Genomic DNA, 70796 nt, shown 5'->3' with positions numbered 1-70796 from the left:
ACCAGTCCGCTCTTGGCATCTATGAGTCTGGTTTGTTTTTTGGTGTTTTGTTTTTTTAGATTCCACAAGTAAGATCATACGTATTTGTCTTTCCTTGTCTCACTAATTTCAATTTTTTTTTTCTTATTTTAGGAAGTCATGGGGCATAACCATCTCTAACATACTGCCCTCTCTGGGCCCTGGAGCAGGGCCCACTGTCAGACACATTCAGGATTCTGTAGTGCACACACCAGCATTCATTTGGAGGGGCTTAAGTAAGAACAGTAAAGAACCTTTCCAGTTCACGTCAAGTTTGCTGCCAGATAAGATTTGGTCCAAAATAATAACAACAACAAAAAAAACAAAATAAAACTTTTGGAGGGGGAAGGGAGGGTGCCTGAGTGGCTCAGTCTGTTGAGCGTCTGCCTTTGGCTCAGGTCATGATTCAGTCAGTGGTCCTGGGATGGAGCCCTGTTCAGCAGGGAGTCTGCTTCTCCCTCTCCCTTTGCCCCTCCCCCCAACCCGAGCTCACGTGCATGCCTTCTCTCTCAAATAAATAAATAAAATCTTTAAAAAAAAAAAAACAAGAACTTTTTTTTGAGATCTTTGAATCTCAGCCTTGCAGTTTAGGGATTGTGACTTTGTACTAATATTGTTTATATTTACACATTTGGGTTTTTCTGTCATAATGTAATATGTGCTGGATGACTCCTTCCCAGGAAGCCCTGGCTCCAGCAGTCTTCCACTATCTCACCCCGACCCTGAGTTTCTCCCTCTGTATCTCATAGCCCACGGGGTTGGTGCTGTCCAGTCCGAGATCCTTTGAGATTGATATCTGTTGCATAGTCCCACATAACTAAGTCATCTTTGAGGGCAGGAATAGTGTTTCTACTTATCTGATCTTCTTAATAATGAGTCCAGAGTTGAGTATACAGCTGGTGCTTAATACATGTGCCTGCATGAACTCTGCTGACTACTCTGATTCTCCTTCTGGTCTTGTCTCGGCACTAGAAGAGAGGACGTGGTGTAAGGATATCAAGATCTGCTCAAATCCCCACTTCAAGTCTTTGGGGTACATACCCAGGAGTGGAATTGCTGGATCATATGGTAACTTTATGTTTAATCTTTTGGAGGAACCACCGCTCTGTTTTCCACAGTGGCTTCAAGACATTTTAGTTATTATTTCTTCATGCATGCATTCATCAGACAAATAATGAATGGGTGTCATCTAGGTGCGGGCACTGTGCTAGGTTCTGGGGATACACAGGGAGGCCACAGTCTGGAAGCACATAGTAGGCCCTCAGGAACTGGCGACAGTTATAAATGCACATGTTGCTGCCCAGCCTATATCCACATTTAACTCACCTCACCTGATAACTAATCCTTGTCCTCTCTGCGGCTCTCTACCAATTGGACGATCCTTCCCCAGCATTGGTCCCTCTTGCCCATTATCTCTGAAACATAGTTCGAAGCTCCTTCTCAGACTCCCCCTGCTTCAGCCTCTCTACCTGCCTCAAGACCTCTTTGAATCAAATCACTTTCCCTGAAGCTCTCAGAAGCTCTCAGCTATTATTAAATTCCAACTTGCTAATTGTAGATTTCCAACCTCTCTTTACCGTCTGGCCCCCTAAGCACCCCCCAAGCATCCTCACACACCCCTCACTGGCCCTCCACGCCTCCATCCTGGGGTCTCCCCAGCTGGCCTGGAGTCCCTGTGGGGCCCAGCCTGCCTTCAAATTATAGTAAACGTTGGATTTTCCATCCAGAAATGAGAAACCCAAGTCACGAGCTTTTGTGCTGTCTTTCCAGATGGATTCCACCCTGGAGCTACAGGTACTTCTTAGTTTACCAAATCAATGTGGGTTTAACCAATTTCTGTACATGAATCCTCCCTCACCACCCATTTCCATTATAAGCTGGAGGACTGATTTGAGAGAAAATGAGTTCATGATCACTCTAGTGTACACCTGAAACTGATAGAACACTGGATGTTAACTGGAATTAAAATTAAAACTTAAAACAAAAAAAGAAAATGAGCTAACGGAAGGCGTCCCAACGTTCTGCTGGGGCAATCATGGGACCTTATCTCAGTGACCTGGAGGGCCCCTTTCGGGCCCGGTTCCGCGCGGGGCGGGGCGGGGGGGGGGGGGCTTCAGGAGGAGTCAAGCTCAGCTTCCCAGAGGCGGAGCACCAGCCCCTGCCCAGAGGTGAAGCAGGTCCTTCTTCCTTTTCTCCTACTGTGTTGTTGGAGAGACTTTCCAAAGGGGCTGTGCTCTCTGCTTTCAGCCCTTTGAAAGTCAACTTGCCTCTGGATGGTTAATGGATATATTCCCTTCTGATGTCTCCTGCTCACATCAAATCACACGGTTTCCTAAATCCCGGTTTTCTCAAACTGAAACAATGGGGAACTTCTGTTTTCCCTTCTACTCCCCACCCCCCACTCGGTTCCCACAGCTTCCTTGTAGGCCCCTCGCCCCGTTACTGGCTGGGAATTCTTGCTCAGCCAGCCGGAAACATTAGCATACCTAAAACCCACATTTACATTTTATTACTTTGTAGGAAGACGACTTACAATACAACCTACAATAAATTGGGGAAAAGAGAAATTGACACACCTTCTCCCGGGCAGAGAGCGGGGGCTATCTACCTATGTATTATTTTTGAGACTCTTTTTTTTTTTTTTTTTTAAACATGAGAAAGTGGTTAATGAAGTAAGCAGGCCTGTGGTGTGCCGGGTGTCTTACAGCGCCGTGTTTCTGCCTCATTTACCAAATTCTTTTTTTTTTTTAACCAGAGGAATTTTTCCCTAATGGGGAATCCCCTGATTTTGCATTCAAAGCTCCCCCAATGTAGTTCCTCCCCTCATTTTGTCTTGTGTATTTCTCTGTCAGACCCAGCCAGGCTGAGAAGGTATATGCTGGGGTGCTGGGATGGAACCTGCAGTGCGTCCTGCGGGCTAGGCATTTCTTAAGTTCAGACCCTGAAGAAGAGTTCATCACCCCAGGGCACCAATTGGCCAATTTTATGCATTAGAAACTCCACAGTAAAACTTGCTGGAATTGGGTTCACGGCTATCTTGTTGGTTCACAGCTATCTTGTTGGTCCAATAAGCTGATGCTATGTGTCCCCCAAGTCTGTCATGTGACAGCAGGGATTTCCAGGGCCCCTGAAAAGCAAGGGCCACACGAGTCTTCGAGGAAACTCCCCTTAGTTGGTGCAACTAACACTCTCCTACTCACTCAGCTCACAGCTCCAGAAGGATACAGCCTAGGCTGACCCGCACCCCCACCGTCAGCTCTTCTCCCCTCTGCCTGCACCATCACCAAAATACTGGTGACATCCAGGGACAGAACCATGCTGCTCCGAGGGCAGCTGCTGTAGACTCTCAGGAAGGCTGCAGGCTGCAGTGGCTGTCAGCCCACCTGAAGAGACCCCTGCGGAGCAGCCCCGGGCCAAGGCCAGCCCTGCGCTCCACCCGGACTCCATTCCCTCGAGTTCCCCAGGGGCGGCACTGTGTACTGGGTGCGCTAGCTCTGCCCCATGCACACGCGTGTTACACTACCTCCATCTTAGAAAAAGAAAAAAGATCCTTTGGGACTAGGTCACTCTTGGAGCACCACCATATTTGTCATCTTCCTTCTAGAGTAAAATTCCTCAAAATAATTATTGATTTTCATGGTCACTACCTCCTCTCCTCCCCTTTTTTCTTGAAACTTTACCGTTGGGCTTTGCTCCCACCATTCTCCCCTTGCCAAGGGTTACAACGGTACCTACCAGTTACTTCTCAGTTCCCATCCCCCCACCAGTCAGCAGTATTTGGCCAGGTAAAAGCTCCCTCCTTACAGAAATACTTCCTTCCATGCCCGCCACCTGCCTGCCTCTGATTCCAACTTCCTAACTACTGTTTTCAGTCCACTGGGCTAGGTCTTCCTTAACTCCACGCTCCATCTAAGTCTTTTTTTTCCTCTAGGGCTGTGGTTACAACCCAGCAAGGCCCCATCCCATCCCTGTTTTGAGAACCATCCATGTGCTGATGAGCATCCACCCTGGCTCTGATCTTTCCTAGGTGGGTGACCTTGGACAAGTCATTTAACCTCTCTGTGCCTGAGGCCCTTTATCTGTAAAATGAGGATAATAATAGCACCCATTCATAGGATTGTTAGGAGGATTAAGTAAGTATTTATAAAGCACTAAAACAAGCCTGGGGGGCTTATATAAATGCTCTGTCCACCCCTTTGCCTGGACAAATTCAGCTCACCCTTTAGGTCTCAGTGTAAATGTTATTTCTAGATTTCTGGGCACTTTCTTCTCCTTGTCACACGTATAAAAGTGTGATCCATGCATTTCCTCTGTATCTGTTGACTTTAACTATCTCACTGCTGCCCAGTTAGCGTCTGGAAAGCAAGGAGAGTGTCTTCCTTTGTTACTGCTTTATCCCCAGCACCCAGAGTGATGGAGGGGGGCAGGAGAGGCTTCAATGAACAGTCACTAGACAAAGGAATAAATGACAGAACACATGAATGAATGGGTTCTAAGTGGCCACTGTGGTCCCTTGGGGCTTAGTGAAGGGGTGAGCCTCTCCTAAGAAAGCGGCTACGGAAGGGTCTTGATCAGGACACACTGAAAGGCCTGGGATATGGAGGAGGCTGCAAATTCACCTCACCAAGACCCCTACAGAGTCCTCTCTGCCCCTCTGTGCCCAGCTCCTGGGCCCTGGATGACACAGCTTTATCCCACAGCTGGGGTGCTTCTGAGGCACCTGACATTCCAGCTAACTGGTAAGGCATGGGAGCTGAGGTTCTCTGTATACTTGGACCTAAAACTCGACAACGGGCTGACATTCCTGACGTGGACTCACTCCGGCCAGCCTGATGCCAAGGACACGGTGAGCGAAATGCGGTCCGGTGGACCTGCCATTAAGTCCTGGCTCTGCCTCTGATCACCTATGTGACTCTGGGAAGAAATGTCTGGAACTCTGGCTCTTCTGTTAGAAAATAACAATACTCCCAGTGCTGTTGGGAAGATAACATGAAGCACCATGCTTAGCACATTGTGGAAATGCACAGTCTGACTTCCCTCTCTCCAACATGAAAGATAAGTCTTCCATAGGTCATGAAAATGCAGAAATTAAGAAGCTCTAGGAAGGAGGAAAGCTTTTGCTCCATGAATCACACACATTTCACCTTGGATAGAGAGAAGACAAGCATGATTCGATTCGATTCAACTCAACTCAATGAAAAACTACGTATGAGGACCCTGTGGTGGGCACGGTGTAGGCTACAGCCTCAAGGAAAGGTAGCAAAATGCCAATTTCACACCTCTCCCTTTTTGTTTTTCTAGAACTTTGTGTCTAAAGCAATAAAGGACTTCTTAAAGTCTTTAAAGTCCCGCCCCGTCAATCCCATGATTCAGACGGAACAAGCTTCTAATGAGGGGAGGAAATTAATATCGCTTGAGTACCGACACTGTCAGGTGCCTTCACATGCTTTTTAGTGAAATCCCCACCACCTCCCTGTGATGTAGTGATTCTGAACACATCACTGAAATGAAGCCCCATCTCAAGAATCCCAGCAGGCAGGGCCTCCATGAAAGACTGGAAAATCCCAGAGCCTCAGAGCACGCTTAATCTGCCATGACTTGGGGGGTGGGAGAAAATGCCAGAGGAATCGATTCAGACTGATTCTTAAGCCCTAAACATATGGCACCATCTGCGGTGGGATTCGAGATAAAAACACTATGAAAAATTTGCCTCCATTCAGAAATAAAAATCGCTTCTTTCTATGTGTTTCCAAACGCAATATTCTGCATAACTTTATCAGAGCTGCATTTTTTTTTTCTCATTGCTTTGGGGCCGCAGGCTCACTGGTACCCTAAGAGGCACTCGGCCTGCCTCCTGGGTTGGGCAGAAGCCAGTGTCTGCTGTGTCCTCACAAGATCAGGGGTGAATGAGCTTAGGCAAGGCCAGCCTTCCCTGCTGATAAGGAGTTGATTGACTAAGCGTTTCATAGGGGCACCCCTTATAAGCACTATTTAGGGAAGCAGAAAAACCAATCAGATGAGATAGACAGATAGCTAGAGAACTGTTTCAAGGTCAGTGGGTCCAGTTAGATGCTCAAACTCACCTTCATTTCTTTTCTCCTCTCTCACGTGAAAAGAAAGACAAGACATGAGCTTCTCTGCAGGTCTGTGCAAAAACTGGGTTCAGGTAGAAAATCCCCTCGGATAAGCTCCCAGTGCTCAGAGGGCTCCTTGAGAAATAAATTGTTGACAAATCCCAGTGGTCTTGGACCCAGCTGCTTCTCTCCAGTAGGCCTTGTGATCATGATTTTGAGTACCTCTGGGAAGATACTGAAAGAACACAGTCTCAAAAAAATAGGCATCCTTGACATTCTAGAGAATGCACAGCAAAAAAAGGACATAACGTCCATTGTTGGCAAGAATATGGTGAAATACCGTTTCTCAGAAACTGTGGGAGAAAGTGTAAATTGATACAATCGTTTTTTTTTTTTTTGTAGAGCAATTTACAAAACTTATGGATGTTTTAAATGTGTAAATATCCCCTTTGAGTCAGTTACTTCACGTCTAGAATTTCATCCTACAGAGGTCCATTCACACAAGTGCTCACAGATACTCACCGTAGTCCTTTTTACCATGTTTTTTAAAACTGGAAATAACTTAAATGTCCATTAATGAAGGAATATATCCATTTTATGGTATACTATGCAGCACTAAGTTTCAAGATCCATCTCCATGAGAAGACATGGAAAAGAAGGCCACAGTTACTCATTAAGTTGGAAACACAAGTTTTCGAACAGTATGAACCAAATTACCACTTTTTTAAAAGTATGTATATACATATTTGTATAAGAATAGGAAACACAGGAAGATAGTAAGTCATGGGGCAGGGGCCGAGGGGGTGTCTCCGGATGGTAGGAAGGAGGTAGAATGGTAGGGAATGGGGAGCTTTTATTTGTTTTTCTATATCCAATTTATAAATGTTCATGTAAGGAACATATGTGACCTTCATAATAAGGTGGTTTTATTTATTTATTTTTTTTAACAATGTCCAGAGGCCTTTGACTAGGGCCCTTTTGATGGTGCTTTATCAACAAATGTATGGCACGGTCAGAGTCAAGGCTGCCTCCCCTTCTTGAACGCTGTTTCTGAGCACGAGTGAACCCAAAGCCTTCAGACACAGGCTCGTGCCCACCGGCTGCCGGTGAGACAGGATGGTCTCTGCACTGCCTGCCTACGGGGGACAGAACGTGCTTTGCAGTGTATACAGCCCCTTCCTTACCTTATCTCCAACAGCCTGGGAGATCGGACAGGACAGGAATTTTTATTCCCGTTTCTACAGGGGAGGCTCGGAGAGGCTCCTGCACCAATCCCCCTGCGTCACATGCCTGGAAAGTCCAACAACCGGACGGGGAGAGAAGCAGGTTAAGCTGGGGCACATACCTATCACCAGCACCAGACATGTGGCAAGCCCGGGCCCGAGCAGGCTCTCTCTGGCCGGAGCTCAGTAAAAAAACAGTTCACATTGCCTCAAACTTTCCATTTTCAAGCTATCAGATGCATTCCAACAGTTCAATCTGACTTGTCGGGGACCCATTTGGGCTCTTGAAATGAGGTCTGCCTTCTACCATCTGTTAGCTCTGTAAAGCTTTCCTCTGGGCTGAACCGTGTGTCTCCCCAGCCTCAAATTCATATATTGAAGTTCTGACAAGCAGGCCCCCCAACCTCAAAATGTGACCATATTTGGAGATAGGGACTTTAAAGAGGTAATTCAATTAAAATGAGGTCATGAGAGTAGATTCTAATCCAATATGACTGGTGTCCTTCTAAGAAGAGGGAATTTGAACACAAACATGAACAGAAGAAAGATGACGTGGAGACTGGGGTTGGGCGGGATGACCCAGCCATCTATAGGCCCAGGAGAAAGGCGCAGAACAGAGCCTTCCCTGGGGCCCTCAGAAGGAAGCAACCCTGCTGACCCTCAATCTTGGACGTCTAACCTCCAGGACCAAGACAAGAAATTTCTACGTTTTAAGCCGCCTGGTCTGTGACACTTCCTTACGGTAGCACTAGCACACTGACGCATGCACCTCTCAGAAAACAGCTGTGCTTTCTCTATCTCCACCTCCCCGAGAGAGGACGTCACCATCCTGCACAAATTGTAATCTCATCGAAAATTTTCTCAAGACACCTTCATTGAAATGGTCCAGCTCCCCAAAATAACCCGCTGTACCATCCCTTGCTAAGAATTCTTTAGATGGAAGCTCTTTTTTTTTTTTTTAAGATTTTATTTATTCATTCGAGACACGGAGATACAGAGAGAGAGAGAGAGAGAGCATGAGCAGGGGGAGAGGCAGAGGGAGAGGGAGAAGCAAGGCCCCACTGAGCCAGGAGCTGGATGTGGGGCTCGATCCCAGGACCCTGGGATCATGACCTGAGCTGAAGGCAGACATTTAACCAACTGAGCCACCCAGGCGCCCCTAGATGGAAGCTCTTTTTTTTTTTATTTTTTTTGTTTTTTATTGTTATGTTAATAACATACATTACATCATTAGTTTTTGATGTAGTGTTCCATGATTCATTGTTTGTGCATAACACCCAGTGCTCCACGCAGAACGTGCCCTCTTTAATACCCATCACCAGGCTAACCCATCCCCCCACCCCCCTCCCCTCTAGAACCCTCAGTTTGTTTTTCAGAGTCTAGATGGAAGCTCTTAACCATGACTAGGGGGTGAGGGGAACAAATGTGTGCTGGATAACTCTAGAAGTTTATTAACTGTCTGTAGCTGAAGCCTGGCGGTGAGCACTTCCAAGAAGGGTCTGGGCCGCTCAGAGGATGAAGAACCCAGCATTGCTTTGCTTCAGGGTCCTTGGTCTATTTACAGACAAAATGAAACCCCGCAGAGTATGAATCCCCCAAAATGGGGAGCCTCTTAATTTGTTGCAAAAAGAACAACTTCTGTTTTAAACATATAGGTTTATGGGGTTTGTGACAAAAATAATACTGTTTTAGAAATTTTGGAAAATATAAAAAACAAAAAGAGAAGAACATCGCCATAGCCCTACCACCCTGAGACTGCCTCTGTTTACATTTTTATACATTTTTGCTTTGTTTTACATAGCTTTATTTCATAATTGAATGCAGAGTTATATATACAATCTTACATACTTTTTTATTTTAAAGCATTCCTCCATGTTATTACAATCTCTCTATAAACATCATTTTAAATAACTGCAAAATATCCCATTACGTTGATCAGTTTTCTCAAATGTGAACTGCAGAACATCTGCATCAGAATTATATGGGGTATGCTAAAAATGCAGATTTCTGGATCTTATCCCAGACCCATTAAATCAATCTCTAGGGGTGGAGGCTGGGAATCCTCATCCTAATAGGTTTCTCAAGCAACTCATAAAGCTACACAAATTTGAAAACCACTGGAACTGGTATAACCATAGTTTTATATCACCTACCCCAAATGCTGGACATTTTGGCTATTTGCAGTTTTTCCTTTTATAAATAACTACATGAAGAACATCTTTATGCATAAAACATTTTGTAAGTTTCATAGCATTTCCTGAAGATGGTTTCCCAGAGGTGATATTATTTTGAAAGACGTGAACATTTTAAAGGTTCTCAATAGACACACAACACGCCTATACACACATTTAACCACACAGTCTGCTCAGGTTTCAGGGAGAAATAGTTGCTAATTACTTATCTATATTTGTGGTTTATACTAGCTTTTATTTTCCAGCATTCTTTTCCATAGTGTTCTATCTTTACTACTGAAAATATTGAGTTAGGCACACCAAACAAAGTAGGCAAAAACCAAGGAGACGGTCAATAAAATATCCTTCATTGATGCATACAAGACTCTGGCCTGGCCCCATGGCAAACCAGCATGGCAGATATCCACAGTACTCTGAGGATTCCAGACAGAACCCAAAATGGACACTGCAGCACCCCAACACACCCTTGTCTCCCATGCCACAAGAACAGCGCTCTGCTGGATTCAAGGCAATGCCCAGCCCTGGAAGGCAGATGCACAGGGAGGGTGGGTGTAGATAGAGGCCGGGTCCACCCTCCCTGATGAGGAATCACCTTGCAAAGGACAAAGGACACAGCAGCTGGTAAGATTTGGGGATCCCGATGAGGAAAATTGGTTCACAGAGTCATGGTGGGCTCAGGGTAAGGTAGCTTGCAAGCTGCCAAGGGGTCAGAAAGAGCCATGCAATGAAATGTCAAAAGCATGGAAAACATACTGTTTTTAGACTGTGTGTTGAAACGGCTTGGGGGAGAGGAAATAATATAAATATACGGGCAACCTAAAGCAGCCCACTCTGCCACTGGATCAAGGCAATGAGAACCCATTCATTTGTTTAACTAGCCTTTAGGTAGCATATTACCATGTGCTAGGTAGGCATTGGTCTAAAAGCTTTACAAATGTTAACTTATTCAGTCCCCACAATCAAGTCTATAAAATACCATCATGCCCATTCCACAGATGAAAGAAACTGAGACACAGAGAGGTTAAGTAATTTTCCCAAAGTCACACAGCTAGTAAGTAATGGAGCCAGGATTTAAATCCAAGTAGTCTCGGGCGCCTGAGTGGCTCAGTTGGTTAAGCGACTGCCTTCGGCTCAGGTCACGATCCTGGAGTCCTGGGATCGAGTCCCGCATCAGACTCCCTGCTCAGCAGGGAGTCTGCTTCTCCCTCGGACCCTCCCCCCTCTCATGCTCTCTCTCTATTTCATTCTCTCTCTCAAATAAAAGAATAAATAAATAAATAAATAAATAAATCCAAGCAGTCTGGTTCCAGAGCCCTTGCTTTCAGCCGCTACTCCATTCTGCCTTGGGAAACAGGACTAAGATGCTTGGGAACCCAGCATACAGAAAGAAGTAGTGAAGTAGATAAGCCAAAGCCAGAGTCAACTAAAGTGGCATTCAGAGCAGAGATGCCGTCTGCCGACCCTCACATGCCAACACATTTTAGAAAACTCAGGTTGTTCATTACCAACAAGCCTTTCCGCACCGTCTTCTCCTACCCCCACCGGCCCCACACCTTTGGTCACCCCACCTGCTGGCCCAGACAGAGGTGCCTTGCCTGGAGCGCCCTCTCCCTGGTACAAAACTTCCCTGAGGGACTGCCTCTGTGCTTTATATGAAGGACTGCAAAATCCATCATCGGAACCCCTCGGTCCTTGCCTCCAAGGCCTTCCACCACTGCAACTAATTATTTCTACTGTAAAGTCGCATGTGGAAACAATCTACAGGGTTTCCCATCAAACCTGGCTGGCTGGCAGCTCACACGCCCAGGCTGGAGCAGGCCTGCCTCCCCTTTTAAACAAACACATTAAGTTAATAACCACACCGACCACGTTTGACAGCCACGTTTACTAATTAATTCTCATTTGTTCCTTCTGTTAGGAAGGGGGTAGGACTTGCCCAGTTTTCAGAATTGAGCCTCCAAACCAATTTCTCTTAAGGTGGCACCACAAAGTTACTGGAGACTTTGACTGAGAACCTTCCTCCCTGTTGTTCAGCCTTGCCCTCTGAACTGGTGGCCCTACGTACTTTTAACCTAAGCTCCTCAGAGGCCGTGTTTGAGATGGAGAAGATCCTAGAATCTCCTCCTGCTCACTCCAGGTGGTGCCCAGCCCTGCCCCTTGACATGAGCGGAAGCTGCCGCTCACAACCCCTCCTTCCATTCACCAGGCAGGACCAATGCACATGGTGATCTCATTTCCATCCTCACCAGCATTCCTAAGGAGGCTTGATTATGATCCCTGTCACAGATGAGCAACCCTGACTGAGAGGTCAAATGACATGCTCAAGGTCACCCAGCTCAGAAGCAGCAAGACCTATTTGCCTCATCCTTTGCCCAGGGATGACTGGGTAAGAAATTTGTTCCAGTTGATGTAACAAGCAGCTTCCGGGAGAACAGAAGTCCCCGTGCCCGGTCTTAGGCTCTGACCACAGAACCTGCCCTGTCTCCCCATACTTGCCTCCAAAGACCTTTGGGCTCTGAGCATTTTAGGGATGAACTGTTTGTAGGCTCTGAGGGAAGGACAGCGGATGCCTGTGAGAACCTGCTCCTATTCTACATCCTCTGTCCCTTTAATCCAAATAACTTTATCCAAAGAATGCCATTGTCTGGGCCAGAACGCTCCCCCCATAGACTAGTGTCTTTGGGTCTCCACTGGACTTTTACCCCAAGTTCACGGCATTGAAAGGTTAGGAAAGATCACCTGCCCATTCCTCTTGCCCTCCACTCTGTCTTCTCTCCCTTCTCCAACAGTTACTGAGCATTTTCAATGTGCTAAAGCTTCCACCAGGACCACTGACATTCTCGATCGTGTTTAATTCTTGCAACAATCCTATAAGGCATGTATATTATTAGTATAGTGCTGGTTTTACAGATGTGAAACCTGAGGCAGAGAACTTTTTTGTGTGACAAAGGTCACGTGGCTGGGGTGCAGCCCCCAGGGATCTGCCTTCAGACTCCGGGGTTCGGACGCCTGTCTCCAGCTAATAGAAGACACCTCACACAGGCCCCCACCTCTTACCCTTTCATCACAGAGGGTGCTGACCACTCAGGGCCAATGGCCCTGCAGTCCCATTTTTCAGCTGCTCATGGCCTGCAAGGCTGGTTGTAGACATGTGTCATTTTCCAAGAAGACTCAGGGGGTCCCGTGCAGAAATCAACACGCTCACTCTCTCCCGGCTGCCAGGCAAGGGGAATCAGCTGACTCCAAGGGCTGAGTTGTACTAAGGAAAAAAAAGGAAGTGCACTTGGCTTCCTGCTCTGTCTGAGCCTGGCTCCACGTCCCACCTGGGACCAGCATGGTGGCCAGGACCCAATAGGTAATAACACATCAGGCTCTTCTTGAACCTCAAACCTCCATATTTTCCTAGGGCCTCACTAAGGACCCACAGCTCTGTGACCAAGAGGACCTCTTGTACCCTCATGATACCCTCATGAGCCAGAGGGAGAGGGGTGGCCAAAGGGACTCTTCTCCTAGAAAAGATGAAGCCATTGCATCACAGAGGGGAGACTGAGTTTGCCGGGAGGGGGTAGCCAGAACTGAAACTCAGGTCCCATTAGCTGCGAAGAGGCTAGAGCCACAAGACCCCTCGACTCTGCACCCTGGTCTGAGAGAAAAAGGAATCTAGGTCTCTCTGGACTAGAGGTGGCTCCAGGGCACTTGTTTAAAGAAGGGCAGTGGTCATCATGGGAAAGAGCCCCGAGAGCTGGAGTGAACAGTGATCTGTAGGCCCGCCTGCCTCCCCCTTCCCCCTCCTCTCCCCCTCCCCCTCCCCCTGAACCTCCCTGCCTCAAGATAACAGCGGTGGCCTCCTATGGACTCCGCCTTTCCTCCATGCTGGGATCCAAACACCAGATAGCGAAGATACTGTTTGCTTAGAGAGCTTGGTTTTAACCCTGTGCTAGCCTGGCCCTGGCCGTGCTGGCCTCCACAGTAAGCTCCAGCTGAGGGATTTCTCTCCTCCTTGCCTGCCTCAGAATGATCGGCTCAGCCGAGAGCAGGTCAGACAGGCCTGCAGAGGAAAAGAGGCCTGTCGGCCTGTCTCCCTGGAGCTGGCTCCAGCCTCCTTACAGAATTTCCCCAGCCTGTATCTGGGCCTTAGAGCCTCCTTTAAGGTAGCCCAGCAGGATGAGCAAGGCCTGAGGGGGTTAGCCAAGTATTCTGAGTCCCTCTTCACAGCCCCAGCTCCTAACTCTGACCTTCCAGGCCCTCTCCCCCGACTCCTTTCCCTCCACTGGCTTCTATGACCCCCTGCCCACCCACTCGGTCCCGTCATTCAGGCCCATCCAGGCAAGCCCCTAGGCCTCACTTTCCTCCCAGGCTTCCCAGCCCACCGCTGGTGAATGGCTTCCATAGAGAACACTAGAACTGGAAGGACCCCAAAGAGCCACCATCAGTCTTTCCTATATGAGGAAACCATGACCCAGAGAAGCTAAGTGACAGGTCCAGGGCCACCTTTTGGTAATGGCAGAGCCAGACTGGTTTCCAGGAATTCAAGAAATGTGCCACCAACCTGCACACAGAAAATCAAATTAAGGTAATTGGGATGGCAGGTGGGGGTGAGGGGCGAGCAAGGTTTATCCATTCACAGATGAGGACACTGAGGCCCAGAGCGGAAAATGGGGCTTCCCAAGGCCCCACATTCACACTGTTTGTTAGTGTCATGTCTTAGAGACAGACTAAATGGATAAGAGGTTCCTAATCCTATTGCTGACTGCTGATGTCCAGACAGCGTGGTTTTGTAACCTCAATTAGTCACCTATTAACAAGCAACTCTGAAATCCTTCTGCAGGGCTGGCTGCCACAAATCCCTCCAGCTGGGCAGTACTGTATATCTCTCTGTCCCCAGAGAGCTTTTCCCATGGGGACTCAGTTCCCAAGTCCGAAGAGAAGCTGATGAATCTGAACAGGAATAAGAGCCAGACAGTACCATCATCTTTAAAAAATTTTAAGGACAAAAGTGCTAAATTATTTGAGTGGCCAATCACTAGTTGCCTGGAGAACTCCTCCTCATTGTCCAGTTGTGGGTACCATGGCACTGGAAGGCCTGGCTTGACATCCCAGCTCAGGAACTGTGTACACTTGGTCAAGTTTCTCAGCCCCCTTGAGCCTCAGTTTTCTCATCTGTCAAAGAGGATTATTACCTCCCTTCCCACCTCTTCGCGAGACTGAAATTAGAAAATGGATGTAAAAGAATGCTGTGATGGGTGCCTGGGTGGCTCAGTTGGTTAAGCAACTGCCTTCGGCTCAGGTCATGATCCCGGAGTCCCAGGATCGAGTCCCACATCGGGCTCCCTGCTCAGCGGGGAGTCTGCTTCTCCCTCTGACCCTCTTCCCTCTCATGCTCTCTGTCTCTCATTCTCTCTCTCAAATAAATAAATAAATAAAATCTTAAAAAAAAAAAGAACAAATTCAAGTTCAAACTAAATTTAAAAAAAAAAAAAGAATGCTGTGATTTCTAAAATGTTGTACAAACAAAAAATTATTCATTTTTTGAGAGGGGAGCAGGGGCAGAGGGAGAGGGAGAGAGAAAATCATAAGCAGGCTCCACGCCCAGCACAGAGCCCGACACGGGGCTCGATCTCACAACCCTGAGATCATGACCAGAGCCAAAATCAAGAGTTGGACACTTAACCAGCCGAGCCACCCGGGCTCCCCATAAAATTATTCATTATTAACATAATATTCTCCTGGTGTCTGAGAAAGGCCCTTTGTGGGGGGAAGAAGAGGGGGATTTAGGTGACTCAGCCAGGTTGCTCCCATCAGCCTAGTTGAATGAGCCGCAAAACCCTAGTCTTCGAAGCTTCTTTATCATTGTGCCTGGCTTGTTCCATCAGCTCTTTCGGAACACTGTGATCCCCAGCTCACCCACCAGCACTTGCCACCGTTCTTCCTCCCAACAGCTGTCAGGCCACACTGACCACAGAGGACAGAGCCCCCAAGGGCTCCCAGGAAAGTGTTTCCGCCTTACCTTCTCCCACTCCCAGGTCGCCTCCCCTGGGCCAGCTGAGGAAGCTGGCATGGCCCGGCCCTTCCGTGAAGAGAGACAACTAGAGGCTGGCTGACCCCCTTGACTTCTTTAAAGCAAAGTAGAGTTTCTAGTCCTCTCAGGTAGGTTGGGGGCTTCCTATGGGAAGGCCAGCCTGGGGGCAGCCTGGGGGCAACAACCCCTAGGTGCCTCCCATTTTCTGAACCCCACACTACATCAGAGGAAGGGGCAGGAACTACCATTTATTAGTCCTCTGTTATGTGTTGGACATTTTGCCCATGTTAGTGCTACTTCCCATAACCCAGAGAGGATATTATCATCTCCGTCGAACAGATGAGGAGAAACAGGTTCCAAGATGCTATCCACAATCACACAAGGTGGAAGGAGTGTAAAGCCAGCATTCTTATATCTCGGCATGGATATGGGGGTGGATTGCATACACCACGGTCATTTCCTAAGTCCATATATAGCTAGTTTACTAGAGTAGATGAAAAGAAAAGAAAGCCTAAATAAAGTTCTATGGACTTCTGGATTTTTTCGTATTATTATCTTATGATAAATACTGGAAGTGAATATAAAAATAGTTGCTGTTAGCATAGATAGCTTTAATTTTGTTGTGTTACCATCTCAGTAAAAATCTCCAGAAAGATTCCCTCCTAACAATTTCCTGTTTCAAAGTAAGCAGCTGATGTATATAAACAGTAGGAACTAATATTCAGTGACTTACTGTGCTCAAAACCTTATACAGGAATCTCTCCTTTAATCCAACAGCCTATGCAGTAGGTCCTATTGTTACCTGCTTTACAGATCAGGAAACTGAGGTGTAAAAGTGATTTCCTCCAGGTCACTGAGGTGGTTAGAAAATTTGAAGCCCCATGGTCTGAAGTTGGAGCCTGTACCCTGACCCATTAAACAATGTTACCGGCCCTGGGCCTCCCTGGACTGAGAATAGAGCTCGAGCCAATGAAGGTACCTAGTGTATGCTAGTTCCAGAGAGTCAACAAGCACCCAATAACCATTGAGGGGAAGGGAAGGAAGGAAGGGATGAGTACAGGGCAAATGGATGAGTTGCTGACGGGTCTTGGGGGTGACTCACACACATATGAGCTTTGAGCCTCGTATTTCAGCTCAAGTAGCAAGGTATTCTGGATCCTTCTAACTGCTGCCCAATGAGGACAAGATGGAGATGGTGGGCAAGTTCAAAGGAATTGGGTCCTACCTGGGTGAGCTGCTTCAGAGATGCTGACCACTCAGGACAACATTGCCAGTCTGGTGTCATGTCACACCACCCAGGGCGGGGCGGAGGGACCAGAAAGATGCCTACCACAAATGAGGCTGAGACCAAGAGGAACCCACGGGAGGCAGCCCCAAACCCACAAGCGTTTAGGGAGCACTGATGCTGGAAGGCAACCAGCTGAGGCTGGCGAGGGCTCAGCCCCAGGAGTTACCAGCTAAGAGTATCTCAGAAATGACTGTGGTTCTCATTTCTCTGTAGAGGAAGGTCTCCTGGAGGCTTTCCACCTCCCACCCCAACCAGTCTGCCATTGCTCCCATTCTGTTCCTCCCTCCAGGTCCCCCTTCTTCCCTCTCCCTGCCCACCATGACCCAGCCTTGCCTACCTCCACAGCCTCATCTCTCACTACTGCTTCCTTCTCACTCTGGGTCTCACGAAACACCACTACTTCCTCCCCTCACCCCACCGAATACCCCACTTTCTTTCTCTTCCCCAGTGCTTCCAACTGCAGTGTTTCCTCTGCCTCGATGCTCTTTCCCTGTATCTCTCTCAGTTGTCGAGACAATCCTACTCACCTTCAGAAAGTCTCTCCCAACCATCAGGAAGGTTAGGTGTCTTCTAGGTGCTTCCATAGCACATCCTGCCTTAGCCCATGCTTCACAGAATCACTTAACTGCTTTGAATCTCCATGAGGGCATGGACTGGGTCTATTCTTTTCATTACTCTGTGCCTATTCCCTAGCACATAGCAACTGCTCTTTGATGGTTTTCAGCTCCTCGTATAATAGCACAGTTCAGACTCCATTTCTTCAGGATGGCTGAGGAATGCAGTACAGAAAAAACAAGACAGGGAATATTTGGATTAGCTCAAGCAGGTTACCACAAGGCTTCCTGGGGCTGGAGATCTTTACCCAGGTGCTCAGACACCCAGGAGGCCAGGTGAAAGGCAGAGTCACCAAGCCCATTGCTTTTGGGGTGAAAGGCCCTACTCCAAGTGTGGAGAGCCTCAGATTTCAGCTCAAGCCATTGCCTAGCTGGCTTCTTACAGGAAGTCTGGGGTAGGGCTGGGAGGTAAAAGAAGATCCATATGCCACCCAGACCTCAGGCAGCTGAAAGCAAGTCTCAGTCCAGGAACCCCGCACTGCCTTCCACCCACAAAGCTCTTTCACCCCACCCCCAGGGACCAGCAAGAACCCAAGCTTAGGTAAACAAGGCCACAGGAAAGCAAGCATCCTTATCTGTTATCAGTTTTCTTTCTCCAGCTCAGCAACTTGGCTGGAACAGCAACCAGGAGGTGGGAGCTAGCCAGACTCCTCCCCTTCTCTCCCTTATCACCAGCTTCTCCTCCCCCAGGACTCGAGCTCCCTGGGGTCAGTGCTCTCACCAGCTGGAGAAGAGAGGCAGGTCCTATCATAACAACCCAAGTCAAGGCCGAGTCTCTGTCTGCACTGGGGATGCTCCCTCCTCCCTTCTTCCTTCCCCCAGGTCCCCTCAGGATGGGGTCACAGATGTGTTTATCTTGTTGGAGGAGATGGGGAGCGGGGGCGGGCAGCAGTCTGGAAGTCAGCTGAAGGATAGGACGTGGAGTGTCCATGGGGTCTGAAGCCCTGCCTTTGATACCTAGGACAAGATGGTTGCATTTTGGTCCTCATGATGTTCAAATGTCCAGTTGGGACCAGATGGAGGAGAGGTCATTAGGTGTAAGGTCTCTTCCTGCTCTAGAATTCTGTGACAACCAGCCAGAAGGCTGCGGTGGGAAGGTTGTTAGCCGGGGTGAGTCGACTGTCTCCCCGTCTCGTCTTCGGACTTCTAATTACATAAGCCTGGTACTGACCCAGAAAGAAGGGGTGGCTGCTAATACTCTCCAGACTGTCACATCATACCAGAGGCATTCCGGCCTGAAAAAAAATCTGTGATTCTGAGGCATCAGGTTCCATGAAATGAAAATATCTGAGCCACAAACCTAAGAAAATAGATTTCTGTACTTCTCAGACCAACTGAACTGTGAGAGGGGTGAGCTCCTCCTCCTCAGCCAGCCACATGCCTTTCCCTTCCCCCCATGGCAGTCTGGGGAGGGGGGGTCCCTGGAGCAAGTGAAATGGGGAGAGTGGGTGCATGCCCCAAAGGCAAGGCAGATGGGGATACCGAGGGAGGGGAGCACCTGGGAGTTACAACAGCATAGCAAGAGCCAAAACCTGGCCAGATCAGGGTGTTTGGGGATGGACCTGCCTCCCTGGACAAAAATAAACCGAAGCCCTAAACACCCTCAACCAGACATCAGGATGTTTCAAAACTACAATTTCGTGGCACTTCATTTTATGGAGATGAGAGTGATAAACAAATGCCTCTAACATGGTCCTGAAAAGGCCCCCCGCTCCCCTCCGGGGGAAAGCAAAGCTTGAGAAGCCAGCTTCGTGGCTAGATTAGAGGTAGGCGAACTACCGCCCACCAGCCAATTCTGGCTCACTGCCTGGCTTTGCAAATAAAGTTTTCTTGGAACAGAGCCACCCTCGATCATTGACATAAACAGTCGATGGCTGCTTTGCCCCACAAGAGACTTGCGTAGTTGTGACAAAGACCGTGTGATGGCGTGCAAAGCCTGAAATATTTAATGTCCGCCCTTTCCAGAAAAAGTTTGCTGAATCTTGGGCTGGACACACTGCATCGCAAAGCAGAAGGTGAAGCCCCAACTCATCTGGATCCATCAGAGAGACACAGGTTCTCTGAGTGTGTTTATCTCCACACCCAAAGAAGTCAGCACATGGGACACGGATACTCCTTGGCTGAGGCAGGGAGGGTCATATTGCGTCTTGAACCCATTTATAATTCATTCGGCAATAAAGATATGTTGAGGGGCGTGTTCTTAGCCTTTGGGATATACCAGTGAATGAAATACACTTGTCCCTCCTGGAGCTTCTACTCCTGCAATGGGTCTATAACTCCATCCTAAGACAATTGTCCACAACTAAATTCTGAGGTGTCTACATCTCACAAGAATTAGTGAGGTGGACCCCAAGTATGGCCTAAAGCAGAAACTGACTTTTAGGACTTTTGGGGGGGTAAATTTATTATTGTTCATTAGAGGAGAACGATCCTTTGCTCTCCCAGGAGAGTTTAGGCTAGGCTATATGACTTGCATTGGCCAATGAAATGTGAGCAGAAGTGACAGGGGTCACTTCCAGACAGAAGTTTTGAGGATCAGTAAGTGATTCATCATGTCTCTTTTCCCTCTGCTATGAAACCGTCAGAATCCCAGATCAAAAAGTCCCAACGTTTGTCCATCAGCCCAGGAGTGAAAACCACTGAGCAGACCTAAGCCAACACACAGCAGACACATGGTACAAGTGAAAAATAACCTTTGTTATCATGAGCCACAAAGATTTTGTGGTTATTACCACAGCATAACCGCACATACCCTGACTTTGTTTCTGCATACCAGTTGTGTTCCAGCCGAGTTGACTATATGTTTTTCTTCTAGTTCCCCACTGACTCTCACTGGGGAAACGATCACCTGATTCCAGTGGATGACATCAGATTCTCCAGACTGCAGTACCTTCTACCACTCTTCCCGTACGACGCAGCCCTCCACATGAGACTTCTCACTATGCGTGGGGCGCCTGGGTGGCTCAGTCAGTGAAGCGCCCAACTCTTGATTTTGGCTCAGGTCATGATCTCAGGGTCATGAGATCGAGCCCCCCATCGAGCCCCATGTTGGGCTCCGTGTCAGGCTCCATGCTGAGCATGGAGGCTGCTTAAGATTCTCTGTCTCCCTCCCCCTCTGCCGCTCCTACCCATTCACACATTCTAAATGAATGAATGAATGAATGAATGAATGAATACTTATTATGCTTGACTGTCACATTCACAGCATCCTATACTTCTTTTTGTGACTCCTAAGGGACAACGTCTTGGGGATCTGGGTTGCAATAAGACATTTTTTTAAATAGGTGGGACCATCTAACTCACACTTTTATGTCCTAGCCTGAAAATTCTAGGTAAGGCCACTGGTCCTGTGTCCTAATCTGCCACTCTTGTTAGTTCAGAATCATATATATCAAATTTATTTGTGCTTTCCATGTAGCCAGACCAGATCTGCACATCTGGGCCCAGCCGACTTTCCCCTTCTTCATCCTACACTCGACGAAGTTCACAGTGTCTCGTGTTGGCCCCTTTGCCCCATCTCTCCGAGAGAGAGCAGTTTTCCCCTGTGGTCCTCCGTTCCTGTTCTTTGATATATGCCCCTGTGTCTTGTCAAAAACACGTGTCTTCTGGGCTTCTGTATACCTTTCCTCTGACTCTGTTACATCCCTCACCAGCCCAGGGCGGGCCTGCAGATGCTGGGTGAAGTTTCTGAAGCTAGAATCCCTAAGTTGGAAAGATTCATGTGCTGGTGGAGGAATATCGGGGCATTTACCAAGGCCAGGATTGGGGCTGCACCATGTGCCTTTGTCAGGAAGGAGGCTGAGATCTGAGTCAGTGTGGGAAATGGCCATGGGTGGGGCTCTATGTTCTATTCTGATCTTTGGGGCCGACAGGCCCACAGAGCCACTGGCAGAGCAAGATGGAGAGGCCAGGGGTGTGCCCAGGAGGTAGAACAGGTGAGGAAAGAAACAGATTATTGTGATGCCAATAAGGTACTAGAAGCTCCTAGCCCAGAGCTCCTCCCTTCTGGGAGACATAGAAAGAGGGGTTCCGCCTCCCTGGCCTTCCTGGGAACCCAGGTGAGCCAGGTGTGGGAGCACACCTCTGGGAAGGAGGAGGGGCAGGATTAAGGGAGAGGAGGCAGGGCTGCTCCAAGGTGCACCCTTCCAGAGCCTGTCCCTGCTCTCACCCTGCTCCAGATCTGCGCCAGGCGGCACATCCCAGTACGAGTGCTCTGTCCCGGGAAGAGGGAGGAGAAATGGAAGGGCCAGGGTTAAGGCCCTCCCGGAATAGATGGGGTAGAGGCACCTGAAATTCTCCTCCCTCTCCCTGTTCCTGAGCTAACAGGTGCAAAAGCCCTCCATAAACTGTGAAACCCCACACTTGTGTGTGAAGCATTGCTATGGCCACCATTGTTATTCATTCTCCCCTTCACCCCAGGGGTCAGCCCAGGTCAGTCAACCCCAGGCCTCCATCCCGCCTTAAGGACACAGGGCACGGCCACACCCCCAGGCTTGCCGGAAGCCCTGCCGTCTGGGGCATTCTGAGTTCTTGTCTCCCTGTAAAACTCCTGGCCTGGAGGCTCTTCCGTTGGCTCTGCCCACCCAAGGCCCCATTTATCCTGAAACCACATGTCATTTGCACTTCTCCTGCACCCCTTCCCGTCCAGCTGGAGGTCAGCGGTCACCAGGTCTGAACCCCACGCTGACACAAAGAGAGGTGCCATGTGGGGGGGTTCCAGGGATGGTTCTCAACAAAGCTCTGAAGGCCGTCGAGTGTCTTTCTTGTACTTAGGCCCCAGCCCTTTCTCCCCAGGTTACTACCTTCTCTGGCTGTCCCCAGCACTGAGCCCCACTGCCCTGCCCCACTGTGGAGCCCACTTTCCTTAGGCAGCACCCCAAACTCCAGCCCTTCCTTGGCTCCCTCAAAACCTACCAATGCAGTGAGCCATCCTCTGAAGCTCTGCTCCCCTCTTAGGGGCAGCCACCTAACTACCACAGGGCCTCAGTGGATGCTTGAGAAGTATCCAGCGCCATGCTAAGTGATGTGTGGCTATCACGTGGGACGTAATCCTCACCTTCAAGGGAGTTAAAGAAATAAACACATACCTGGAGAAAGATAGTCGTTCAAGGCCTTAGCGGCCATGGGTGGGGCTCTATGTTCTATCCGTGGAGGTCTATGTAGGTCTGTGCAGCTCAGACGTGGGGCCCAGTCCTTCATGGGAGATGAATTTCACCTGGGCAGAGAGGGAGGGTAGGCCTTGCTGCTCTAACACATTCCAGAGAGATGAAACTCTATCCTGTTTGTGAAAGACCTACAGGGTGAAGTTTTCACGGCAGCCCAATAATCAGCAGGCCGTTTCCCCTTGGCCTCTACGAGATATGGCTGTCTACTGCAGCCTGAGCTCCCTGCTTGGCTCCAGGAGATGGACAACAGCTGCTCACCAGCCCCAGGGCCATCACCCTTAGTGGCCAAGAAGACAGGTGGTCGAGGAGCGCCGATGTTGCTGAGCTGAAGAAACCAGCCCAGATGGGCCTTTCGGGAAAAGGCTGAGTGAACAGTCATCTGATATCTGCCTCTGGATTCTGTGACTGACAGACACTTAATTAATCACTATACCAACAAGGGGGTGGGAGGTGTTTGGGGTTCTGCTGGAGACAAGAGAATCCCAAGTGTTCTGGGTTAGTGAGGATGGTTAGGAATGAAAACATGGCCGGGTCGTGGGAGGAGGTGGCTCCGCGGTCCCGGAGTCATTGAATTTAAGCCTCCACACTGAGCAAGCTGCAAAATGAGCGTGGTTCTGTCGTGACCGAGGGCGTGGATCCACCTAGCGCCACTGATGGCCAGGCTCATTCAAGCAAAGGAGCAGGGAGGGTGCCCCCCAGGGCAGGGGTGGGGGCTGCTGGCTGCTCACCACCCCAGGCCCCAGGACCGGGCTTCCTAAGAGAAACACAGAAAGAGCCAAGTGGGAAAGGATGTCATCTTCCTGTCCTTCCCCCCGTGTTTACTGAGCACTTACTTCCTGCTCCTCATCGTGCAGAGACCTCATCTGACCCTCCCCTAACTCACACGTCAGACGTGTAACCCCCACTGCAGACGTGAGCAAGCCTCAGGAGGCTGGTGCTTTTCCCGGAGTCACACACAGCAAGAAGTGGCCCTGAGGCCCCCACATGGACCTCCTGCTCCATCACACCCACATGACCTCACCTAATGCCCACAAGCTCTCTGCGAGGACATTCACTCTTAGGATCTGCGTTGATGAGGCTCTTGAGGCTCCAAGAGGTCAAGCGCCTTCCCCAAGGTTATACAAGGAGTAATAGGGCAAAGTCTGGATCGAAAACACCTGGCTTTCCAGCTTCCGAGCCCACTCTTGGTTTCTTTTTGTTTTTTGGGTTTTTTTTTTTTTTAAGATTTTATTTATTTAATTGAGAGAGAGTGACATGGCGAAAGAAAGCAGGAGCAGGATGTGGGGGAGAGGGAGAAGCAGGCTCCCTGCCGAGCAGGGAGCCCGATGCGGAGCTTGATCCCAGGACCCTGAAGGCAGACGCTGAACCCACTGAGCCGCCCAGGTGCCCCCAGAGCCCACTCTTGTAATCACCAGTCCTTACTGCCTCCCTTCCCATCCCCCACATGAGGAGCAGAGAAACAGCCTATTTCTTCCAAAAAGAGTCACCTTCTCTGAGGGTAATGTGATCTGTAACATGAAAATGCACTTGGGGGAAACACACCCCTATAGGTGCCACGGGAGAGTGCTCCCGCCGACACAGGTGTGAGCTCGGCAAGCCCAGAGACAGGACGGCCCCTCACCCCACACAATTAAATGGACTGGGCTTTTCATCTGTTCCCCTAATTTTATTTTATTTATTTATTTTTTAAACCAACACATCTTTTTTTTTAAGATTTTATTTTTTTTATTTATTTGAGAGAGAGAGAATGAGAGATAGAGAGCACAAGAAGGAAGAGGGTCAGAGGGAGAAGCAGACTCCCCGCCGAGCAGGGAGCCCGATGTGGGACTCGATCCCGGGACCCCAGGATCATGACCTGAGCCGAAGGCAGTCGCTTAACCAACTGAGCCACCCAGGCGCCCTGTTGCCCTAATTTTAAAAACAGATCCCTTTTTAATGTCATGTGGGCATGGAGCATGGAGTGGGCTATCACCACACTGTCTCCTTTATTGCTTCTTATGGGTTCATTGTTACCGGGTGGGGAGAAAGCAGCCTCTTGGTAAAGCATAAGGGCACACGTACCAAGAGGCTGTGCCCCCCGACACCAACATGCTGTCACAGCAGACAATGTGCTGTAAGAGAGACTCACCTCACCTGAAGGGAGTGCAGGGGAGTCACAGGAACACACTCGGGCCTCCAAGGAAGCAAGGTGGCCATGCCTGCCAGGGCCTTGCAGGAGCCCTGCCTGGGAAGTTTGGGGAGGGCCTCATCTTCCGACTTGCCTCCATACTCTTTCTGGAACTGTCTCTTCAACCCAGGAAGGTCTGCCTGACTCAGCCGGGACTAAGTTGTACAAGAGGAAGCTAAAGAGGGAGAAATAGATCAGTGACAAAGGGCCAGCTCCGATCGCAATCCCCCCAGCCCACAAGGGGCTTAAGAACTGGCTTTGTTGGGCGCCTGGGTGGCTCAGTTGGTTAAGCAACTGCCTTCGGCTCAGGTCATGATCCTGGAGTCCCGGGATCGAGTCCCGCATCGGGCTCCCTGCTCAGCGGGGAGTCTGCTTCTCCCTCTGACCCTCCCCCCTCTCATGCTCTCTCTCTCTCTCTCAAATAAATAAAATCTTTAAAAAAAAAAAAAAAAGAACCGGCTTTGTTTCCTGAGCTTCCACACTCCTTCTCCCTGCATGGCACCAGCAATCCTGCGGGACGTGAATGGGGACACGCTAGCAAGGCAGGCTCCCAGCTTGGCTTCGAGGTCCCATAGAGACAGGTCCTATGGTGCTTCAGCCCTGGGCCCAAGCAGTGGAGGCAGAGAGAGGCGGCACTGGGGGAAGGACCACTGGGGCAGAGGAAAGCAAGCTCTGGCCAGGCCCATCCTCTGTCCTGCACCTTGTTAAACAAGATGGAGAACTCAGGCCTCTCCGGAAGCCCCTCACCAGCAGGTCTCCACTGCAAGTCTGAGCAAGGGTCCTCCCTGTTGCCTGTCCCTCTCAGGTGGTCAAGCGCCACATTTCCCACTCTGTGATTCCTTGCACCTTGGTCTCTCAGGCTTTTCTCATTTATTTAATTTTCCCAAGTAATCTCTACACCCAACGTGGGGCTCGAACTCATGACTCCAATCTCAAGCATCGCATGCTCCTCTGACGGAGCCAGCCGGGTGACCCAGTCTCTAAGGCTTTCATCACCTGTGCTGTCATTTAATTTTCTGTGCGTGTCAGTGTCGTATCTGAGAGGGAAGGGCTGGGCTATGTGCATAGCTGCATCCCCCATAATCCCCACGGGCACATAGTAGGTCTCAGCAATAACTCAGGGAGCGTCTGTCTGGACGGGGCCTAATGTTCCCTGCTCTTCCCCCACCCCGCCACCACGGCACCTTCTCTCTCGGTTTGTTTCTCTGCCTCTGCAGGGCCCTGCACTTGCGTCCGCCCCTGTGGGGCCCTCCCTTGCCTAGCGCACCGCCCAGCACACAACTGCTGTGAGTGTTCATTCACTTCCCATGTATTCCATTCCTTCCACCATTTACGTCTTAGGTGTTTTGTACACATTTCTTTGACTTTTAAACCACAACTCTGTAAGACGCCATAAGTTGGGTATTCTCCCATTTTGCAGAAGGAAAAACTGAAGTTCAGAGAAGTTAGCCGAGGACACCCAGCTCATCAGAGGCAGAGGCGAGATTCAAACCCAGGCTTGCCTGGTACACAGAGCCAAGGTCCTTCACTGGGGCCCATTGCGTCCTCAGCCTCGGCCGTCAGCCCCTTTGGGCCCTGTGGGCTATGGACGCACGTCACCCTAGTGGGGGGAGCCTATTTCTCCTGGGGCCCAGGGAGAGATCTCAGGGAGCTCAAGCCTGGAGCTTCCCACCACTGGCGCTGGGAGTATGGGAAGCGGGTGTTTTTCTTCCTTGTGGCCGATGTAGCTGATTCCTACAATGTATCCGCCCTGGAGAATGACCGGAAGAAGTGGCATCCGGGCCAGCTCAGGGAGGAGCCGGCCTCTTCCCACCCTCGAGAGAAGGGATGTTTTGCTCCAGAGCAGCAGCTGCAGCTGCCTCGGAGGTGCCCTCAGACAGGGAGGACAGGAGGGTTTGGGTGCAGGGGCAGGATTCTGCCCCTTGCCTGCTTGGGGGTCCAGCCAGCTTTGGGACCCACCATCTGAAAAGTTGAAGGGCCTTTATGCTTTCTGACACTTGACCTGGAGGCTCCCAGGGAAAATGACACTGGGGCCCAAGACATCTCCTGGATGGGGGGCTGCAGGAGCTGATCAGTAACATTCACTGAGCATCTCCTAGGTCCCAGAGATTGTCCAAGAGGGACTCCTGCCTTTGCCACATACCAGCTGTGTGACCTTGGGGAAGGGACTCCATTGTGCCGAGGCTATTTCCCCATCTAAAAATGGGAGAAAAACAATCCTTATCTCAGTGGGTTGCTGGAACGCTACTAAGAAAATATAAGCAAGGGGCTTAGAACAATGCTTGGCACATAACGAGTGGTCAGCCAGCGTTCCAGAGCTCTGTGTTCAACAGCATGGGACAGATACCGCAGACACCGCCATCAGTGACAATGTGCTCGTCTGTCCATTGCTCCCAGTCTGCAGATGAGGAAATGGACACCAATCGCCGGAGCAAAGCTGGGACTCGGATGTGAGGGCCTCGTTCCCTGCCCTTCCACTTCCCGGAGGGCTCCTCACTGCGTGGCTCTCGCAGAACAGCCCAAGTCACACAGCTGCTACGTGGTGGAGCCAGGACTCCCTCCCGACCCTAGGGAACCAGAACCAGAAAGTGACGAGTCGGGGGGACTTATTACATTAGCTTCTGATTGAGTTTATTTAATTACTTATGGTTGTCTCGTTTGCTATTTAATAAGGGCCGTGTTTAACGGCTGACTCACAGAATTCCTGGAAATTTAGCCATCGGCCCTCTTGAACCAATATTATAGGTGACCGATTACGTCTCAGGGTGGTGGGAAGAGTAAAGGAGGTAAGGTCAACGTCAGGCAACCGTGTGCTGGAACCAGCTGTGGGATCCCCGGGCAAGTTTCTTAACCACCGTGGGCTTCAGATTTTCCCCATCCGTAAAGTGAGGCTGTTGTGACAAAACATATGAGAAAATGGATTCGAAGAATCAGTCAGGGCAGGACCCAGGAAAAGGGAGGAGCCCACGGTGCAAAATTCAACAAGGCGCTCTCCCTCTCTCTCTCTCTCTCTCTCTCGGTCATGCTAGTGCAAGGTTGGCACCAGCTGTGCCCTTAAGTTTTACATCCTAGGTGCCTTGCTTGCCTCACCCTTGTCCCAGCCCTCCTCCTGGCACATAGTAAGTACTTGCTGTTACTACTACAAAAGCTTCAAAATGGGTGTAACCTAACAGGATAGACTACAAGAGTTATCGGACAACACATGAGGAACACAAGAACTCAGTACATTGTCCTGGGGCCTATGGTAGACACCCAACAAGCCTTTCAGATAATGAGGGTTGTATTTCAGCAAATAACCCCCATGGCCTGCTGAGGAGACTGAGCTGTCTCTAGAAGGTTCAGGGCTATCTCTGGAAACAGCTGCTGCAAGCAAGAATCTCTTTGCATTAATTTGAAAGATTAAAAAAACACTCGTCTTCAAAGCATACTTTCTCCTGCATAGGTAGATATATGTTGTACTATGATTCTCCCCCCAAAACTTTTCCAGTAAAGTTGACAGCAGTGGAAGATGGGCCTGTTGACCATGGTTTCCCAAGCTCTTTGACACCCCGTTGCGCACCAACCACCCAGAGGCAGTGATGGGGCAAGGGAAGGGTACTGAGACACTGGCCGTACCCATCAGGAGAAGGAAAGGCGGTGTGGGCAGGAGGCAATGAGAAACATGTGTTTGCAGAGCCTATAGGGAAGGGGAACAGAGGTCTGTATTAGGGTCTCCAGAGAAACAGAATCAATAGGATATACGGAGATATACAGAAAGAGATTTATTATCAGGGATTGGCTCACAGGATTATGGAGGCTGAGAAGTCCCACCATCTGTCACTGGCAAGCCTAAGGCCAGGAGAGCCAGTGGTGTGGTTCCAAACCTGAAAGCCTGAACCAGGGGAGACGATGGTGTAACTTCTGGTCCCAGTCTGAGACCAAAGGCCCGAGAACTGGGGGGCTAATGGTGTAAATCCCAGCCCTAGTCTGAAGGTCTGAGAGCAGAAGCACCAATGTCTAAGGGCAGGAGAAGATAAATAGTCCAACTCAAACAAAGAGCAAATTCTCCCTTCCTCTGTCTTTTTGTTTTATTCAGGCCCTCACTGAATATTATGCACTGGTGAGGGCACTCTTCTTTCCTGGGTCTACCAATTCAAATGCTAATCACTTCTAGAAACACCCTCACAGACACACCCAGAAATCATGTTTTCTCAGCTATGTGAGCATCTCTTAGCCCGGTCAAGTTGACACATAAAATTAATCATCACAGAGGTGATGCCATACAAAAGGTGGCTGGAACATTCCTAAAGTGTATAACATCTTGAAGGAAGACTACTAACAAATCTGTACTCTAAATCATTTCTCTTCATGCAGTATTTGAGCAAATTTGAGATTAATAGTGAGGTATTAAGATAGGAGCATTGTATTTGGAATTAAATAACTTGATTTCCACTTCTCACTACGTCCGTAAACTTGGGCAAACCATTTGATCTCTAGAAGCCTCAGTTTCTGTAAAAAATCCCTGTAAAACAGGGACTGAGGTGAAAAACAGGAAGAAGGAGAGCACTTCAAGGCAAAGAGTTTCTCCATAAATGTTCACAATGGCCATGGGCCGCGGGCACCTGGGTGGCTCAGTTGGTTAAGCGACTGCCTTCGGCTCAGGTCATGATCCTGGAGTCCTGGGATCGAGTCCCGCATCGGGCTTCCTGCTCGGCAGGGAGTCTGCTTCTCCCGCTGACCCTCTTCCCTCTCGTGCTCTCTATCTCATTCTCTCTCTCTTAAATAAATAAATAAAGTCTTTACAAAAAAAAAAACACAATGGCTATGGGCCGGTTGACTGAGTATCCCCAGTCAGTGGCACTAAGGGCCAAGAAGAAGGTCCCTTTGGCTTCCAGAATGCACAGTGAGAACTGCAGGTGAGGGCCACTCATAAAGATTCATCCTGACCCATGAGTATTTGAACTGTGCATGCTCAGGTCACACCCAGCTGGTCCCGTGTGGAGAAGCAGAACAGTTCTGCTTCCTAGGGTTGAAGGAGGGACTTCCAATACAACCACTGCAGATCGAATGTCTTAATATCAACAGTGTTCCACACCCTTCAGCAAACCCCCACCACCAGTGAACACGGATGGGCCAGAGACTCTCAGCCTTCCTTCACATGGAAGTCTAGCTCTCCAGGCAGGATCTCCTCCCTCTGAAGGCCTGGGGTCTCTCTCCTCCCTGCCCACTCTGGTTCTGTAGACCCAGCCCTCGGGACAACACCTGAATTTGCTCTCTTCTGAGCCTGATGGTGCTGCAGGAACACAACGGGGTTCTGCATGGCAGCTCAGGTAAACTCAGGAAGAGCAGTGTGGTGGAAGAGAAAAATCCAAGGGCCTGTGGGAGGCACTTTGTGCGATGGTGGGGAGGTGGGTAGCCCAAAGATGGCGGTATGACCCCAGGCAGCCCAAGAAATATTACTGCTAGGCACCTATCCTCCCCACCCCACCCCGCCACATCTTGACAAGAACTATCCACTCAAGATAAACAGCAGGGCCGTATTGTACACTGTTTGGATGCTCTTTAACTTGCCTTTTGTAACTGTATTTCTTTTGCATTTTACGTAGGGAGGTGAATTACTACCTCCTGGTTATGCCACCTACATTTGAGATAGTTGCCAAATTTCCCCAAGCTCAAAAATAAACTTCTCTTAAGGGTTGAGAAACCAAGAGAAGCAGTAATATCCTACGGGATCCACTCACCAATGTTTTTTTATAAAAACTTTTTTATTTTCTAGAAAAAAAAATTTTGCTTATTAGCCAAGCAAGTACCAGGCCTTAAAAAATACATGTTCTTTGCTCAACTTCACTGCTGCAACGTGTCCCCATCCAACTCTGGATGCTCTTCAGAGAAAAATAAATGAATTTCCTATGCTGTCCTTTTACTCGGGGATGCACGGCTATGCCTCACATCACCCCCTTAGCCCCCTCTGGCCTTCCAAAAGTCTCAGACGTTTATGTCTGGCTCCAGGGCTCCAAACCGGAAGCACACAACCTCCCTCTGGCTCATATCTGCACCTCACTCTCAGAGGGCTAGCTGTCAGTTTTTCAACTGGCTTCTAAAAGGGGCAAACCTTTTATCTTCTGGAATTTTTTTTTTAAACGAACAAACTATCACATGCTTTCAAAAACAGCTGGTTTTCTTTTTCAGTTCCCAACGGGGCTTCATCAGGCAAAATGGTGACGTAGAACCCGTTTCTCCTTTCCTTCAAACCACCCCCAACACACTGCTCTTTCTGTATTTTTCCCTCTCCACCCTCACCATATAAGTTGGAGTTTCTTATCTGCAAGCAACAGAAATAGGGTCTGGCTGATTCCAGCAAAATAGAAATTCACTAAAAGGATACTTCATTCTTCACAAAATCTGTGGAAGAGCTAGAGAACCAAGTTTGAGACTCAGCAGCCAGAATCCATCCCCCTAACACACACCCCGGGGCCTTGTCTAGTGAGGACACAGCTGCCACGGGCACAGGACCCCACTCCTAGCCCCACAGCTGGAACTGGCCCCCGAAACTCACACCACCTCCAGAGAGACTTTACTGATCCCCGCGTCTTCGCATCACTAGCTCCTATTCTGAGTACAGGGGCAAGCAGGTTGGATGGGCAAAGCTCAGGGCCTGGCTGTAAAGGGAGGCCGGGAGGGGGAAGGCAGGGCACTTCCATCTTCTGAAGGGGCGGGCTCTGCGGCCACCCAATAGGAGCAGGAAGACAGGCGTTCCCTGAACACGAGGAAAGGTTCAGACCGTGAACGCCATTTACGGATTCCGGCGCCACTCAGCTCATGGCTGCTTTCCCCACCCACACAGAACCTCTGCCTCCTAAGTAGAGGCTTAATGTGCTATCCCTCAGAAAGAATTGCTTTCTTAAAGACGACCAAAGAAAGGACAATGTTTAACAGAAAGCATCAGTGGAAGAGATATTATAGGACAGAGACGTTCCCACACTTGACCCAGACAGCTTCTGACTCCTACTATGTCTAAAAGAGTAGAACAAACACTGGTTTTGATTGTCCACCAGACCACAAGATGCCTAAAGGCATGGGACATGTGACAGATTATTTGTAAAAATGGCTACAAATGTTCCTATCCTCCTAAATGTGACCTTGCAGCTCCTCCCACCGAGAGGCAGAGTCTTTTTCCCAACCCCTTGAATCTGGGCAAGCCTGATGACTTGCTCTGGCCCACAGAATGCGGTGGAAGTGAGGCTGTTGTCAGTTCCAAGCCTAGGCTTCCAGAGCCCTCACCTGCCTACGCTCACTCTCTTGGAGAGCTGCCACAGCCAAGAGAGCAAGCCGAGAGAGCAAGCTGCAGCTAGCCCGCCGCGGGATGAGAGACGGTCCTAGACCGGCCAGCCCCCATCCCACCTTCCAGCTGGTCACTGACACACAAGTGAGCACAGCTGAGGCCAGAATGACCCCACTAAGCCCAGCCCAAATTACCCACCCGCCCCCCAACTGTGAGTTAAATAAACGATTGCTATTTTAAGCCACTAAATTCGGGGGAGGTCTGTTATCTAGCAAAAGCTAATTGATACGGGACAGGTGTAGAACCTCTGCAAAGCAGCCCGTGCTCCAGACACGATGCTCCACCTACATGGACAGAAGGGGAGTGGCAGGGGGTTGGTGCTCACCCACATCCCCTCACCCTCCCCATTTCAGCGCATCCCTGTCCAACTGCCTACTATAGCGCCTGAATCTCTGCCTGGGGGCTCTCTTTAGCCACTAGAGCCCCCCCTGCCCCCCCCCCACAGCAGGCCAGAAGGGCCAAGTGACCCTCAACCCGTGACTGAGAGATTGGTGTATGAATACCCAGCTTCCTTCCCCCTTGGGTATGCTTCTCTGAGGCATGTGTCCTTTCTGGTTCCTGGATCGTCCCAGCAAGATCATGGTCCAGCCAACCCATTGATAACTAAGTTGAAAACAAACCCTTTACTGGCTGCCTTGCCTTCTCTGACTCACTTCCCCACTCTCCTATTGGGGCTTCCTGGGATCACCTCTCAAATTAACTAGCAGCACTCAGATCCTTATCTTGGGGTTTACTTCTAAGCCACTGAGACCAGTGGGCACTGAGCTGGGGCTTCCCCACAGAATCACTGCTGCCCTCAGCCTCTGACCTCGGCTTCCACTGCTTCCCCCACTCCAGTCAGGGAGCCAGCTGCATAGACACTGCCTCGCACCCACCCCCAGCGCCCCTGCGCGCAAACACCCCAGGACAGCCCCTCATAGGGCCCTAGTGGCTTGAAGAACCATCTCCTTCACCATCTGGCTTTGTCAACAGTTGCTGCTCTGTCCTTCACTCTTCCAGCCACCAACTGTCTCATCTCGTGGTCTGGAGGGTGAAGGTGGGTGGAGAAGGAAAGACTTAGAGACGAGGAAGAGCCAGTCTTGGAACAGAAAGGTGTGGAGCCGGCGGGGCTATCCCGCCTGTCTATCTTACCCTGCCCAAGCTGAGCCCCCAGCAGGAGGTCGTACTCAGAGGAAGAGGTTCCGCAAACAGCCCCAGCCCCCGGGGACTCAGGAGCCATCTGCCCAGCGCACACATTCAAAGATACTTAGCGAGAGCCTCTCAGCTGCCAAGACCGCTCCGGGTGCTGAGATACAGCGCATGCGTGTACGCGCGCACGCCCTATGTATCTATCACCTCAGGGGGTGTCTGTCTTCGAGGCCCACAGCACCAAGGAAGCAGAAGCAGGAATGGGTTCTGGGGTCACGCAGACCCGTATCCAATTTCTGTCTCTTGGGCGTGTTGCTGAACCTCTCTGTTTCCCCACTCTGAGACGGGGCTAGAGGCAGTACCTATATCGCAGGGCTGCTGGGAAGGTTAAGTGAGGTAACCCCGACACCTATAAGCCCTTAATAGACCTCAGCTATTAGGACTGTTGTTAAGGCGGTACCTCTCTGTTATACAGTCGGCCGTGTTTGCCGCGAACTCCGCCGGCACAGGGTCCAGCAGGAATGTATTGGAGTGAGGCCGGTGGGCTGGATTCCTCCAACAGCGCTGCCCTTGGTTTGCACGTTCTTCTTTTGTATGAAGAACGGGGATTTTTCCTCTTGCCCCTCCCCCCCCTTTTTTAAACACACAGCCCTCTTGGGCTTTTATTTTTCTTACTCTTAGTAGGGATGGGAGTACAGAGAAATATTTCTCTACCATTGGAGAAAGAGGTGTAGGAGGTCCTGGGGACTTGGGGGGAGTGGTGGGGACCCGGGCAAGCCAGACACCACAAGCCCTGTCTTAAAAGACACTGCTTAGATCCACGTGACTGACACCTCAATCGATGCCGAAGGGGATTATGAATGAGTCTTCCATGGCCAGATATACCAAGGTTTCAAGAAATGCCAGAAAATTGGGTTATTATTTTTTAAATCTCTTGATTTTTAAATGTTGGCTCGAAATATTTAGAAATATTGTATAAGGCACAGTACATTTTCATGGGCCCAAAGGCTGACCCAAACCGTGGACAGTGACCTTGAGACCTCTCCATCCTTTTACCATGTCTAGGTCTCCGCAGCGTGAGCTTTCATGATACAGGGCCACGGTGCTACACCGCTCCACGGGGCGCCACTCACATTCAGTTCCTTGAGATGGATGGCTTGGAGCAGTTGTAGGGTCCCTCCCTTGCCCCCAGAGCCAGGCCAGTGTGGAGCTACAAGCTAGTCTCTCTCCAGACAGACACTGGTTCTTGCTAGCCTCTCCCTCCTCTGACTCGTTGGCACTAAATGTACCACTCAATTCACAGAGTATCACAAGGCGAGCTATCCCCTCATTATCTCAAGCTAGTCTTTTGTTGTACCAGCATAGAATGCCATCAGAGCACAAAATCCAGTCTCATTAATGTATGCCTTACCTCCGCAACTGAAATGCAAACTCTTTATGAACAAGGATCACATTTTCTGTCCTTTCGAACCATTAGAGCACCTTTTACACTGTATTAGTACCCAATGCCTATCTATATGTTGACGGATTCGGCACAGAGGTAATTCTTAATTTGTAGCATGTGGGCTAACACTTCAAGATACAGAAGAAATCTCTTCCAGAAACACAAAGAAAGAGCACTATGTAGGGAAGAAAGAGGAATATGCAGAGGCCACTCCCAAATTTACCTACCACCAAAAAATTAGCCATCTCTGGCCTTGCTCATCTGTACAAGCCAGCAGCCAGAAACGGCCGCAGGGGCCTGCTTTCATGGTGTCATGAAAAGTAGCTTATTTTGGGGGCGCCTGGGTGGCTCTGTCAGTTAAGCGTCTATCTTCGGCTCAGGGCATGATCTCCGGGTCCTGCGATGGAGCTCCACATGGGGCTTCCTGCTCAGCGGGGAGCCTGCTACTCCCTCTCCTGCTCCCCCTGCTTGTGCTCTCTTTCACTATCTCTCTCTCTCTCAAATAAATAAGATTTTTTTAAAAAGGTAGCTTATTGGGGCGCCTGGGTGGCTCAGTTGTTAAGCGTCTGCCTTCGGCTCAGGTCATGATCCCAGGGTCCTGGGATCGAGCCCCGCATCGGGCTCCCTGCTCCGCGGGAAGCCTGCTTCTCCCTCTCCCACTTCCCCTGCTTGTGTTCCCTCTCACACTGTATCTCTCTCCGTCAAATAAATAAATAAAATCTTTTAAAAAAAATAAAATAAAATAAAAAGTTAGCTTATTTTTAATTTTCTCACAAGTAAAATGGAATCATCCAAGTTTACTCGCCATCTCCTAGAAAGGCCGAAGAGAAGGAAGACTGTACAAACCTCTTTATAAAATATATTTCAAATCAGAGACTATTAGGTGTGTTGAAGCTGAGCGCATTGTTAGGTGGCTAAAGTATATCAGGCAAAAACATCCTCAGTTGTTAATTTGTGACTGGGTTAAACTATCTATATTTAACCTGGGGATTATTTAATTAAATAGTTACCTTGGGGACTACCTGCAGTCCTTGTAGTTTGTTATGTGGAATAAAATAATCCATTTGCACTTGTGTTTACCCTTCACTTCTCAAGGCTACTTAGTTGGGGGTTTTTTTTCCCTGTTTTAATAGCCCTAGAACCCCTAATAAAAGGGAGTTGAACAAACAGTTTGAAAACAGAGGAGTACAAACACAGAATCACAAGGTGGTCCAGCTGGAAAGAGCCTTGGGACAACTGAATCCAGCCCTCTCTTTTTACAGATGAAGTAACCAAGACCCCAAAAGTTTGGTTGACAACCCCAAGGATATGGCCAGCGAGAGAGTCTCTGCCCGCCCGATCCCCAGTGCTCGCTCTACTCTCCCTCAGCTCCTTCCAGATCTGTAACCACACTCCTGAGGGGCCTAATCTGGGAGGATGAGGGGCTCGGAGGCCCAGAAGCTATAAAGCCTATACCAATAGCAAAACTGTATCCATTCAGTATGTGCTGAGCATCTGCTAAGGGCCAGGAGACGGAACACTGGGGACAGTGTTCTACTGTCCAGGTGCCTACTTCTCCAGAATGACCTTGGAGTTTGGCAAGATGATGACCCAGGGAAAAAAAAAATGAGTGTGACACTTTCAGAGAGTGATAAGTACTAAAATAGTGAACCAGGATGGTATAACAGGGTAAGGAGGAGGGGGCTGCTTTGGACAGGGTGTCAGGGAATCACACTGCCATCTCCCTGACTTGTGGGCAGGAGAGCACGGTGGGAGCCTCGGAAGGAGGTTGGTAAGCCCCTAGCGTCGGTTTGAACATTACCAATGACGGGAAATTCCCTACCTCCAAAGGCCAGCTCGGCTTGTGAAAAAGCTCTTTCCTGAAATGAGCTGAAACCTACCTCCCTGGGAGGAGTAACTCCTTCTCCGAGTGTCACAGAAACCCGTCAGCTAATGATGTTAAGCAGCATGTTCAAATGCAAAGCACAATCCTAAAATAAGTCAGTTGTTTCAATGTTTTGATTTTAAATGGTGTGTTTGGGAAAGTACAACATACCAAGGAGATGACTTACATGTTCTCATTCAACCTCCAGTTCGTAAAAGTGCTTCAAACCACCACTTCAAAGGAGGTTCAGACAATCAACTTCTCGAGTTCCAGACCCATCCGCGTGAGTCACCTGACATCATTCACACGACACAGCAACTCCCTTCTGTCTCAAACTCTAGCTGGGGCTTTCGAGCATCCACCCTGCTGGCTCCGTTGCCCCATCATTTGGCATGGCAAAGGAAGTTTGGCTCTGTGCGCTTTGCTTTCTAAGATATTCATGGAATCACAAACCTAAGAACTCATCTGGTCCAACCCCCTTATTTCAAAGACAAGGAAATGAAAGGCTGGAAATAAGATGTGGTCACTCAGGTTCATCAGCAAATGATGGTCAGGGTGGGACTTGTCCTCTCCGGCCTCCTAACCAGGCGAGGCAAATTTGGGCAGTGGTACTAATATAGAATCCCATGTTCACTTTCACTGTGGCGTGGACTTCCAATCCTCCGGTGATTTTTAACGTACGTTTAAGAAGAGAAAGCCCAGCTCCCTACCACCCCTGCATGTGGACCTGCAGTCCAGGAATCGTCATGAACATCTGACTACGCACTGAAGGGGCCGGGGCCCCTATTTGGCTTTGATGTGAATTGTTCGGTTTGCGGGGGCCATCCACCATGCAGGAAGACTCAGCTCTAGCTTCAAACCAAACCCAAAGCTGCAGGATAGAAGGAAAGAAGCAGAGGCAAGGACAACACAGAAACCAAAAATATTTTGGCTTTTACTTGAGCCCAGACCAACTGCCTGGCTTCCCACAATGCCTCAGGGCACTCTAGGCTGGGCAATAAAATGGTCAGGAACACTGGAAGAAAAGGCCTGAGGAAACAGGCCTTTCGGAGCCAATCAATGAAGCACCCCGAGCCTTGCCCTCCTGCCCCCAGCTTGAGGCAACTGGGGGAGGACTTGAGGAGGGGGGTGCAGGAGCTGATAGGCAGTGCTTCCTTCCTTTGCCCTCACCAGCTTCAGGGACTGGCTGGAGCGCAAGAACCTACCGCTTTCCTCCCTCTGACCCCTGCATTAGCAGGAATAAATGACTTTCTTGGGTGGATGGGGAATGTTGGCATGCCACTAAATAATTACAGGCAGCATCTCTCAGAAAAGGAAGCACCAAAAGAAGGAACACAACTCCGACAACCGTCCAGTGCCTTCCAGGAGAGGCCCCCAAGGTCCCACGTTCAGGTGGACAGTAAGGCTGGTTAGAACGCCATCACCTTAGCCCTTAGGAGGCTCCTGCAGGAGCCAGGATTTCTCCGTCACTCATTAGGCAGGACGACACCTCTCTGAGTGGTAAAATATCATTCCCCATCCCTAGTCAGACAGTAGCAGTGGCGACATGAAGACTCGGTTTGCAAGGCAGCTGCTGCACCTGAGGGTGATCCCAGTGCACTCCCCACCTCTATATTGTACCTCAGTTTCCCCATTTATAAAAGAGGCAGAAAATCAGCCTCCCCTCTGCTCAGCACCCCAACCCCCTGCTCTGTGGAGAGAGTAACCAGATGGGATGGGCAACATCCCAAGAAAGGACAGGCTGAGGGGAGACATATTCTCCTCCATGCCTGTGGGGCCCCAGGGGAGAGTGACTATTAGAACCCAGATCTGCTGGGTGACCTCTAACATCTAACATCTAACGTCTGCCTCCCCATTGGAGTGTGGGGGCTGAGAGCTTGTATGGTGGGGTCAGGCAGACCGGGGTCGCAGCTCAGTCAGGTACAACTATGTGACTGGGAATACTGACTTCTTCCTGAGCCCGGCTTTCCCCATCCGGAAAATGGGTCTAATAATAGTACTTGTTTATAGGTACTGTCAAGTGAGACCGTGTGATGGAGGGCTGAAGCCAGCACCTGGCATGCATAGTAAGTCTCCGCAAATACTGAGCGGTGTTCTTATGTTTATTGTGTACATTTTGAAGAATCACCTACAGCAGACACACCACAGTGAATTCAAGGCAGGACCTCCGGAAGGTGGGCCACATCAGCAAAGCGCACCAGGTTATGACACAAAAACATCTGTGGAGGAGGGGCTCTGTCCCTCCAGAAGGCCACAAGCTACTCCCACACTCTCAATGCCACCTTTGTCCGGGGGCTCGCTTCCCCAAAACTCCTTCCTCTCCACCCCATCTGGTCCTCCGCACAGTCCCATAAAGTGGACAGGGTGCATTTCCTGTACCCATGCTTAGACAAGGAAAATGAGTCCCAGAGAGGTTAAGTGACTTGCCTGAGGTCATATCACTTGTAAGTGCCTGGGTTCTAATAGTCACTCTCCCCTGGGGATCCACAGGCATGGAGAAGAATATGTCTCCCCTCAGCCTGTCCCTTCTTGGGATGTTGCCCATCCCATCTGGTTACCCGCTCCACAGCCCAGGGGGTCGGGGTGGTGAGCAGAGGGGAGGCTGATTTTCTGCCTCTTTTATAAATGGGGAAACTGAAGTACAATATAGAGGGTTCCCCATCCAGGCCTGCTGGACAGGGTAAGATGAGGGGGAGGCCAGTGAGGTGCCAAGAGGGCCAAGTTTAAGGAGGAACTCCCTTGGACCATCCTGAGTGAACATCTGACATTCTGTCCAGCTGCCTGAGCCCATCAAGCCTTGGGCCCTTCCCAGAGCACTGTCTCCACCTGCCCCCGGAGCTTCAGGTGGACAGATCTATTGGCTGAGCTGGGTATCTCCCTCAGGCAGGATCCAAGAACATTTTCCCAAAGCCTTAATACTGGAACCAAGTCCCAAACGAGTGGAATGGAACAGAGGTCAAAAGTGGTGCCCTGACGGCCACGTGAGGCTTCCATGCACCCTTGAGCCTGAGGGCCAGGGAAGACAGGCTGGGCCAGGCAGGCCCCTCGGAGGCCTTACAGCCCCCATCAGCCTTAGAGAGAGATGGGCCTGGACAGGCAGGCCACGTGGGTGAATGTCAGGATAGGGATGCTGGCCTGCCCAGCCACGCTCTCCTCTCTCCAGCCCCTCAGACAGAGCTCAGCCAGGCTCCAACTTGGCCTCTCCCTTCCTCACACGAAGTGTGGGAGGTACCAACTAGCCACAGGAGATTAATTTTGAATCTGCAAAGTGAAAAACTCTTTCCTAAATGCGGATGACTGTATTTACTAATTAAATTTTTTAATTTACTAATTAGCTTGCTTGCGTCTGGATTACTGTGTATTGAGCTTTTCTCAGGAAGCGACACCTGTGCACTGAGGGGCATCCGGGGTAGCGGGCAGCTGTGTGGGCTTAAAAGCCAATGTGCCCGAATTCAAATCCCACTTCACTTAGGCAAGTTTTTCAGCTGCTCTGAACCCATTCCCTCCTTCTATAACAAGGGAAGGGGAACAGGACTGATATCCTCAGGTCGTGGCTATTATAAAAATCAGCCACGGTGTCCTGAGTGCCTATAATAGGCCAGGTATTCATTTTATTTTGTTTTCTTCTTTTTTTTTTTTTTTTTTGATGATTTTCACTTTTCCTGAATCTGTAGGAATACTTATAACAATGCTATAAGTGTTTACATTTATGTGTAACTTACACACAGTGAAGTGTGTAATTCTTCAGCATGTAGCTCCATGAGCTTTGGTGTGAATGAACTCTATCTTCTAGTGGAATTTCTGTCATTGTAGATCACTTTTGCCTGCTTATGAACTTCATATAAATGGGCTTATACGACATGCACTCTTTTGGACTGGTTGGTTTCTTTCCCTTAACTTTATGGGGTTTTTACATTTTTTTTTAATAAAAGATTTTTTTATTTATTTTTGAGAGAGAGAGAGCAAGCAGAGGGGAGGAGCAGAGGAAGAGGGACAAACAGATTAAGACATAGGGCTTGATTCCACGACCTTGAGATCATGACCTGAGCCAAAATCCAAAGTTGGCTGCTTAACCGACTGAGCCACCCAGGCGCCCTGCTCCCTTAACTTTATGTTTTGGTCATTCATCCATGTCGCTGTGTTTATCAGTCATTTGTTTTTTATACAGCTGTATGATATTCCATTGTGTGACTACATGGCAGCTTACCCATCGAACTAGATGTAACTACCATTGTCTTGTCGTTCTCATCCCATCTTGCAAATGAGGAAGCTGGGGCTCTAAGCTGCTTGCGAAGTTTTCAGCCAGACGTCACAGAGTGAGGTTGACCCTGAGCAGGGATTTGAACCCATGGCCCTCTGACGCCAAAACCAGCTCCTCACCTGGGGCAGCAAAGCCTCCCATCCCCCTGGAGCAGTGGGGTGGGCAGAAATGAACTCCATCCCATGTGGTCATGACCTCCTTCTCTCTGAGGTACGAGTGGGAGTCAGGGGGCAGCTACCTGACTGGCCCCGGGGGGTGAGAAAATTGCCTCAGATTTGGCCATTGCCAATATTTATTGTCACTGTACCCCAAGCTGATGGCGCAGGTATGGTTGTCACTCCTGGCTCTGTACCTTGAGACCCGGCCTTCGCCAACATGTCAAAATCACTGCAAACAGCCTAAACATGGTGGGAGCATCCTCACCCCCTGCCCAGCAACTGGCTCTCACGGGCAGGAGGAAGGAACCTGGCCCGCCATGTGGACAGCCCCTGCCCTGGCTCCTCGGAGACTAGTTTCCCACAACAGTAACTCAGATGTAACCCTTTGTGACTCCTGCAAAAGCACTGTAGGCCCTTAGGCCAGAAGGTTTCCTGTAATCCAAGGTTTACCCACCAAAACGTGGGTCACTATAGGGACTCCTAGTGCTGGCTTGAAGGCCAAGGTTTTGTTCTGCTTTGCAACTCTCGGGATCCCTGCTTGCGCCCAGCAGACCAGAAACCGGCCTGAGAAGGGCCATCCGCAAGGCAGCAGGGGGAGGTGAGGAGCCTGGGTAGTCTCCCCAGCTCCCCCCGCCCCGCCCCGCCCCGCCCCATCTAAATTCAGGCACTGTTTGAGGCAGTCCAGCCAGATGTGATTAAATGGTTGGCTACGTGCAGGGGAGTGAGATCCCAGGGGAAGAAGGGCACAGGGCCAACTCCCCAGGTGGCCCTGGGGCACCCTTTGCTCTGTTGATCATTAACAGAAGCCACCCCATGGCAGGCAGAGAAGGGGAAAGTCCAAGGGGGTAGCCTGCCCCTCCTCCCAGGCACTGTCCTCCAAACAGGCCAACCCCAGGCCGCGTGGGACATGAGATCATGACACTGAAGGGGTGTGTGCAGAGTCATCTAATCCAACTGGCTGCTTCTTGCGCCCCTACAAAGTCTCCAGGGGCCAAGGGAGACGGGAACTGACACTGGTCGATTTGCAGTTACTATGTGCCAGGGACTGCGCCAAATGTACTCAGCCACCAGCCGGTGACATGGTGGTGAAACGCAATCAGGAAGCTGGCCTGCCTGGGTTCAAATCCCAACGCCGCAAGCTATGTGACCAATTAGTGAACTCCTCTGCACCCCAATTCCTCCATATGGAAATGAAAGAAGTGCCTCCTCCATGGGGTCACGTGAGCATTTAACGAGCTCACGCACACGAAGTTCTGACTACCTGCCACTTATGAAGAGCTGCCATTGCTAACCGTTCACTTGATCGTCAGTCACCTCTTGAGATATAGATGAGAAATCCAAGGTTGAGTCACCTGCCCAAGGCACAGCTGACACAAAGGGAGCTGGGATCTGAACCCAGGACAGAGTGCTCCATCTCCCTTCTTCCTCCATGCCATGGAAGCTTCCTCCAGCCATGACTCTCTCCGTCCCTTTCGCAACCAGGGCTTCACGATCCAATGAGCTGCAAAACCTATGTCATGTCTGCTCCCTGCTCTCTCGAAGGTCCTCCTTTCCCCAGAGTGCCAATGAGGTACAGGAGGACCCCAACATTCCTCCTGAAATGAGGCTTCCTGGCCCAGAGAAGTAAGTCATTGCTCAGTGGCCAAAATAGCTCATTTCTCTTTGCTGCTCCAAGGGAAGAAGACCTGTAGCCAAGGGTCAGACCGCGGGTTACCAAGTCAACAGCCATGGAGGCCCTGCCCTCATGTGGGACCCCAAACCAGAGATGCCCCAAGGTTGGGGACAGGAAGTGGGGAAGTAGTCCTTGTGCTCAAGGACCTCGCTGACAAAGGCCGACTGGCCTTTCCTGCTCCACTTCCCTTGGTGTAGACCTTACCTCCAGCCATCCCTACATGGCTCCTGACCTCACTGCTGTAGAGGAGCTCAGGGATGGAGGTCTCCTGCGAGCTCTGGGCTCACACCTTCCTGGACCCTCAGCAGCCTAGAGCACAGGCCCCTCCATCTTCTAACATCCCGGAAGAAAGGGCCCAAAATGTTTCTGATAGTTCCTTTCCCACATAGCTTTGAACCTATCTCCCCTTCTACCTTCAAGACCTAGATGGCAGAAAATCCAACTTTGTGGTAATAACTGAGCATGGGCCTGAGCAGCTGCAATCCCAGCCTGTGTGCTTCCAATGGAGACACTTAGGTGGGGTAAAGGGTCAAGGCTTGGGGACAGGGAGCTTCCCAAGGCCATGGGAGCCTCCCCTTGCCTGTACAGGCAACCCCCACCCTCCAGGAGTCAATGCTTCTACCTTTGGTATCACTCAAGGGACCAACTCCTGTTGAAGCAATTCCAGGGAGGCCCATAGGTATGCTTAGCTCCTGGGAACCCAAACAGTGTCACCATGAGCTGAAGAACTAGAAAGATGTCTGCCATATGCTCATCTATGCCTACAGGGAATGAGCTCAAGGTAAACAATTAAATGTCTTTCTTGCCTTTAGTCAGTGAGGAAGATCACATGCCCCAACCACCACCATCACCACCCAACACACACACACACACACACACACACACACACACACACACACACACACACACGCGCCTCATTCCCTCCTTCAGGGACAACGAGCCTAGGTTCACTCCAGCCCCAAGGATGGGTGCTTTTCCCCTGCCTCCACCAGCAGCCCCTGCCCTAGGAAATGTAGTTATCCCTTTTTCTCCCTCGTGCATCTGCCTCCGCCTGCCCCCCCTCCCAGCTCCGGGCAGGAACCTGCTGGCCGGGGAAGTAAGAGTTGACAGGGTAGATAAAGTAGGTCTTCTCAAGCCTCAAGGACAGCCCAGCCAATGTCTGCTGCAGACCAAACTGCCTTTGGGAGAGGCCAGGTGGAATCAAGGTGGAAATTCAACTTACTTCCTCCCACCCCCACAATTTACCAAGTGCAAGGGACCAAAGGCAGCCTCCAAAAGCAATATCCATCCCTGCCTCCCCAAAGAACTGCTCTCAAGAATCAGACTCAGGGTTTTCAGTAGGATCCAGCCCAGTGGTCATCTGGCCTTGGCTGCAGTGCTTCTAGCCAAGAGGACCCCACTCTCCCCAAGATGACAACCCACCTATTCTGCATGGCGTCGGGAGCATAATGAGACTAAGGTGGTGGGAACTCCTGAGGACTTCCTGTTATGACTGACCGGTTTAATGGCCACTTCCCCCTCACAGCCCTCCAGATACAGAAGTGCATGTCAGCTCCAGGGGGAACCACCCCCATCCCCAGGGCTCTGGTTTGGGACCCTAACCATCTTAGATGCTCCTCTCCAAGCCGCCAATGCTTCATCATGCCCACTCAAACCCGAACTGGCTGGAGTACCATGTGCTAGGCTCCCCCTCCACCATTTTGGTCCACTGTCAAGAACCAACACACTGGGAAGATAACAGAGAAATGCGGGCTCCTTTGCAATAAATTTCCATCCCATCCCCTCTATGCTGAGACTTCCGGCACCAACAGAGGGAGGAGGAAAAAAAACCACCAGTGCCCCTCCTCCTCCCCAGCACCTGCGTCCTATACAAAGGACAAACCTACAGGCAAAGTAAAACCACAAACCAAGTAAAACCAGCTTCACCATCCGTGTTTCTTGAAAAAAACGGGGTTTATTGATTTTTAAACTGCAAATAGTCGTTACAAAAAGTTTTTTTTCTTTTAAATAAATTCACACAAAGAAAGAGAAATAGAAAGCGACGGTAGTGACCAGCAAGAGGAATAATAATTACATTCATCTTAATGTGTGTGCCAGTTCTGTTTGCATTAACATTAGAAAACTCCAAAACCTGGAATCCAGAACCTCAAATCTGCAATCGGAATGTCTTGAGATGGGCACGTGGAAGTCAAAGGGTTTCTTTTTTTTTTTTCCCTTTTAGAAGCCATACATAAAAGTTGTTTTCCTTCTGTACTGTCACAGAACTTTGACATACATTCTCAGTCCTAGCTGTGAAAAGGCCTAAAGAAGAAGAAACTCAATTTGCAGTCCAACACAAAGGGGGGAAATTTCTAAAATAAATAATCCAACAGTTTTTTGCATTTTTTTAAATTAATTTTTCATTTTTTTAAAATAAAATAACCAAAAAAAGTGTAAAGTTACAAAAAATGTCGTTGAAGAATAATATATTAAAACTGTGGAAAAAAAAAGGAAAAGACACGTCACAAAATTTTAAGATTAATATGAAGATCATAATTTAACATAAAAGAATATATTCTATGGATTTGTCATCCCGATAAATATGAACAAAATTAACAAAAAAAAAGCATAGTTTTGGCAATAAATACGTTTTGATAAGTTAAATAAGCTTTTTTATATTGATGTGCAGTGACAAGCAAAATTTTTGCTCTCCAATTTCTGAAAGTTATATGAAGTTTAAAACCCAGGGAAAAAAGCATGGCGTGAGTGCTCTAAGGATAGACCTACGGTATTCTAGAGCAAAAACCATTAAAGCTACTTCTACAGGAAATCGTTTTACACAGATATTGTATGTGGAATGAATACCATTAACTGCTCACCCCTTACATGTTTTTTTAGCTTTTCTCTCATTTTTTTGTTATTTTTTTGTTTAAAGATGTCACATATGAACTGGGGAACTTTAGCACCAAAATCAAGTCTCTCATAGTCCATCTAGCTTCCCCATCCTCCCCACTTAAAAAAAAAAAAAAGAAAAAAAGGAAAAAAATTAAATCACAAAGTCCCACTTATGTCACAATCTTCATCCACTTTTTCAGTCTTCCTTCCTGTAGACCTACACGAACCCAGGCAAGATTAGTCAACAGAGGTTCAGGTCGGGAAGAAAAAGGTTTTGAATGTCAAGATAGGTTTCCCCAAAAACCCGAGTCTGGCAACAACTCTCCCAAGAGGGGTGTGGGGGTCGTGGGGAGAGGGAGGAGGAAGTGTGTGGGAGGCTGAAATACGGGAAGGTGCAGTTGGGTCGCCAGTGGAGGGAGCTGCTGGTTCTGGGTCCCCTCCCCCTCCCCATGGGCAGAGGCTCCGGGAGGCCCACGGGTGCCCTCTGGCGCTGAAGAGGTAATGTAGTCACAGTGACAAAGTTAGATTACAAGGCACTAAATTGCTTCTGTAAACTGTTACTGCTTTTTCTTTTGTGATTTGGCACTTAAGGCTTAAGCCGGGGACGGGAGGGGGGAAGGGGGGAAGGCATCTACTGACAAATATGGGACTTGTCTGTTATGCGTGGTAAGTGGGCTATAAAATCGAGGAGGGGGGGTTTCAAGCCAGAGGAAGCTATTGACAAATTGACTTGTCCTTATGTTGGGGGGGGGCGGTTGGGAGGGGGGAGAGGGAGGGGGCATTCCAAGGTTCTGGGGGAAAGGGGTTGAGCTTAACCTTGTTAATGCAGGGGTTGTCGGGAATCATATGGGTAGGGAGGTGAGGGTAAGGATGGGAGGGGTGGAGTAGGCAGGGGGTCCCTCCCTACCCTGGTTTAGTCATCTGAGATGGAAAGTCTGCTGAAAATGGGCAGGCGTCTTGAGTTGTCCAAGGTGGGGGAATCAGAGCCACTGTGGCTACTGCTGGAGCTGCTCAGATAGCCCTCCTGGTCCGAGAGCGAATCCTGAGGGCTGGGGGGAGAGTCAAACATGTGAGGGGACTCGGACATGGGCCGGAAGAGGAAGGTGGTTGGGGAGCCACCCCCAGGCAGCCCCATGCTAGGGGCAAAGAGGCTCGCCAGCTCCTGGCTGGAGAAGGCGAAGGGGTTATTGGTGCCATCTGGCAGGGTGGGTGAGCCCAGGAGGTCATCAGCGCTCAGGATGGGGGGTGGGGTGATGGATGTGGGGCTGTCCAGCAGCCCCGTGGCAGCGGCGGTGGCGGCGGCACTGGGAAACCCCGCAAAGCTAAAGCTATGCTGGAGGCGGGGACGGTCAGCGGAGAGGTCCCGGGCCCCGGCCAGGGCACGGCGCTCCTCGGCGTTGTGGATGAAGTGGCAGCGGGGCCCATATGGGCAAAAGCCGATGGTGTGGAAGGTGCGGCACAGCTCCGTCTTGTACTTGGGGTGACGGGTCAGACTTCGGAGCTCGTGGATGCCATGCGCGAACTGGCACTTGTCCCCGTACTTACAGGCGCCGTTCTCCTCGAAAGGCCGGCACAGCTCCGTCTTGTAGCGGCTGGAGTTGACCTGGCCACTCCCCGGCTGCTTCTGGGTGGGCAGCAGCCGCTCGCCCCCTTCTGAGAAAGAGCGGTCTCGGAAACGGCTGTCGCGGGAGCTCAGAGCTGGGGCCGGCTCGCCCTTGAGGCTGCTGAGGAGCTGGTTCTGGTGGAACTTGGAGCTGGGCAGGGTGACTGAGTGCCTCCGGGGGAAGCCCCCACCGGCAGGGGTGCCCACCGCCTTCCTGTCCAGCAGGCAGCCCCCTGCACTGGGAGTACTGTAGTTGAGCATCTTGTTACCCTGGAGGGAAGGGAGGGAAGAGAGCGTGGTTAGTGACAAAGGCCATCCACCAGGGCCAAGAAAGGGACCGCTAAGGGCAGCCCCTCCACAAGCAAAAATGCCCCTTGTGTCTCTAAGGAACCATCTCTAACTCTGTCCTGGCAAGCCCCTCCCACTCCTCCCCCTACGACCAGTCACCTAGCTTTACTTTGGCCCCCTACAGAAGAAACCACAAAATCCCCACTGGTATTAAACTGTTATACATGCAACCTACTCCCTGCACACCCCTGGACTGTGCCCCCACATCCTGTCCCCAAAGGTACCTCGTTCATCCACAAAATCTAACTTCTTTACCTCCCAAATAGATTCCTCAGCTCAAAATATCTCACACAACTCAAGACTTCTCCAGATTCCTCTTCCGCCTAACAAAACCAGGTAAACCTCAGGAGACTATGAGTACCTCCCTTTTAATCAGTCCCGCCTTCATTAACCACACACACACACACACACACACACACACACACACACACACAACCTGCCCTAAGACTCTCCACTTCCTCCTTCAGAGGTGTTCCCTTCCTTTGGCAACAGGTTTCAGACTGCCTTTATCTTGCTGAGGGGTGGGGGAGAGGAAGGGGGCAGGAGAAATCCTAGGTCAGGGGTGGGGGTCAGGGCCAGGAGAAGGAAGGATGGGATTCCTAAAAACAAAATGCATCGCCCCATGCTTGGGGAAGGGGTGCCTTCTACAATCTCCCCACCATTCTCAGCCTACCCCACCCCCTCCACTGGGAAGATGCCTTTGCTGTTAGTCTTCTGGCTGCAAGGGCAGGCTTGGATAAGAGCGCCAGTGTTTAATCTTTAACGCAAAGCTGCAGGTGGGAAGGAAAAGGAAGGCACCAAATCCCCCCACCCGCCTCCTACTCAATAGTGGATTTGGGGGGAGGGAAGCAGAGCCACCACAAACAGGTTTCTGTTCCAATGGGCCCCTGGTCACCTGCCCAATCTGTACCCAAGGTTTGGAAAGGGTGCAAGCCAGGGACCTGGGAGTTGGCTCTCAGCCCATGTGGGTGTCATTGTGCAAATTCTAAAGTTGGTCCCTTAGGATCAGCTGCAGGGGATCGGGAATCTGTAACAGCAACCACCCCACGGAGCGGATTACAGGAACCAAGTTGAGAGCCGGTTCCCAACAATAAGGTTCATTTAAAAAGTCCTGTGGGGGAGGGGGTGTGTGTGCAGAGGGCGAGAAAAAGAGAAATAGATCAAAGAGCGAGAAAGCCAGGAAGAGAAGGAAAAGTGCAGGAGAGCTCAGGGAGCCGCCAGGGCAACAGGAGTCTGGGAAGGCGCAAGGAGGGAAGGAAGCTGAAATTCAAACTTTTTTTGATGTTGCTCTTCAGCTCCTCGGCCTCCCTGCACCCCAGCCCTGCAGCCCTGGGGCCCTGGAAGCTGGGCCGACTGGAGAAGCAAGCTGAGAAAAGAAAGCGACATGACCCAACGTGTTTAAAAGAAGGCAAACACTTTAGCAATTAAAAGTAGCCTAGCAGCTCCCCGCTTTCAAACTGGGGAGAGGGAGCGAAAATAATTTAACATCCATTGGCTTTTGCTATGTACACCTAAACCACACTCCTGGAACATTCGGTATTTAAAACCTGCTTTTTTTCCACACCGGCTGGCAAGCTACACCACTTAAGGAGGCCCCATTAAATCCTTCCTCGCAGAGCCCCTTGAGCTCAGGCCGGCATTTTGTTGTCGAGTCCCCCCACCCCCTCGGAAAACAGGTAAAGGGGTCAACCCTAGTCCCATTTTCACCCCAAAGTTTGCAGCACTGTAGGCTATCACAGAAGGAAGCCCCACTGCAAACCCTTTTGCAACATCCTTTTGAATCACAACTCTTGGCCTTTTTCTCGCAGATTCCCAGCCCTTCCACATCAGAGGAAGAAATCTCCCAGCAAAGCGTCCTCCCGAGACTCAACTTCCCCAAGGGGAGCCCCTGCTGATCCCACAGGCTGGCGGTGTGGCTGGAGAGACTCGAACCCCTCCCGGCGGCGGAAGACCCGGAGCGCGCACCGGGTAGCCCTAGCAGATCAGCGAAACCGGGCTCAAGCAGCACATTAGGGACGACAGAACCACCACAAAACTGCCCCAGTCCGCCAATGCCCCGTGTCCCCAGGGCAGCCCCGCCACTAAAACTTCGCCCCCCAAAACTCTGGTCTCCAAATGCCTATGCAGTCGCCGCTAGGACCTGTTGAAACTCAGGGCGGAGAGCGCCAAATTCCTTTAAACTGGGGGGGAAATGAGGCAGAAAAAAGACCCATCTCGCCTAGCCTCCTCTCCTCCCTGCTTCCCAAGACCTGAACTTTTGGGGGTTCTTTCTTTAGGCAAAAAAGGAAAAAGAAAACTTGGAGAAGCAAACCCTCCGCCCCACTTTACCTTGCATAAAACTTCGCTCAAGTCGAAGATGGTGGCAGACACGAGGGTGGTGGTCATCCTGGGCGCTCGCACGGGGCAGGGATGGGGATCTGGTGTGTCGCGAAGGTCTCGGTGCGGGGAAGGCGCAGCCTCCGGCTCTCCGGTCTGGAGTCCCACACGCCTGCTCCCGGCGCCCCTCGCCTTTCTGACTCTCCTCGACCGCGGCGCGCGAAGCCCAATTTATAAAGTTCAGATTTGGTGGGCTGGGGGAGGAGGAGCTTTAAACTTATTTAAATGAGGAAGAGGAGGGAAAAAAAGTTGATTGACACTGAAGTTGAATCAGCCATGCGGTCAAACTCCGGGGGGAAAAAAAAAAGAAACTTTCAAAAGGAAGAGGGGGGAGGGGAAACGAGGAAAGAAGCCGAAGAAGAAGAAAAAAAAAAAAAAACCCAACTGGGAGCCGCGCACAACTTTTTTTTCTTAAAGAGGAAAAGTTTCGAGTCCGCTCGCTCGGCTACCCGGCGCTTGGGGCGCCCCTCTCTGGGGCCGAGCGGCGCGAGGGGGAGGGGCGCGCCCCCCCTTTGTCAGGCTGCGAGCGCGGCTCTGTGACATCACTCATTCCACCCTCTTCGGGGTTCTTGTTGTTGTGTTGTTGTTTTTTTGTCGGGCAGGAAGGCCGGCTCGACTTTCTCTTTTTGCAAGCGGGAGCAGAAGCCGGTCCTTAGCGCCCGGGCTGCGGTTTCCATCTTGAGCAGATCTCCCCCTGAAACTTCTCCAAGTGCCCCCCACAACTTACTCTTTTCCCGAGTTCTCGTCCTCATTCGGCTGCCTTCCGCAACCGGGCAGGGCCAAGAGATCGGGAATTTGGGACGGACAAAGCATTCAGGTCTAGGGGTTTCGGGTTTTTGTTTTGTTTTTTTCAGCAGGACGTGGCGGAGGTAGAGTGGTGGGGGAAACTAGGGAGACTTTTTCTCCGGGGATGACCCGGCCCGGCGGGGCGAGCGCAGCACGATTTCGCGCGCCGCACGCGTCTACACTCTCCTGCGCTTTGCAGCCGGACGGCGGGGGCCGCGGGGGGGGGGGGGGCGCGCGCGCGGAAAAGACCACCGCCCGGGCCGATTACTTGTTTAACAGGCCTGGGAGTGGGATTTATTTCATGCGTCCAACCTTACAGTTTTTCATAAAGAAAACCCGAACCCTTATGAATGCCCTTTCCAGTCTGCCCCCCCCCCGCCCAATTAAAAAAAAATCATTAACGCACAACTTTCCACGCGCGCTCTGAACTAGGGGGCACACACACACCCCTAGACTCTTGAACAATGAAAAAAAGTTACTTTGGCAAGAATGAAGGTAAAGAAATGGGGGAGGCGACACTTTTAACTTTTTGTTGCTTCTCCCCCGCCCCCACGGGAACGGAACATATGGCTTGTCACGCTGTGCTGTTTTGGCGGGATGGGGGGAGGAGGGTATGGGACCCTCGAAACCGAAAGCCCCCCCCAATAGATTACTTCTTTTAAGACTGTTATATATTTACTGTTAGGTTCGGATGCCTCTCCATCCACCCGAATAAAAAGTTGTTAATGTGTCGCCCACGGTCCCCCGGGTGCTGGAGCGAAGACCCAGGCGGAAATCGCGGGGCTGTGTTTCTTTCCTATTTCCCCGCGTGCCTGGCCGCCTCCTCGGCCCTCGCACGTTTCTTCCCAGCACTCGAGGCCGCCGGGTCTGTTATGAAACCCCGAGCGCTGAGTGGCTAAGAGCGGGTTCCATTGCGATGTAATTAGGTCACCCCATTATGAGCACGTTTCTTTGGAAAGGACAGGGCGGGCGGAGCAGAGCGCTCCAGTCGCGCTCTCACCACCACCCACCCACCCACCCACACACACACGCATTTTTATTACATTTCTGATGTGTTCGTCAACCTCCGAGCAGACCCAGGGAAACCTTCCAAATCACAACGAAAGGAACCGGTTGTTTTTCATCTTTGCGAAACACACAACTTTTGCTGCAGCCATGAATCTACGTGATCTCAGCCCGATCTGCTTTTATTTGGCCCCTCAGACTTAAAATGATGGCCCCCGTTTTTAACCCGGCTGCTGCCCCTTGCCTTTCCTTCTGCTGCCGTCCAGCCTCCTGTTGCTCCCCCCCATCCCATTTTTCAGCTTTTCATGAAATCTGGCAAGCGCCATAAAGGGAAATAACTTCCATCCACCTTAATTTAAATCATACAAGTGTAGGTTTCCTTCTTAAAGGGGTGTTTGCTCGCTCCTTTCCCCAGCTCCAAGAAGGGGGGGGGGGCTCGTGCAGTTTCTTGGTGATGAGGTAATGAGTTCCAGATTTCAGGACAGAGCAGGCTGCGCGTTAAAACCACAAGATTAGTCTGCGTCCTGATGTGAAGCTATTTCGTCTTTTTATCTCCCTCCCCCTCCACCACCAAAAAAGGCCCATTGGTCTTTAACTCTGGATGGTTCGCGAAGCTCTGCTGGGGAGACGGAGGAGGGGTGGAGAAGCGAGGGAGAAGGGGGCCCCCGAGCGGGTGGGGCCGCCTTCCCGGCCCCAGGCCCGGCCCGCACCCGCTGTCCCCCCGCGGCTGCAGGACCGGCCAGAAGTACCGTCACGCGGCCCCGGCGCCGCAGGCTAGCTAAAAATGCTTTTTTTTCTTTTTCTCCCCCCCCCCCCAAAAGAACGCCGATTCCTCGAATTTCCTCCGCTTTTCCAACTCCCGGCCGCTGCTCCCCTCCCCCGCTCCCGGGGCGAGGGCTCCGCGGGGCGGCGGCCTGGCCCGCTCGCTCCGGAGTTGTTTACCGGCCCCGCCGACCCACCGAGTTTGTTCCAGCTCCCAGAGCCTGTCTCTATAATTAAACTCTTTTAATTGTCGGGTTGAAACGTCATTTCGGGGACTTTCCAAGGGTGAGGGAGCTGGGGGGAGGGAGCGAGCCTCCTTAACCCTTCGCTGACCCGGCGGGCCGGGGAGCCGCGTCCAGCCGGGCCGAGGAGGGCTGGGAGTCCGGGGGCCCGAGCCGGCGCGCCTCGACCGGACGTGCTCTGCAGGTGCCCGATGGCGGCGGGGATGGCCTCGAGCCCCGGCCGCGGCAGGAAGCCGGGCAAAAGCCGTGCGCCGCCCTCCCCGCCTCCTTCGCCAGGCAGTCGGCGCTCGGGTTCCTAACTCGCGCCGGGTCGGGAGAAGCCGCCCCTTCACCTGCACTGCCGCTTCCGACCGGGAGGCGATCGGCCGGGTCCCCAGTCTAAGGCCCGACTTCGGGCCCTCCCTGCTCCCTTGGAGCCGATACCCTCTCGAGGAGGGGCTAACCAGGTATTTTTGGCTTGGGGGTGTTAGGTTTTGTTCAAGGAAGAAAGTGAAAGTCCTCGGAATTAGGGGAGCGCGACAGACATATTCATGGGCCAGTCTGGACCGTGGGCGCACCTCGCAGCAGGTGAGAGAGTGGGGTGCCGAGCCCCTAGTCGGCCCGGCCTTGATCACCGTCACCAGCACGCTCCAAGGCACCCCTCCCTGGGATCCCCTCCTGGCCCTGGTTGCAGTACAGGACCTGCCATTCCAGAGCCCTTTGGCTTCAGGTCATTTGCATAAACCCCCAAATTCTTTGGATTGGGTCTCGCCCTGGCCCCCCCCCCAAATTCTTCTACCTGAGACCCTGGGACAGCTGCAAGGTCTCTGGATTAGAGGAGAGGGAGGTAGGGACAAGTGCGGCCTGAGAGTTAGCCTGGTTTAGAGTTCACCTGTAGTGCGGGTGGAATGCATATTCCTCTCCTTGGACCCAGGCCCAGTGAATCAGATGCTTTGAGGTGGGATCAGGAATCTGCATTTTTAGTAATTTCCTGCTAGTGACTCAGATGTTAGGGGTTTGGGAATCATTGGTCCAAGACTTTGAAGTTGGGCCATCTGGATCCAAATCTTGGCTCTGCCATTTTCTAGCTGTGTGACTTTTCAAGACCCTGACCAAAGCCTCTGTTTTCTCATCTCTAGAATATGGATAATAGTCCTGCCTAAAACTGGCCGATAAAGTGCTTAGTTTCAAGCCCAGCAGAACCCTTTTATCTGCCTAGCCATTGTATGTAAACTAAACCATTCTTGGGGGCCTTATTACACCACAAAACACCTTTGGGGGAATATTCACTTTGCAAAAGGATTCTTCAGTATAAACATCCATGAAGTGGTCAGCTAACACCTTTGACCACTGCTTCACCTCCTCCTTTCTTGCCTGGGCCTGCCTAGGGACACAAGAAAGCTGCTGAGTTTTGAGCCACCTAAACTTTGATGGGAAGCCCAATTCTGCCAGCGAGTCACCAGTTGCACAACCTCGAGCAGGTCCCTTAGCCTCTGGGATGGTGGGGAGGGTTAAACTCTTCCAGCCAGTGCTTAGCTCAGACAGCCCCTTGCCCTCCAGTCACTCCCAAACTGCTATAGCAGCTGCTGGTGGTTGCTGCACACCCCTCCCTGGGGCTTTGCTCAAGAGGTTCTTCTGTGGGGATTTCAGGCAGCTCCCTGAGCAGGCAAACCGCCTCTCTCCCAGCCGTGCCACTGCAGCCTACAGCACTCCAGCCTTCTGCTGCATTTTATGGGAATTACCTGTTTATTCCCACTGGACTAGGAACTCCTTGAGGATGAGGGCAGCTCTATTACCTGGGCCTCAGGAGTAGGTCCTGAGTAGGTATGCAATACATAATACATTTTTTCAGTCATTACTGAACCTTGCCATTGCAACCACTTGGACATGTTGGTTACCCTACATTTGGCATTGGGAATAAAAGGACCACAGAGGTTCCAGCAGTGGCAGAAAGGGAGGGCTTGGGCTCTGCCACAAGGGGAGATGGCAGTCTTAGCCCTGGGAGGCTCAGAAGGCCAGAGCTGGTCATTCAGGGAGGCTGGGTTTCCGCAGCTCACCCAGGGCATGTTCTGTGCAGCTGTTAAGACGTGACAGAGTCTAATGGAATGAGCACTGGTCTAGGAGTCAGGACTCTGGATTCTAGAGCTCCTTTGCTTCTAGTTCAGTAGGTCATTCTCTACTCTGGGCTTCCCTGTTCTGCTCTGTAGATGGAGAGCGTTGGGCTGGACAGGTGGTGCTCAACCATCACCCTGAGCAGAATTATCTGGGGAGGTTTTAAAACTATACAGATGCCCTGTCCCACCCCATCCCACCCCACCTCCAAAAATTCCACTTCAGTTGGTCTGGGGTGAGGCCCAGCATCTGTATCTTCAAAGCTCCCCAGATGATTCTATTATGAAGCCAGAAACACTGGATTTGTTTATTTTAGAGCAGTAGTTCTCAACCAGGCGGGATTTCACCCCCCAGTAAACGTTTCGCAGTGTCTAGATACACTTTTGGTTGTCACTATTGGGGGAAGGAAGGTCAATGCTATTGGCATCTAGAAAGTAGAGTTCAGATACCCTGCTAAACATCCACACAGCAGCCCCCACAACAAAATGTATCTGGCCCAAAATGTGAATAGTACCCAAACTGGGAAACCCAGTTTTAGAGGTTCTTTCCAACTCCAAGATTCCTGTGTACTTAGTTAGGCTCTATCCCCACTCTCCCTCAAACCCCTCTCCTTAGGGCAGCCCAGTGATATTTTTCAAAACCTAGATCTGATCTTATGTTACACTTGCCTAAAACCCTTGGCTGCCCATAAAACCAAAGCCTCAGTCCAGCAGAATCTGACTCTTACTGTTCCAGCCTGGGCTTTCATACCCCTCCCTCCCCATCACCACCTCTCCCACCCCCCAGGGCATTCCCTGTGCTCTGGTCAGTTTCAGATGAAAATGAACAATACTTCCTTCTGCCCCAGGGCCTTGGCACTTGCTATTTCTTCTATCTGAATTGACCTTCCTTTGGCCCAAGTAAGTTGTAAATCATCCTTTAGAATCCAGCTCAAGCATCACTTCCTCAACCATTCTTGGAGTCGGCTCCCCTCAACAAGGCAAGGAATCTATCTTCTCTCTCATGTCCTCATGCCATGTTCATTTCCTCCAGAGTAGTTATTTCAGTTTATGAGTATATATTCATTCCTGTAACATTTTTTTTACATTTTTTTTAAGATTTTATTTATTTATTTGACAGAGAAAGACACAGCGAGAGAGGGAACACAAGCAGGGGGAGCGGGAGAGGGAGAAGCAGGCTTCCCGCCGAGCAGGGAGCCCGACATGGGGCTCGATCCCAGGACCCTAGGATCACGACCTGAGCCGAAGGCAGACACTTCACAACTGAGCCACCCAGGCGCCCCATTTTTTTTTCTTACTTTTTAATTTAATACAGAAAAATTGACCTATATTTGGTGTACAGACTTTTAACATCAATAGATTGATGTAACCACCACCATGATCAGGAAACAGAACAGCTCATTACTCCCAAAACATCTCTCATGCTACCCCCTTGTAGTCAGGCCCTTCCCCATCCTTTAGTCTGCTACCACTGATCTGTTCCCTATACTGTCATTTCATCTTTTCCACAACGCCATATAAGTAAAATCGCATAGTATGTATGATTTCACACGACATAATGCCTTCCAGATTTATCCATGTTGTCGCATGTATCAGTAGTTCATTCCATCTTATTGAAGACTACTGTTTCACTGTACGGGTACACCATTGTTTATCCATTCATCTATTGAAGGACATTGGATTATTTTCAGTTTGGGGCCATTATGAATAGAGCTGCAGTAAACGTTTGTGTGCAGATTTTTGTGTGAACACTGTGCCTGTTTCTCCAGGGTAAGTAAGTAGGAGTAGGACTGCTGGGCCAAATGGTAAGTGTATGTGGAAGTTTATAAGCAATTGCCAAACTGTTTTCCAGAGTGGATATACCATCATGCATCTCCAACAGTAATGTATGAGAGTTTCTGATTGCTCTACATCACTTAACCTCACGAACACTTAAAATTGTCAGTATTTTTTATTTTAGTCCTTCCAATAGGTGCGTAGTGGTATTAATTTGCCTTTCATTCATGACTAATGATGTACACATCTTTCATGTGCTTATTTGCCATCAGTGTGTCCTCTTTGGTAAAGTATCTGTTCAAGTCTTTTGCCCATTTTTTAACTGGGTCATTTGTTTTCTTACTGTTGAGTTTTGAGAGTTCTTTATATATTCTGGCTCCAGTTGCTTTGTGGGATATGTAATTTGCAAATATTTTCTTCAGTCTGCACCTTATCTTTTCATTCTCTGAGCAAAATATCTTTTGGAGAGCAGAAGTTTTTCATTTTGATGTTTAGTTTTTCAGTTTTATCTTTTGTGGATGATGCTTTTAGTGGCCCATCCAAGACTCTTTGCCTGACCCTATGTCATTAAGATTCTCTCTTCTTCTAAAGTTTAATAATTTTATGTTTTACACTTAGATCTATGATCTATTTGGAATTAGTTTTTATATATGATGGGAAATTTAGATTGAGGTTTGCTTTTTTGCCTATGCATGTCCCGTCCCAGCACTGTTTATTAAAAGACTATCATTTCTCCATTGAATTGTTTGTGCCTGTCCAAAAATCAGTTTGCCATTGTTATATGGGTCTCTTGATTCTGTTCCTTTGATGTGTGTGTTCACTCCTTTGCCAATGTTACACTGTCTTGATTATTGTAGCTTTATGGTAAGTCCTAAAATCAGGTGGTGTAATTCCTCCAACTTTATTCTTATTTTGCAAAACTGTTTTACCTATTCTAGTTACTTTGCCTTTTCATATAAATTTCAGAATCAGGGGCACCTGGGTGGCTCAGTCGGTTAAGTGTCTGCCTTCAGCTCAGGTCATGATCCCAGGATTCGGGGATCAAGCCCCGCATTGGGCTCCCCACTCAGCAGGGAGTCTGCTTCTCCCTCTCCCTCTCCCGGCCGCTCTGCCTACTTGTGCTCTCTCTCTCTGTGTCAAATAAATAAATAAAATCTTTAAAAAAAAATCAGAATCAGCTTGTCTATCTGTATCTACAAAAAAATATCATACTGGGAATTTTATTAGAATTGCATTACATCTACAGATCAATCCAGGAAAAATGACATCTTTGCTGTGTGGAGTCTTCTTTTTTTTTTTTTTTTTTTAAAGATTTTATTTATTTATTTGAGAGAGCGAGAATGAGAGAGAGAGAGAGAGAGAGCACATGAGAGGGGGGAGGGTCAGAGGGAGAAGCAGACTCCCCGCTGAGCAGGGAGCCCGATGCGGGACTCAACCCCGGGACTCCAGGATCATGACCCGAGCCGAAGGCAGTCGCCCAACCAACTGAGCCACCCAGGCGCCCTGTGTGGAGTCTTCTAATCCACATACATGGTATGTCTATTTATTGAGGTCTTTGATTCCTTTAATTGGTGTTCTGTAGTTTTTAGCATATAAATCCTATACATGTTTTGTTAGATTTATACCTACTATTTCCCCATTTGGAGGAACTATTATAATATTTCTCTTAATTTCAGTTTCTAACTTTTTATTACTAGCTTATAGGAATACAGTTTTCTGTGTACTGGCCTTATATCCTTTGATCTTACAAAAGTCACTTCAGTTGTAAACTTTTTTTTGTAGATTCCTTCGGTTTTGTTTTTTGTGTGTTTTGTTGTTGTTGTTGGGGTTTTTTGTTTTTCTGGTTTTTTTTTGAGAGAGACAGAGAGACCAAGAGCATGCACGTGAGCAGGGGCTGGGGCAGAGGGGGAGGGAGAGAGAGCATCTCAAGCGGGCTCCACACCTAGCACAGAGCTCAATCTCATGATTGATCGGAAATCAAGAGTCGGACACCCAACCGACTGAGCCACCCAGGCACCCCTGTGTGTTTGTTTGTTTTTTAACATAGACAATTATGTTATTCACAAAAGGGAAGAGCTTAATTTCTTCCTTTCCAATCTCACGCATTTCATTTCTTTTTCTTGCCTTATTGCCCCGTCTAGGACTTATGGTATATAATATTGGATAGGCATAGTGAGAGTGGACACCCTCACCTGATCCCAATCTTAGGGGAAAGCATTCAGCCTTTTCCTATTAAGGACAACATTAGTTGCAAGGGTTTTCTTTATAGTCATTTACCTTTTGACATCTCCCTTCCCGTGAGGACGTATGCTCTGTCTGCTCTCAACTCAACCCGCGGTGCCTGGAACAGAACCTAGCACACGGTGGGCTCTCAGTCAGTGGTTCTCTACTTTAGGGACTTAGCCAGCCATAACCACTGCCCTCATGACGGACAGCGGAGGGGCCTGCCTGAACATTCAGACATTGTGAAGAATAATCTTACAATAAATACCCTGGTGGATCCAAGGAGGCATTAGCCGCATCGCGTTGACTACTTGAAGCTGGAGCCCATCTGCAGATCAGCTTTCTAGCAAGCCATACTGTGTGGAAGGCGTAGTTGTCAATGAGGAGTAGGTGACTGCAGGACCATGATTATCTCAGATTGAGAGCATTCCATTCCCAAAGAGAATTTAAACAAAAAGCTCTCGGCTCTGAAAAACAGGGGCTTTCAGGGGAAAGAGTCACAGTACTCTGAAATCTTAGGCCCTCAGATGGGTGGGGTTGTTTCGCTAAATTTATTTCAGCCGCTTATAGAAACACAAGGGAGGGGGGAGGTGGCTGCTTGCACACCAGCCCTGGCTCTGGAGTATTAATATCTGCCGGGTCAGGCTTTTATTTGGGTTTTGTTTCACCTTTGGGGGGCGGGGAAGCAGGCAGGCAGGCAGGCAGCAAGCAGGAATATCTCGCAGCTGCACAGCTTCTGAGCTGTGCTGCCCCACCTTCCTCCCTGTGCCTTCCCAGCAGGCCAAACCCAGCCCCCTCCCACCGCACCTTAGGGGGGCTCTCTACCCACTGAACACCAAGCTATCTCATCCAGGCACCTCTGACCTCTGCTCTTCTCCCATTCCCAGAAGGGGTCTGAGCCCTCCAAGAGAGTGAGAGATCCAACCTGGTTGTTTGCTTTCTGGCACAAAGTGTGGGTACCTTTCTCCCTGGCCCCATCAGCACCCCCTGCCCAATCCCACACACCCCCATCCTCAGTGGCTCTACTGTTTGAATTTGGGGAGTTCTTGGATATGAAATCCGGGCCTTTTTAATCCTGTCTTCCTTCTCCTCAGCCTCCCCCAAGCACCAAACATACATTTTTCTCTGCCTGATACCTGAACGGTCTCTCGTGTCACACACACCGCCATACGTAGAAAAGGGGGTTAAATGAAACCACTATGTTGCTTCCTAAAAACCTGTTCTTGTGCTGAATTTGGCATGCTTTATGGAACACAGGTTAATCACCTCCCACAAATGTGGGAGAAACTGAGGCACAGGAAGGGGAGGTGAGCTCTGTGTCCACCGACTGGCTCTCAGAGGTACCCACTGAACCCGAAAGGACCAGAGAAAGATGGGGCCCTGTGTCGCGGAACTTGCTGCTACGCAGCCTGCTCTCTGAGGACAGAAAGAGAAGACACACACAAGGAAGCTAAAAAATCTGCTGGGCTTATGACTCAAATAATTACATGAGACTATGGAGAAGTACCACACACAGTCTCGTTCCTTGGCAAACTCCTGTTCCCGGGTCACCAGGGAGGACGCGGAAAGGAGCATCGTCCTCTCCGCTCCCCAGCCCCCAGGTAGAAGGACTGAACAGGGACTGGTGGGAGGGAAGGTGGCCTGGGGCAGGAGGCCCCGAGAGGCCTGACGGGAAGATTCTCTAGGGGATTCTTGCTCCTAACTGGGGTGGTTGCTTCAGAGAGAATAAAGGCCACAGACATACTTATAAGCTGTAACGTGCTCACAAGTAAACTAAGTTTCTCTTTTGTCCTAGCCCCAGCCAGTTTGCTTTGGAATTATCCTCCAGACCTCTCCCCCAGTGCCCAGCCCAGAAAGGGACCAACCCCCCCCAGGGGAGCTGTTCCTTTGAGAAGCAGGACCCACCTCCCCAGCCAGAGCAGGGATCAGACAACTCTTGGAGGCTCATCACAAAGGCAGCCAGAGAGAGGATGGATTTCTGCCACAGCCCTGTGACTTCTTCCGAGCTGAATTTCTCCTGCCAACTGCACCCTCCACCCTGCGGGGGCCACGGGCCCCCCAAACCCAGGCCTGCCCTCATCTGACCAAAGGCAACCAGATCTGCTGCAGCTGTTCAGGGAGAGAACAAGCTCTCCCAGAGACGGTGGAAGTGGCTAGAGAAAGATTCCTGCCAGCCTGGGGGTGTAAATATTTATACAACGTGGTATGTGGGAAGAGGGAAGGCAGAGGGAGGTGGCAGGAACGAGGTGCACTGAGGCCGCAGGGTGTAAGGAGCCTGCTCTTCGGGCTCAGGTGGGAAGGGCGAGAGGCTGCTAGGATCCTACCCCCCACCCCGAATTCCTACCTCAAAGAGGCCTGTCTTTGCCCCCAGCCTTCCGGCCAGAGTTGAGAGGAGAACTTAGAAGAAAGTTCACCATCCTTCCCCTAAGTCCCCTAAACGTTCCTCCGGATTAGGCTAGGCCTCTCTGCAGGGAAGGAGGCTCTGCCTTCAACTGGAGACATGGCAGCTCCACAGGGCCCACGAGTGAGGACTTGTGGGTTCCTGGGGCTTCTGGTTCTAGAGTCTGAAAGGATGCTGGACCCCAAGAGTTGGACTTTAGGGCTGAAGGCTTAGAAAACAGAAGCAAAATATAAGATGAGCAAAGATCTTTCTCCAGCTTCTATATAATCAAGGCCATTTTTCTGAAGTAGCAGGAACGTTGGACATCGATGAAGATGATGAAGAACGGAGGGGACCTGGCAGGCGAGCAAGGCATGGAGAAGGCGAGGGAGCCCTTGGTGGCACTTGCGGGGCAGCACGCGGCCACCATCACCACAGGGCCCAGGAGAAGACGGAGCAGCCCGATGGACACCCAGCTGGTGCTCTTGGGCCCCGGCACCCCGGGATGCAGCGCAGCCCCGGGTGCGCATCGACCCAGCCGCTCCTCATCTAGGCCCACCCAGAGCTCAGCCAGGCCCCAGTGGCACCGACGTCCCAGGGTGGGAGGCAGGCGTGGGTCGGGGGGTGGGGAGGGTGGGGGACAGCCAGATGGACTCCAGTCGATCTGCCTCAGACAGCTGGGGAGCAGAGCCAGGACGCGCCTCTCCCCCCGCCCCCGTCACTCCACACAGGAGGGGCGCGGCTGCGACTTCTAGGGTTTCTCTGCCACTGCACCCTTCGAGAAGTGCCACCTGCTTCTATCAGTATGGGGCTGACCCTCAGGGCCTCCCACAGGTGGGCTCTGTGTTGCTCCTCAGTGGCCAACCACCTTTAAGACACCTTGAAATGATCAGCCACCACTTGCATTCTCCTTGTGCCCTAACAACACCCGCTGGCTGGGCTGGGGGCATTGGGAGGGAAGGGCCTTCTGCCGGGAAAACGCCTCAGGTCTTCAGCCAGAGAGCGACTCTCAGAGGACACCCAGACTCCCCCAGGAGGCAGCCCCCTAAGGCTGCAAGTCCTCCCACCCACAACCCAGAGCTTTGTGAGGAATACATTCCCAGGGCACGCACCTCCCCTGAGCGCCGGCCTTTACGGTGGAAGCTGGTGAATCCCCCACCTGTGCACTCAGAGAAGGAAGGATTCCACCGCCTCCCTGAGCGGTGGGGCCCAGGCCCACACACCGTGGAGGAAACACCATCTGCCCCGGCCCTCAGCCCTGGCCTGGCAGCTGATGTGAGCCCTTGAGCTGGGGGAAGAGGAGCCCTGTCCCCCAGCCGCCGCCTCGCCCCCCCAGGAGGGGACTCCTCTTCCAGAGACACCACTGCGGGAAAATCTTCAGATGCTCAGGTCCTCTTCCGCCACCACGGCTCTGTCTGCCGGCTGTGGCCTCCTTCTTGCCAGCTCTGCTGAAACAGATGAGCAAGACTAAAAGCCTGTGTGGCCCAAGGAAAGCTTGAGGGGAGGGAACTGACGCTGAAGGAAAAGGAGAGGAAGAACTACAAGAAACAGGAGAGGAGGGGAATTCAGGAAACGGACAAAATAAACCATCCGGGAATCCAGATGTAAAACAAGGAAGGCCAAAAGAAAAATTATGCTAAGAAGGCAGAGTCGGGTGGGGAAGGGAATTGAGAATGAAAAAGAAGATGAGGGCAGTTATAAATATTCCGGAAAGAGAAGAATGTGAAAGCAAACAACACCAGAAAAAAAAAAAAAATAGATAACCCAGGAGGGAGAGAGGCAGCAATGAGTTTAAAACTGCTTTGACCTTCAACCAACCACACTCAGTAATGTTCTGAGTCTTGGTGCATTTTGTGGATTTCAGACTCTTCTAACACTGAGCAGAGGACAGTCCTAGAAAAGCAAGCTTTCCTGCATGCCCTTGTTTTTCCTACAATTCCGCAGCTCAGCGCCACCGTTGGTCTTTTTCACAGGGAGAGCTCATCTTCCCGGGGCAAGGCCAAAAACCATTCCAGTTCGCCCCAGAGTCTGGTGGCTTCCATCATGGTGCCCTCTGGAGGGCCCACGGGGAGATTGGAGCAAGAACAGCTCTGTGACGGGGAAGCACTGGGGAGCGATGCAGCTGTACCATCCGCTTTTCATCTTCTAGGGCGGGCTTTTCCCAGCCACCTTGCTGGGGACCAAGGCTAACCCAGCCTTCAGACACAGCAGGGGTGCCTGGAAGACGGCATACCCAACTCTGTGCAGAGCCAGAGGGGTCCCAGCAAATGCAACTTTTGGAAACAACTTAGATGATTTAAATTTGTTTCCAGGCATTCCCAACTGGGACCTAAAGATAGCTACAGTTTTCCCATTGCTGCAAACAGCTTAGTTTCTTGAAGTTCACCGTCAATGCCTCCTATCCATAAACCCCATGAACACTTGCAGAAGACCCTGGGTCCTCTCCCTTTGTCAGCTGGGCCTTTCAGCCTTCTGTTGCCCCTCTTTTCCTCTGTGAGTCAGCCAGTGTCTCTCGTCTGTGTCTGCCCAGGTCGTTCATTTCCCTTACTTAATCACACCCACTTCTGCCCACTCAACCGTTTCTCTAGGGCAGCAGGCCTGGGGGAGACAGCTGAACCAGACCAAGGCAAAATCAAGAAGCAAAGGAAGTAAAAATGTGAGTTTGGTTTAGCGCCCCGCGTTGGCATGTCCAGGTCGTCTGCAGCGGGTGAGGAGGCCTGCCGGTGGACAGGGCTCTGAGCCTCCCCAGGCCACCTAAAACTGCTCCCCCAAAGTTCAGCCAAGGGGAAGGCACACAAGCTGAGCTCTGATTGGCTGGGACAAAGGAAACAGTGCCCACATCGGCCCTTGTCCCCAAGAATTCTTAAATACTTGACCCCGGTTCTCTACATTCCAAAAGTCACATTTTTCTTCTATCAAAAATGGAAAGATGTGGCCAAACGTACAGCAGGGATCACGTCTAGGTGGTAGCCTTGGATACTCAACCCGGTTTCTACTCCTCCCTCCTCACCTTCCAACCTGCCACAGTCGTATAATCTATGACTCAAACTATTATTTAACCGTGAAAAAAGACAAACCAGGAAATTAGAGGCTGAATGACCTAAAATTTATTCCATTCAACTGAGCTAATCTCCTAATAAGGGTGTGTATAATAATAAGTCATGCTATATCTGTTCCGGAAGATGTGAACATCGCAGGGAAAAGTGCACGGTGATTGAAGATCCCAACCTGTTGAGATTTGTCCTCAAAAGGCTAAGTGCCTGGTCCTGGGCCACGCTGCCGAGCAGTTTGCCAAACGAGACTTAACATTTGGGAACCAATGGAGAGTAGCCCATGTTCAAGGCTGACCGCAGTCAAATCCCGGCACTGCCACCGCCCAGGCAAGCAAGGGACTTACCTGCCTCCTCTAGCCTCCTCCGCTATGAAATGGCCGTGAGAGCAACCCCCATCTCCTGGGCCTGCGGCCGCGAGGACAGATGAGCAAGGCACTTGGCACATGTGAGCAGCCCTCCCTCCCTAAAAGCACCCCCAGTCAACTGTTGCTGTGTGTTCAGCAGCGAATTGGCAAGACCAAGAAGGAGGCTGGAGGCCCCACAAAGTGGGGTTCCACGGAGTCACTGGAACACAGTCAAGTATCCCGAGCAAGAGAGAGGAGAGGGTCCCAGAGGAGGCCCAGGCAGCTGGCGGGTGGAGCACTGCGCGGAGAGCCAAGGACAGCCACTCACAGCGTGGGCGGGAGGACGCAGGGGGCTGCGCTCCAGTCCTCCCGCATTAGCTCAACTCGGCTGCATCCCCACCCTTGCATGTGTTCATCCTTCCGTGAACCCCAGCACGTAGTTACCTAGCACCCCCTATGTGCGCAGCACCGGCCAGGCCAAGGGCGGTAGGGGGAGCAAGCTTACGCAGCCTCAGAGACTTAATAACCGGGCATTTCTGTCCAAATTCAGAGATCTGTCCTTTTAGGAGCTAGACTGTAAGGATATGACCAAATGCTGAGAAATTCTTATTTCAGGGCCAATTTTCCTTCTTAAAGTAGAAAGGCAAAGAGTTCAAAAATGTTCTGGAAATGTGAACACTCACAGAATCTTGTTAACATTTAAGGGGTATTGTTAGTTTTTAGGTGACATAAAGACCGTGTGGCTAAGTTTAACGAGCCCCCCCCCTTTTTTAGAGATACATACTGAAATACTGGCAGATGAAATGTTATGCCCTGATATACAGGATTTACTTCAGTATTATATGGGAGGTGGGGAGGCAGATGGTGGTGTCACTGGACAAGCTTGGCCAGCAGTTGGTGATGTTGGTGATGGGTATACACGGCGATTCATCACACTCCTCTGTCTCCTCCAGTATGTGTTTGAAATTTTCCATAATAAAATGCCTTAAGTTCATAAAGGCTGAAACGTTTTTAACTCAGGGATTCTTGTCTTATTGGTTCTTGCAACATGATATTTACTTCCTGAGGACATGTGCTCTTGGACAGGAGAGGAGGCTGTGGGACACCTGCCAGGAGTGGGGAGAGCCGGAGAAGAGGCAGGAAGACCACCACCCAGGAGGTAGGAAAGTGCCCCAAGCCCTCCTTCCCCCACACACATGAGAACCAAGAAGTGCTGGCCCATCCCTCAGGGTCTCCCAGGCTGGGAAGAAACCGTCAAAGAGACTGGTGTTCATTTGGCACGGCTTTTAAACTCAGTGAAAATTATCCTTCGGTTGGTTTCAATGTATTTGAAAGCACGATGAATTATTTTTTCCAGCATAGAGCGATTCTAGCAGAGTGGGCAACCTCTCTAACCTCAAATGGAAAATGGGGAGAATCACACGTGCCCCATTTCCTAGGGTGTGAGGCTAAATGAGATTAATGTACGTGAAGCGTCTTAGCACTAGTCAGCGCTGATAAAGGATGGGTCTGAGTTGAGGGGTTGTTGGCAAATGTCAGCCTTTAGCTTCTCGGGACCATAGTGGAGGCTTCCCCACCTTAGGTGTTCTGTTTGAACAGCCAGGGCCTCACTTAAACTTCGCAATTAGATCAAAGTCAAGGTACACATACTCTGAGACCTCTTTGGGCTGGGAATCCTACCGGGTGTCACAGAAGCCACTGCTGTCCTCTCCCTCTCAAGAAGGGCCACCCTGCTCTGGGAAGAACAGGCCACTTGGGTTGGAGCCCCCCACTTTCTCTCTAGTGGAAGAATGAGTTGAAAAATGAAGAATAGGGCGCTCTCCCCTCGGGCCGTGGCTTTGAGTAGCAAACTGCATCCTAAGAAGGAAGACTATCAGCAGATCATCTCACTCCCAACGCAGGGGCAAGGAGTTCAGGGTACACAGATGGACAGCAGGCCCTGCGCTCAGCAGCACACCCGTACAGGGGGCTTCTCCAGCCTTCCCCGGCTGAGTTACAGGCAAGCGGTCATGAAGGCCTCCAGACCCCAGGGGGCAGCAGAACACACCCTCCCAGGTCAGAGGGATGAGGTGCCAAATGGCTGGGCAAGGTGAGCGGACCACCAACAGCCCTTCCAAGAACAAATCTAAGTAGCCATGGCGTCCAGAGGCCAGGATCCCAGGAGAGGCAGGTGCCCACAGAGCCAGTTCATGAGTCTTTGCCACTTGTCCCCAGGCAACTGGTAAGTGGCTTCCTAGAGACAAGCGCCAGCCAGGAGAAGGTGTTCATGACTTTAGGTGAGGGCTACAGGACCAGAAGGGACAGGGGACAGAGCAGAGGGTAGTCCTGTGGCTCAGAAAGCAGCCACCCCAAGTCTTTAGATTCTTGCTCTATGGCCTCTTGCCAAGTGATGAAAGTGTTTGTCCCATCCCAACCTGCTCCACGCCCTAGCCTCTCCCCTTCAGGCCACTGTCCACCCGACTGGCTCCATGTCCTTTGCACTTCTTCCCTAGGAAGAAACAGAATGGAGGGAGGCCTCCCTACACAAAATTTGAACACTCTCGGAAGGTCCCTGGGCTTTGGGAACTTTGAGATGCATTCGCGGGATTATTCTAAACTCTCTGCAAGCGCCCTGGCTCCGGAGAAGAGAACAATCTCTGTTGGGAGACCTCGAGGGCGAGGGCTAAGAGCTTCGGAGCCACAGTGCCTGAGTTCGAATCCCAGCTCTGCTAGTTACCAGCCCTGTAACAATGGACATGATGCTTAGCCTTCAGGGCCTCAGTCTATAACAAGCGGGCCTACAGGGCAGAGCTGGGGCTTACAACAATGGCTAGACAGAAACCGCCCTCAGTAAATATTAGCAAGGGCTCCTCCTCAGCCCGGTGGGGGTGCACTACTAACAACCCCACGTTTCCTGGAAGAAATAACTGTGCTGCAAGGTGGGAAGGCATTTGAAGGAAGCCTAAAGTCTTCATAGAAAGCAGCTCGGGGACGTGCACAGAGTACTGTTCTCAACGCAAATCAGAAGACCCAAGCATCTGTGCTTCCTTCCATCAGAATGCACCCCCCGAGACCACCAGGCTCTGGAGGCTGCAAAGAGCAGAGGCCCTGAGGCTGGAGTAGAAATGATACCTAGTGGTGCCCTGGAAGGGTGGAGAAGGAAAGGAAAACTGCCCGGGTGCAGCTGCAGACAAGCAGAAAACATCACTCAACTCTAAGCGGGGCTTGTTAAACTTATCAGCCAGAGCCTGAGAGGCAGGCTAGCTGCCCCGTGGGGGACAGGCCCACGTGGGCAGGTCTGGGGAGAGCCGGCCTTGCAGAGGCCAGGCCTGCGCCAGAGGGTTGGGCTTTCCCTGGGATGGGAAGGAGAGAGTTAAACTGACTCTGGGCTTCAGGAGGGAGGCTCTGCAGCTATAAACAGTGAGCCAAGGGAGGGAGGGAGCTGACACAGGATGTGGCCAGGGCGCGAGCTGTCTGATTATTAACTTCACTTTTATTTGGAGGGGGATTCGATTCTCTGTTTTACTTCCCATCAAGGAAGTGAAAGCCCAGGTCTCAGAGGGGCCTGGTTTCAAATTGTTTTGTCACAGCTCATTCATTTTTCCTCTTAAATAAATAAACAAAACCACCTCTTTGTTTTCCCCTTAATGAGCGTTCAGCAAATCATCTATGGGTGAGGCATGAAAGGGGTTTTCTGGAGTCCTTCACGAAGCACTTTGGCTTATTCTTTTAAAAGGAAAAAGGATTCTTCCTTTAGCTTCAGCCTCCTCCAAGGCTCTCCAGGCACTTTCTTTTCTGCCTCCTCGGGAGATCTCAGCCTGAAATCATGACCTCAAGCCCAGCATAGACCTTCCTTGGCTGGCCCCTGGGGCCTGACCTGAACACTGGCATCCCTTGTCACAGGCTCCCACCCCAAGGCCACACAGAGGGAGCAACATCCCAGGACTCAGTGGTTAGTCTTCTTGGTCAAGCTCCGACCGGTGGTGTTTGTTCTCCTATGGCACCCTGACATTTCCACTAAAAATAACTTAAAGCAATTAAAAACACAAAAGGATTCCCTTACAGGGCTTAAGAAAACACCATTATATGTTGTTCCTTTGCCCAAGGTTCAAAATATTTGGGAACTTTGTTTCCAACACCAAAACCCATTCAATAATCTCATGATTCTCTTGCAACAACCCTTTCCTGAATGACCTACATGTGTGAGGCACCACAGGGGACACAAAGACCACCATCTCATGGTCCCTCCCCTCACAGCTCCCACAAGTCAGTCGAGGAAGATGCAGGGAGGAAAACAGGAGAGTCCTGTTAGCAAAGACTAATGGTACCATAGGTGGGCAGAGGAGCGGAGAGACTGGCAACAAAGGGAGGGAAACTGAGGAAGGCTTCCTGCTGGAGCTGATATTTAAGCTGGGCCCTGAAGGACTGGCAATATTAAGAATATTCTAGAAGCTGAAAAGTACCAGGTAACAGAGAGACAGTATGGATGTGTGACCAGGTCAGATAGACGACAACAGGCGTGGTGTGGCCTGTCGGGCCTGTGGCTCAAGTGGCATTCAGAGTGGCACTGAAAGTCCTCGTGGTGCCACTCAGGCTCAGCCCCTGGCTACCAGTCCTGGACACTTGGCTTCGACACCGGTGTGACCTGGGAAGGAGTGGCACTTCATGCTGTGAGCAACAAGATACCACACTTGGATACACACTCGTCTCAGATCCTGACTCCGGACCAACACCTGATGCCCCGGAGGAGCCACTTTACCGCCGCTGGCTTTTATGCTCTTTGAAAGTGGGGCAAGAAGAAAGAGGGTGCCCTGCAACACATCCAGTTCACTTACAAAAGCTCAGGCTTTCGTTAGGGCTCATAGGATGGGACTTCCAAACACCCGTGGGGAAAGCTGCCTCGGTCTCGGGTTTTCCTGAAGTTCTTAGCAATCCCTCCCCCTTCCCGGCACGCGGGCCCCCGGGCCCCAGCCGCCGCCGCTGCTGCCGCCGCTGCCGCAGCCGCCGGCCACGAGGGGGTTAAGCGGCCGCCAAGATGGCCGACTTGTTTTGCACTTCGGAGGGGTCACGCGGGAGGCTGCCCTTTGCCTTGGGGAGGCTGTCAAGGTCCCGCCGCCCTCTCTGGCGCTGTGCCCCGGGCGGCCTGACGGTATCTCCTCCCCTGCGCGTCCTGCAGTCCCGCCGAACTTTCCAGGTCCAAGGCGAGCCAGACTGGCCACCAAGCCGGCCTTGGACGGCGAGGCAGGGAGGGCCATCGGGGAGACGGGGGTCGGGGGCCGCGCGCGGCTGCGCCCTCCGCTCGGAAGGACGCCGGGGTTTGGGCGAGGCGGGCCAAGGCCGCCGGCTGCACCGGCTACGCCCCCCATCTCCGCCGCATTTCACCCCCGCTCCGGGCTGAAGCCACCCCAGCTGGTCCCGGGCTGGCCTCCGAGGGCTGCTCCCGCTCCCGGCGGCGGCCTTCGCAGGGGCGCCATGAACGTGGTCGCACTGCCCTCCAGTGGCCAGCCCGCCAAACAGCGTGCGGGGCCGGCGTCCACCGGCTCGTCCGCCTTCTCAGAGAAGGGCTGCCCCTCGGCTGCCTTTGAACTCGTGGCTTTGCTCACCCCCGGTTCCTCACAGTCGGCCCAAGCTTGCCACAGGGCACACCGATGGAAGAGAAGGGCATTTGCTTCCTCCAGTGGTTGTCAAACTTCACCATGCTCCAGGATGCCCTGGACCGTTGGTTCAAGCCCACGTGGCTGGGCCCCACACTCAAGGGCAGAGAGTTTGCATTTCTAACAAGTTTCCAGGGGCTGCTGCTGGTGGTGGTCCTGGGACCAATTTACAGAACAACGGGCTCAGTTTGCTCATCCCGTCCTGGGGATTCTGGCGTCACTCATTGAATATATAATACACCTGCTGGGCACTAAGGACAAGAAGCCACCGCGACCATGACCAAGTGCCCACCCTTGTGGGGCTTACCGTAACAGAGGAGATAGACTCGTTTTTAACAAATAATCTCATAAATAAATATAAGATTCCATTTGAAAAGTTTTCAAATTCCTGTGAAGGGAAAGAATAAGATGCTCAAAGAACAGGAATCTATATGGGAAACTCCTTTCAATTTGGGATGGGCTGTTGGAGAAGTTGTCTCTGAGGAAACCCTTAAGCTGAGGCCAGAAGGAGGAGGGGAGGAGGGGTGGGGCAGCAGATAGAGCAGGGAGAAGCTGTAGAGGCCAGGGGAGGTGCAGAAGCTGGAGGGGCAGAGCTGGGGGGCAGGCAGAGGGTCACAGCCCCCTAGGTCTGTGCAACTGGTACCCACAGACCTGCCTCTTCAGAAGGGTCAACGCTCAGAGGAGAGGAGGAGA

At 50.7% G+C, this 70796-nt stretch overlaps 1 protein-coding gene and 1 long non-coding RNA gene across 3 annotated transcripts; one reads left to right on the top strand and one right to left on the bottom strand.

Annotated features, from left to right (window-relative positions):
- Window positions 1–44542: 44542 nt before the first annotated feature.
- Window positions 44543–49978, bottom strand: ZFP36L1 (ZFP36 like 1 zinc finger CCCH-type). The gene is made up of 2 exons (XM_028123057.2): window positions 49762–49978; window positions 44543–47355 (listed from the first exon to the last, which is right to left on the bottom strand). The coding sequence occupies exons 1-2, from the start codon at window positions 49816–49818 to the stop codon at window positions 46396–46398; spliced, it is 1017 nt and encodes a 338-aa protein (XP_027978858.1). The 5' UTR covers window positions 49819–49978; the 3' UTR covers window positions 44543–46395.
- Window positions 49979–52767: 2789 nt separating this feature from the next.
- LOC114224067 (uncharacterized) lies at window positions 52768–61700 on the top strand. 2 transcript variants are annotated; one of them, XR_003612316.2, is made up of 4 exons: window positions 52768–53171; window positions 59951–60294; window positions 60489–60896; window positions 61382–61700. It is a non-coding gene; the product is annotated as an uncharacterized LOC114224067 (long non-coding RNA). The 2 variants fall into 2 exon arrangements; XR_003612322.2 differs by lacking the exon at window positions 59951–60294.
- The last annotated feature ends 9096 nt before the right edge of the window (window positions 61701–70796 follow it).

The sequence above is a fragment of the Eumetopias jubatus genome, unplaced genomic scaffold (assembly GCF_037043125.1).
Source record: "Eumetopias jubatus isolate StellerSeaLion01/CBP00866 unplaced genomic scaffold, mEumJub1_p1.0 scaffold_7, whole genome shotgun sequence".
In the NCBI taxonomy this organism is placed as follows: Eukaryota; Metazoa; Chordata; class Mammalia; order Carnivora; family Otariidae; genus Eumetopias; species Eumetopias jubatus.
This window is presented reverse-complemented; position numbering and strand designations above follow the sequence as displayed.

Excerpts from the sequence above, each read along its gene's own strand:
- ZFP36L1 (XM_028123057.2), bottom strand. The coding sequence starts at position 49,818 with ATGACCACCACCCTCGTGTCTGCCACCATCTTCGACTTGAGCGAAGTT. Across the intron at positions 47,356-49,761 it reads TGAGCGAAGTTTTATGCAAG|GGTAACAAGATGCTCAACTA; the intron begins GTAAAGTGGGGC and ends CCTTCCCTCCAG.